This window comes from Benincasa hispida, chromosome 9 (assembly GCF_009727055.1).
Source record: "Benincasa hispida cultivar B227 chromosome 9, ASM972705v1, whole genome shotgun sequence".
Taxonomy (NCBI): Eukaryota; Viridiplantae; Streptophyta; class Magnoliopsida; order Cucurbitales; family Cucurbitaceae; genus Benincasa; species Benincasa hispida.
Genome location: NC_052357.1, coordinates 11,876,595 through 11,948,683, shown reverse-complemented (window position 1 = coordinate 11,948,683; position 72,089 = coordinate 11,876,595). Strand labels below are relative to the sequence as shown.

The 72,089-nt window shown below is 30.9% G+C and overlaps 2 protein-coding genes, 1 long non-coding RNA gene and 3 other non-coding genes across 8 annotated transcripts; 1 reads left to right on the top strand and 5 right to left on the bottom strand.

Annotated features, from left to right (window-relative positions):
* Positions 1-4,183: 4,183 nt before the first annotated feature.
* On the bottom strand, positions 4,184-6,224 carry LOC120085203 (4-coumarate--CoA ligase 1-like). Its single transcript, XM_039041093.1, has 2 exons — positions 4,730-6,224; positions 4,184-4,635 (listed from the first exon to the last, which is right to left on the bottom strand). The coding sequence occupies exons 1-2, from the start codon at positions 6,133-6,135 to the stop codon at positions 4,413-4,415; spliced, it is 1,629 nt and encodes a 542-aa protein (XP_038897021.1). The 5' UTR covers positions 6,136-6,224; the 3' UTR covers positions 4,184-4,412.
* Positions 6,225-18,419: 12,195 nt separating this feature from the next.
* TRNAS-GCU lies at positions 18,420-18,501 on the bottom strand. Its single transcript has one exon. It is a non-coding gene; the product is annotated as a tRNA-Ser (tRNA).
* Positions 18,502-31,328: 12,827 nt separating this feature from the next.
* On the bottom strand, positions 31,329-31,409 carry TRNAS-GCU. Its single transcript has one exon. It is a non-coding gene; the product is annotated as a tRNA-Ser (tRNA).
* A 434-nt stretch (positions 31,410-31,843) lies between these two features.
* Positions 31,844-31,925, bottom strand: TRNAS-GCU. The gene has a single exon. It is a non-coding gene; the product is annotated as a tRNA-Ser (tRNA).
* Positions 31,926-45,192: 13,267 nt separating this feature from the next.
* Positions 45,193-65,866, top strand: LOC120086043. Of its 3 annotated transcripts, none has more exons than XR_005484135.1 (3): positions 45,193-45,321; positions 45,431-45,599; positions 65,577-65,866. It is a non-coding gene; the product is annotated as an uncharacterized LOC120086043 (long non-coding RNA). The 3 variants fall into 3 exon arrangements; XR_005484137.1 differs by lacking the exon at positions 65,577-65,866 and adding an exon at positions 54,041-54,448; XR_005484136.1 differs by lacking the exon at positions 65,577-65,866 and adding an exon at positions 51,141-51,546.
* Positions 47,200-50,876, bottom strand: LOC120086042 (tyrosine-sulfated glycopeptide receptor 1). Its single transcript, XM_039042459.1, has one exon. The coding sequence runs from the start codon at positions 50,650-50,652 to the stop codon at positions 47,368-47,370; it is 3,285 nt and encodes a 1,094-aa protein (XP_038898387.1). The 5' UTR covers positions 50,653-50,876; the 3' UTR covers positions 47,200-47,367.
* Positions 65,867-72,089: the final 6,223 nt, after the last annotated feature.

Genomic DNA, 72,089 nt, shown 5'->3' with positions numbered 1-72,089 from the left:
ACTAATTTGGAGAGGAAAAAGGTTAAGTCTTAAAGAGAAAATTATTAAGAGATTATCACTTAATCCCATCCAATTCTACTATGGCCACGAGTTTTTTAAATTCAATAAATATTCCCTTTTTTAAAGACCATTAGATGCAAAACATGCAACTTTGAATTTGATGAGAATTTGACACTAAAAAATCCACTAACTCAAAGTGGGATTAAGTAGGGCAAGTGTCTTCAAATGAAGACAACACTTAGCAATTCAATAATTGGAATTTCCCACTCACAAATGTTGGATCTTTCCAGTAACTTGGTCAAAGTTTGACTCTCAAAGTTCAAAGTCAACAAATTTGACATTTTGACTTTCAAAAGTCAAAAGTCAACAATTTAACTTCCATTACAATTTTGACCTAGTCAACAATTTGACTTTTAATGCAATTTTGATCAATTCCATTTAATTTCAAAATTAATTCTAATAATCAATTTTAAAATTAAATTAATACTAATAATATAATTAATAATATAATTAATTTAATTTAATATTAAATCCAACACTAATCAACAATTTATATGAATCCCTATTCATAATCTTGACATTTAAATCTTATTTAAAACACTCAATATTTTCTCTCTCTTTATGTTTAATTCACAATTAAACATTAGGGTTAAATATATCGTATAATATTTAATGTTTTGCTCCAAAAATCAAATTTGAATACTTCAAATTCGTTCGTCACAACTGTCTACAAGGTTTACTCCGATATGAGTTAATAGAGGGACCTCGTGGACCTACAGATCATGGGTTCCAACGATCCGTATTTAACCTGCTAAACTCTTTAACCTAATTAACCACCATTCCTTAACTACCGGGTCACTCCACTAAAGCCTAGTAGTTGCAATCCCCCTCACTGTAGATATATTATGTTTCACTCGACATAAACTATTGATTAGTAAGTTAACCCTCTCCAAGTTATTCTAAAACGGTTGGGTCAAAAGCTGTTTTACCTCTGAGATAACATCTTGCTCCTTAAGTCCCGCTAATCCTCTAATGTACATTGGTTTGTGATCCAATCATGAATCGATTTTCTCTCTAGGCCAATGAGAAAGTGAGGCCCTTTGTTCAAGACCCGGAGTCAGCACTTAAGGGAACAACCTCTCTACTATCCCTAAAAGCGGGTAGGAGTGAATTTCGTCTTGCACCTATGTCCCCGGCTATCTACCCGGTCTTACCCCTAAAATTGGAGGTTTATTGAGCCAGTACTGTTGGGCCAACCCTCACCCATGCAAATCTAAGGATAATCCTGAATAAATAGAAATTCATAGTTAGCTCAGGATTAAGGTCAAGTTACCTAGGTCATCGCTTTGAAATAGTCAGTCTTAAATAGTAAACAACATTATAAAATAAGTGTGACTTAATTCTTGGTCTGAATTTATGAAATCTTATTGCATAAGACACCTCGCTCCTCATGTCAATACAGGAATGAATCAGGATCATTTCGTTTGTAGCATTTTACAACAAATTGTAGCAACTACAGAGTGGGCCGCATCCAATAGTATTACCAGAATAAGGCACCCAACCTTATTCGTATACTATAGATCATTTTGACTATTTACTCGAACCTAATCTACTTTTATGTCTCCACAAAAAGTTCAAGTATCCATGTAATGGTCATGGATCTTTTAGTTTATTGGTTTTATTTTTTAAACGAAATAAGCAATTCATTTATTCAGTAACAACTTTATCGATTTATAGAATAAGTTTATTATTTACAAACCACGAGTTTTAGGACATAAAACCTAACAGATGTTATATTTGAAAATGAGGATCCTAAACCAAAATCTGTTGAAAAATGTCGATTTAGAAAATATTGATTGGAAAGAAGCAATCGAGGCAGAATTAAACTCACTTTCAAAACATCGGATTTTTGGACCAGTAGTCCGAACACCATAAGGTGTCAAACCTATGGGATATAAATGGATATTTTTTAGAAAAAGAAATGAAAATAATGAGGTTACAAGATATAAAGCAAAACTAGTTGCAAAAGAGTTTTTATAAAGACCTAGAATTGATTTTGAGGAGACATATTCTCTAGTGGTGGATGCGATTACAATGAGATTTTTAATTGGTCTGATTGTGTATAAAAGTTTGGACATGCATCTAATGAATGTTGTCACGACATATTATATGAATCTCTTGATAATGACATTTATATGAGAAGCCCAGAAAGATTTAAGATATCTGAAATATATAAATCAAATTCACGGGAATTGTTTCAATAAAATTACAAAAATCACTATATGGATTGAAACAATCAGAACGAATATGGTACAATCGCTTGAGTGGATATTTGTTGAAAGAATGATATCAAAATAATCCAATATGTCTGTCTTTTTATAAAGAAATCACAATCATGATTTGCGACTATATCTGTATATGTTGATGACTTAAATATAATTAGAACTCATGAAGAGCTTTCAAATGCAATAGAATATTTTAAGAAAGAATTTGAGATGAAAGATCTTGAAAAAACAAAATTTTGTCTTGGTTTACAATTTGAACATTTAGCATATAGGATATTTATTAATCAGTTAACTTATATAGGAAAAGTTTTGAAAAGATTTTACATGGATAAAGCATATCTATTAAATATTCCAATAAAAGTAGGTTCATTGGATGTAAAGAAAGATATATTTTGGCCTCAAGATGATAATGAAAAACTTCTTGGTCCTAAAGTACCATATCATAATGCAATTTGTGCACGTATGTATCTTGTTAACAATACAAGACCAGATATTGTATTTTCAATAAATTTATTACCTAGATATAGTTCTTCTCCAACAAAAAGAGATTGGAATGAAATTAAACATATACTCCATTATCTCCAAAGAAAGATTGATATGAGTTTGCTTTATTTAAATAAATCAAAATTTGATCGAGTTGGTTGTGCAGATTCTAGATATTTATCTTATCCACATAAAACTAGATGTCAAACAGGTTATTTATTCACACATGGAGGAACTTCTATATCCTGGCGATCAGTGAAACATACCATAATGACCACTTCCTCAAATCATGTTGAAATTCTTACAATTCACGAGGCTAGTCGAGAATGTGTATGGTAGAGGTCAATGACTCAACACATTCGTGAAACATGTGGCTTGGTTTCTAATAGAAATCTTCGAACAATATTAAAAGAAGACAACATAGCTTGCATAACCCAATCAAATGAGGATATACTAAAGGAGATGGAACAAAGCATATTTCACCGAAACTTTTCTACACTCATGATCTTGAAGAAAATTGTGACATCACGGTACAACAAAATTGTTCAAAAGATAACCTGACAGACTTATTTACAAAGTCATTACCTAGAGAAATTGGTGCACGCTATTGGAATGCGGTGACTTAGAGATCTCAAGTAATATTTCCATGAGGGGGAGCAACTATATTGAAGTCTTCTTAGGAGTATAAATTATATGAAATATGTACTATTTTTCCTTCACTAGGGTTTTTTCCCATTGGATTCTTCTTAGTAAGGTTTTAATGAGACATATTTCATATCTATAATGGGCATCTAAGGAGGAGTATTATATAAATATTACAAAGTAGATGCCCCTCCTTCATGTCTCCATGTGTCCTTGTACATATTGGCCATTTGTTTTACAACTACACATTCTTAGTATCTATTGGCCATACGTCATAAATAGTGGTATTTGTTGAGTTTTGTAAGATACAGACGAGCAATCCAAAAAGATTGGAGAAAGTGGAGAATTTGGAGAAATTTTCATAATTATTTTATTTTTGTTATTTATTTATTTTATTATTATTATATTATATCTTTTCCATATCGATATTCTCCTTGTGTCCTATTATGCTCCTCAATTTTCTAATAAACTAAATTTTATGGATTGAAAGTCTATTTGCGTTTAATTTTGGTTTGTGGCCCTAGCCTATAGGTGTTGATTAATTTTTAAATTATTGCATGCATATAAATATGTTAATAAAGGAATAGTTGAACAATTTGTCAAGCTAACGTGAACATAAATATCAATTTTAATTAATGTTTAATACTTTTTTATATCTAAAAATTTCAAATGTTCCTTAATCCATTTCAAAAAAAAAAAAATAATAAATTAGCTTATGAGATGGGAGATCATTTAGAATCATTTTCCAAACATCAAAAGGAGGGACAAGAACATTTAACACGAAGATGAAAGATGTATTTTCTCTATTCAATGATTATATAATTCACAATCACCAAATACAATTAACTCCACGAACGTTTCAGTGGGTAATTAAATTGTACATATCTTGGATAAATATATATCAAATGGTAATATGGTATATAATCTTAATTTTTTTTTTATTTTAAAAAAAATGCTATATCAGTTTACAGTATTGAAAATAAATGACGAAAATTTGAAGGTTTAATTGTAAGCACCAGAAGCCAGTCTTGCTCTAAGTTCCTTTCTAAGAATTTTTCCTGACGGAGCCTTTGGAATAGTGTTGACGAAAAACACACGTTTTAGCCTCTTGTAGAATACCACTTGTTTTGATATGAATTGCTTTACTTCTTCTTCTGTTATTGCGCCACCATTTGTTTTCACCACAAATGCCACCGGCACTTCTCCAGCCTCCACGTCCGGCATACTAAAAGAAAAGAAAGAAAGAAAATATGATTAGAAATGAAATTCCTACAAATAATTTTTAGTGATAACAAATAAAGAAATTCATTTAAACTCACCCAATAACGGCGGCGTCGGATAGTTTAGGATGAGTGATAAGAAGGGCCTCTAGCTCTGCCGGCGCCACTTGAAAGGCCTTGAATTTGATAAGTTCCTTGAGCCGGTCCACAATGAATAGCTCGTCGTCGTCATCGACAAAGCCAATGTCACCGGTGTGGAGCCATCCTTCTTTGTCAATAGTCCTCTTGGTTGACTCCAAATCATTCAAATATCCCTTCATGATTTGATCTCCTCTAATACATATCTCTCCGGCGGAATTCGCCGGCAAGGAGGCGCCGGTTTCTGGGTCGACAATTTTCATCTCTGCATTACGGACGACAGTTCCACAGGCTCCGGCTTTTACTTGAAACGGCTCTTTTGCAAAAGCCAAACTCATGCTTAGAACCGGACCGGCCTCGGTCATTCCATACCCTTGTCCGAGAACCGCCGCCGGAAATTTCTCCCTTACGGCGTCTTCCAACTCCTTCCCGAGTGGTGCTCCACCGGATTTTAGAACCCTCACTGACGATACATCGTATTTCTCAAATTCCGGCGACTTAGCAATGGCCAAAAAGATCGGCGGCACAATGGGCATGATCGAAATTCTGTATTTCTCAATCAATTGCAAAAGAGAAACGATGTCAAATTTCTGCATAATCATAATCGAAGCACCAACGCGTAGCCCACACAGCAAAATCGAATTGAGTGAATAGATGTGGAAAAACGGCAGCACACAGAGGATAACATCATCGCCGTGATAATAGAGGTTTGGATTTTGGCCGTCCATTTGTTGAGCAACGCTTGTGATTAACCCTTTATGCGTCAACATAACTCCCTTCGGCAAACCGGTGGTGCCGGAGGAGTACGGCAGCGCCACCACGTCGTCGGGGGAAAAATCCACCGGCGGCGCATTAGATTCATCAGCCCCACTCAAAACAGAGAAATGCAAACAACCCTCAACAGCAAAATCAACGCTGACGATTTTAACACCATTTTCAGCCAAATCCTTAACCCGATCGTAAAAGCAAGCCATCGTCACGATCAATTTCGCATTGGCGGCTTTTGCCTGTTTGGCGATTTCCACGGCCGTATAAAAAGGGTTCGCCGCCGTCATGATGGCACCTCTGTACGACGCTCCGAGGAACGTGAAGACGAACTCCGGGGAGTTGGGGAGCAAATTCATGACAACATCACCCTTTTTAATTCCGAGGTTATGTAGGCCGGCGGCGACTCGACGGGCAGTTAGGTGAACGTCGTGGTAGGAGTAAACATCGCCGGTGGCGCCGTTGATCAAACAGGGGCGTGAGGCAAATTTAGGCAAATTCTGGAAAACGTAATCGTGGAGTGGGAGATGATTGGGAATGTGTATATCGGGAAGCTTTGAACGGAAAATGAATTCATTAGTTTGGTTTGATTCAAAGGCCATTGTTGAAGTTAAATTTAGAGGTTGAAGAAGAACCGAGAGAAACAGAGTGGGAAAGAGAGAGAAGAGAAAAAGTAGAGATGAGTTTGGTGTGAAGATGGATAAAGAAGAGTAAGGGATTTTATAGAGATGAGAAAATGATACATAAGTTGTGTGTTTGGTTGGTGAGAAAAATAAAAAGGATTTAAAAAAACAAAAAGAGAAGGAAAATGGTCAGATGTGAGGTTTGAGGAAATAGGGGGAGTGGGTATTCTTTTCACCAACCCCCAAAGATTTTGATTTTTGACTATGAAGAAGGACTTTGTTGAGTGGCTGCACAACACCACTCCCTCTCATATTCATTTTATTCACCAAACTTTGTATTGGACAACACCATCTTTTCCATTTAGTTTTTATGTATTTTTTTTTTCTTTTTTAAGCTTAATTTTCTCTACCTAATTTCATGCTCCTCCTTCATCTCCATCAAAATAAAAAATTTAAGGGTAAACTATTTTTTTAGTCTCGACTTTAAAAGAATAGGTACATTTAGTCCTAAATTTTTAAAATGTGCCTTTTTAATCCTTGATTTTTTAGAATAGGTTCATGTACCTTTTTAGTTCCCAAATTTTTTAAAATAGGTTTAAAAGATCTCTAAACTATTTTTTTTTCCCACTTTATATAATTATATGAAATTTTGAATAAAATAAAATATGTTTAAAAATAATTTTAGAGGGAAGGGGTAATCTTAAAAAAATAATTTTTAATTTAAAATAATAATAAATTAGTGCATGGACTTTTTAAACCTACTTTTAAAATTCAAAAACTAAAAATGTATATTTGGAAAACCTAGGGACTAATTAAACTTATTCTAAAAAACTTGATACTAAAAAAATATATTTTAAAAACTTATTAATCAAGTACACATATTCTTTTAAAAATAAATTGTTACATGACAATTGTTAATTAGATGCAGACATGTCTACCATAGATGGCTGCAACCACCTTTTTTTTAACGTATTTGTAGACTAAATTACAAAACGTTATTTCTTAAAGAAATATATCTATTTATCTCTTCAAATATATATTTTTACAAATATTGCAATATTGTCTTTGGTTTTTTGTATATGTTTGAAAAACTACAAATTTAAACGGCTGATGGTAGTTTTGAAAATTTGATGATTTTTAAAAGAAAAGTAAAATTTAGGGTAGATTTTGTAATTTAGTTTTTTGTTTGTTTGTTTTGTTTTTGTTACATGTTGAATATGGTTTGTGGGTTATTTAGTAATTTGACAAAAAATTAGGGTCCATTCGATAACGTTTCTGTTTCCTATTTTTTTTTTTTTTGTTTCTATTTCACATTTATTTTTAAAAAATGTCATATTTGATAACTATTCATGTCTTTTGTTTCTGAAATTTGAGATACGTTCCTAAAAATGAGATACGTTCCTAAAAATGAGGAACTAAAAAAAGTAGTTTTTTTCTATTTTTTTTAAAAATTGTTTCTAAAATATATTAGATTATAAACTTGGCTAGTTAGTGAGAAAGCTTGTCTAAAACATCATTTATCTTTATGGTCTTGAGATCAAATCTCATGTGAGACATTTTTATTTTATTTTTCTTTCTTTCTTTTTATTTCATTTTTCTCTATATATTTTTTTGTATTTCTTTTATATTTCTTTCTTTTATTTTTTTATTATTTTTTTTTATATCTATATGTTAATTTAATTTTGATTTTTGATTTTTGATTTTCAAATATTTTAATATTAATTTTAAATTTTCATATTTTCAATGGAGTTATTTTCAAATATAGGAAAATGAACAAAAACATTTACAAATATAGCAAATTAAATTTTGAATTTTCAAATATTTAGATTTATATATTATTTTGATTTTCAAATTTCAAATTCCCAATAGGGTTGTTTTCAGATATAAGAAAATGGACCAAAATATTTATAAATATAGCAAAATTTCACCGTCTATTTGCGATAGACTAGTATTTGTGTCTATCTACGTCATGATAAACTCAGATAGTAGTCTATTGCAGATAACTGTGATATTTTGTTATTATTTGTAAATATTTTCAGTAGCTTTGTTGTTTAAAACAATTTCCCTTTTCAATGTATATGTATAAATATTTTTTGAATTTTAAATTTTAAGTTTTGCAATATGAAATTTTATATATATTTTTAAATTTCTTTCTAACATATGAAACCAATTATAATTTTACAATATATAAATTCTATTTACTAAGATATTCATTAAAGTTCATTTTAATATTTTTACAACCACGACATTTACATATATAATAATATAATTGAGTTAGATTTGAGTCTACATCATTTAAATTTAAAAGAACGGATTTGAGTGAAAAATAATATTGTAAATCAAATTTTAGCAACATATGAATATTAGAAACAATTATATTACTATTATTAATTTTACATGGGGACTTATGTGTATTTGATAATTATTTTTATATTTTAATGGCTATATGTTCATTTATTTTATATAACTAGATTATATTTAAACTATAAAATATGGAAAAAAAATGTAAAGGAAAAAAATACAAGAAATGAGAAACAAGAACAGTTATTAAACAAGTTTTTGTTCTTATTTTTTTTTCCAAGAAATAGGAAACATGAATAGTTATCAAACATATTCATGTTTCTTGTTCTAAAAAAAAAAAAACAGAAAACAAGAATCAGGGAACAGAAACGGAAATAAGAAACAAGATTGTTATCAAACAGATCTTAAATGAGGAAAATGATTACTTGCTTTGCAAGAGGATTTCTGATGAGAGATGTAAATAATTATTTTGGGTCTGTTTGATAACATTCCTGTTTTCTATTTTTTGTTTCTATTTCTCATTTTTTAAGAAACTAATTTGTTTGATAACCGTTTCTATTTTTTTGTTTCTGGAAGAAGAAACTTTTCTAAAAATGGGACCAAATTTGAGAAACTACAATGTTCTATTTCTATGTTATTTATATATGTTCTTAAACGAAGTAATAATTTAATTAATTATATCATATATAATTAATTCTCTCAATTAATTTGAACATTTCAAATTAATCCAAAATTAATTCTCAATTAAATCCCTGTTGAGCTACAGAATGAACCTTATGGACTTGAAAGACATGTAGATCAAAGCTCTAATGGTACTTAGATAATTATTAAACATTAAGTTACTCAACTTCCATTAACTATTGGTCACTCCACTAAAGACCGACAACTGCACTCTTCACACTACAGATATATTTTTGTGTCCATTGGATATAATCAATCGACAGTTCGATGACCCTTCACATATTGCTCGTAAATATTTCTGTGTCCATTGGATATAATCAATCAACAGTTCGATGACACTTCACATATTGCTCGTAAGTACAACTGGACCAAAATTACCGTTTTGCCCCTGTAGATACATCTAACTCCTTAAATACCACCGATTCCTCTAATGAATAATAAGTCTTAGTCCAACTATGACCAAGTCCCTCTCGAGCCAGGATAGGGTGTGGCCACATTGTTCAAGTCCCGGAATCAGCCCTTAAGGGAGCAATTTATCTACTTACCGGACATCAGGAATGAGTGAATTCCATCCTATGTAGTTGAGTTTCCAACTCTCCAATTAGACAAATCCTCAAAATGGTAGGCTTACTGAGTTGGCAATATAGTCACTCTCACCCATACAAATCAAAGGATTGCTTTCATGAGCAGGAGTTTACAACTCACTCAGGATTCAGGTCATCACCTATGGTCATCCTAGTGAAATGTGAGTCCCTACTATTGACGACATTATATAATGAGACTAACCATTTCGTGGTCCGGTCTTATACAAACTCTTTGTATAGGATACCCCTGTTCACATGTCTCTACATGAATGATCAAGATCAGATTATTTGTAGCGCTTTACAATACTTATAACATCTACAAAGTGGGTCGTATCCGTAGTGTCACAAGGATAAGGTACTCAACCTCATCCATCTACTACAGACCATTTAGGTTATTATTTAAGCAAGATCCACTTACATGTCTCTATATACTTGTTTAAATTACATAAAATAACCTAGAATCTTAGTTTATTGGATTGAGTGTATGCTCATAAAATAACAATTCTTTTATTAATAACAATTTGTTTATACAATAATGTTTACAAACTACGAGAATACAAGAGATTTAGGACACCAATCCCAACATACATACATACATACATACATACATCTATTTCCCTCGAAAATACCCCGTAGGGATGAGAATGGGGAATCTCTCCCACCCCACCCAGCCTCGTTGCCAATCCTAGAGATAGCGATTTTTTCATTCATTTACATCCAAACAAGTTGTGCGATTTTTTCATTCATTTACATCCAAAAAAAAATTAAAAAAAATAAAGATGTTAGTACAATTAAACAACTAGAGAACATTAAATGAGTTGCAATATTAGAGAGATCCATCCTCTATTTCCCCCTCGAGGAAGCTGGAGAGTTGATTGTGCAGTTTGTGAGCCAACTAATTTATAAATATTTTTGTCTCTTGGGCACCGGTAATTGTGAATATGGCTTAATAATAACAACAATAACAATAATAATAATAATAAATAACAACAATATAATTTTGGAGGTAAGTTAAGTAAGTGTGAACCATAAGAAAATTCAACTGACATAAAATTTTTATTAACGACGTCGAATTAGGTTTGAGATTATCATACTCTATATGTAGTCAAAAAGAAGTAAGAGGGGTCATCTAATAGATTCAATAAGGTTTTGGATAATTACGGCAGGAAGCTTTTGAGTGTGATTAAATAAGGAGAGAGGGGGGAGGAGGGGAATGAGGAAGCAAAGAGTTTCTGCATTAAAGAAAGAGGGGTTACCTAATAGATTCACATGGATAGTTTAAAAAAATTTAGTGCCAAAACAAAATTCATTTTTAACCTTTTTGCTCCTCTTTTTTCCATTTAGATTTCATAGCCTATTTTTAAAAGCTATGTCAGATAACTATAAAAACCAATATTTTTTTATAGTGGTTGGTTACACAAATAACAATCAGACCCAAAATAATAAAAGATGTAGAACAAGGATATATATATTAACGACATGGCAAAAAAAATAGTATTAGATATCACTGATAGCAGCTATCAGGGATAGTTATATAGGTAAATGACTAAAAAGCTCACACGCAGTGTACTGTTTCACACTTTTCTCAAATTGGAAGCTATCAGTGATAGCAACTAATAGTAGCTATCAATGGTAGCCACTAATAGCTACTAGCTGCTATCGCTGATAGATGCTATCAGTGATAATCAATTAGAGAAATATTAATACAACCTTGAAATAGTAACACTTGAAATAACACCTTTCAATTTTCTATCAGTTTTTAATGGCTATCATTGATACACTTTAATCAATTGGAATCAAACTTGAAACATTAACATCTAAGATTATCAATGGTTATAAATGATAGATTTTTACAAGTAGTTATCAACTTTTGAAAGGAAACTATCATCTTTCAAAGATTAACATTTAAATCTATAAGTGATAGAAGTGTATCAATGAGAGGTCTATAAGTGACTATTTTTGACATTTACCTAAGTCATATCACCAATATCATTAATATAATTCATTTAATTGATATATACCTAAGTCATATCACTGATGTACGGCTATCACTGATAGTTGTAGCTATCATTGATCACTTCTATCAGTGGCTATCATCGAGATAGCTTTTAGCAGCGCCTATCAACGATAGACTCTCATTGAAAGGAATTGACTTTTATATCATTGATGACATCAATATTGGGATATCACCTAAATTCTATCACCGATATCACTAATATCACTTATATCATAATTATCGGTGATAGCTTCTATCATTGATAACATGTTATTAGAGATAACATTTGTCATTCCTTTTTATCATCAAATAACATGCTATCGTTGATAGCTTCTTTCATTGATAACATGCTATTAGTGATAACTTCTAGGCATTCCACTTACACTTTAGTTCGAGATTCATCTTTATTAATTAAATTCACTAAGTTGGCTATCAATGATAGACTTCTATAAGTGGCTATTAACTGCGAAAAATATCTTCAAAGATTAAGTTATCAGTGATGGAAAATAGTAGTGGCAATCATTGATAGAGTTTCATTAGTGATTATCATTTTTGAAAGATTAACACTCAAAGATATCAATAGCTATTATTAAGAAACTTTTATCATGATTATCAATAATAGACTTTTATCACTAATAGACTTACATCGTTGATATCTACATAAGTTTGATATCACTAATACATGAATATGACTGATATCTATAAAGTTCTATCACTAGTATCACTAATAATTGATATTATCGATATATAAATATTACGATACACAGATACATAAATATTTCAATTTTTGCCCTTCATTTTGGGTCATCTACGCTATTTTTTCAAGTTTTTACTGATAGACACCGTACTCTTAATGTCCTATAAAAAGAAAAAAAAATATTGAAATGTTTGACGATATCGTTCGCATTTTTCATTTTTTGTGAAATAAACTTGTTTAATAACTATTCTCATTTCTTATTTCAAACTTTTAAGAAATGTTTAGAAATGGTGCAAATTAAGAACTAGAAAAAGTAGTTTCTTTCAAATCCGTTTTCATTTACTATTTGTATTTAATGTTTCGTTATAATAATCAAGCTTGATGATTGGCTTGTTGGTGTTAAGTCACTTATGAATTGAGTACTTTCAAATCTTGAGTACAAAACTCAACCTCAACCAGAGAAAAGAAAAAATATATATATTAAAAAATAACGTGTACAATAAGATGAGACAAGGGAGGACAAAATTGAAAATTACAAAAATTCAAAAGTTGACTAATCAACGCTTCCATATTTTTAAATATTTTAAAACGGTGATATATTTTTAGATTTTTTCCTTATTTTGCTATCTATTACAAATATCCTTATTTTGGAAGGTTAAGATACAAAATATTGAATTATAAAATTTAGAAATCATTTAAGAAAAACAGAATTACATACATTTTACACAACTTTTACCCAATTAAAGATACCATTTATGCTGACATATTGTCATAATCCATCCACAATTCAAGATACCATTTATGCAGACATATTGTCATAATCTAAAACTTGAAGAAGAAAAAAAAAACATTATGCAACTAATAATAAGGTCTCAACATCTAATAAAATCTCATTCAAGTTCTGATTTGATAAAAATTCTTAGACCAACGTAAGAAACCAGATGAAAGGTAGATACATTTCTTAAGCCAAAATTGCATTAATCTAATTCACCATTTTATTTTCAATATATCAAAGAAAAAGTAATGACAAAAAACTAGCAAAAATGTGTGCAAGAATGAAGTAGAGATGAAAACACAATAAACTCAATTGGTGTGACAAAAAGACTGTACATGTAGGCGAATATAAAATTAAAAAAAAAAAAAGATTTCTTAAAAAATTTTAAGTATCTTATCATTAATTTAATGTGATAGTAAAAATAAACTAAAATCTTAAAATATTTTAAGTATTAAAATAGCAAGATTTTGATGTACATAACGTGATGAATAAAATGATTTAATGTGATACTAAAAAAACAAAATAAATATTGAAATGATAAATATAGATGATGAATACAATGAAATTTTTTTTTTTGGGGGGAAATCTACTACCAATTTAATTTAAGTGATTTTTTTAATGATAAATTTTGGCAATCAAATATTATAATCAAATATTAGAGATAACCAAATTTTAAACCAATAAAATCTATTCAAAAGTTCAAATACGTATATTATAATTTTTTTTAATAATTTAAATGTAAAATTTTGTAGATAAACCATAGTATTAGAAAAAAATCAAATTTTAAACACCAAAATTTACACATTAGTTATATAATTTTTTTAATGATACCAAATCTACACGTGAATGCACTACAACAAATAACCTTTTTTTATAGCATTTTGTTATAGCACTTTGAAAAATCTGCTATAAAAAAAACACCAGTCTGTTTTTTTAAGTTAGCGCTCTAAAGTTTAATTTTTCATTCCACTTTGTATGTTTTGTCGCTAAAAATTTAGGCTTCCATTACTTTTCCCCATTTCCCTTATACACAAACTTCTCTCATTGTCTCTCTCTTAACTCTAAATTCGTCTCTCTCAACTCTTAATCCTTCCCTCTCCATTGTCTTCTCTCAATCCCAGCTTCAACCTCTTCATCTCTTTATCCATAACCATATAGTTGGAAGGTTTTTATTAAAAGAAAATTCACACGTTTCACGAATGTGCTGAGTCATCAACCTTCATTACAAGAATTTTGGGCTTTAATATCGATTGAAAAAAGTGAAATCAGATGTATAATGTCGGTTTTATTTTTTTAAAAAAATGGGTCTTTAATGTCGGTTTTAAACTAACATTGTAGGAGTACCTTCAATGTTGGTTTTAAACCGACATTAAAGACCCGCTTAATTTTTCCCTCTTCACTCTCCCCCTATTTTCTTTTTCCTCTCATTCTCACACTTCTCTCCTCAGACCCTCTTCTTTCTCACTTCTCTCTTCCAAACCCTTGCTAATGGGTAGCATAACCCATACCGTCATGCAACCTGTGCAGGTCTGTTGTAGTGTAGATCTGGCTTCCGTGCAGGTCTGTTCGTCTGCAACCTGCGCCGTCGCACCCAGTTGCCCAGATATGATGTCGCCCGGATCCATGTGTCGTCGTTCGTTGTTCGATCTGAAGTTCGCGGTTCGTCGTTCGTCCAGATCAGTATGCTCTTCTTCTCTTTCCTCTCTTAAACTCACAACAATTTTTGTACTTATGTTACGCCTCTCAACTGTTTGCACAAATATCTCAATGTTACGCCTCTCAACTTTCCTCTCAGCGCTAGACGATTGTGTAGATATGTGTGAACGCTGGACGATCGTGAATCGTGTAGGCGGGCGCTGGATGATCGTATAGCCTGTCTCTTATACACATCTAGATGTGTATAAGAGACAGCTCTTAAACTCACAACAATTTTTGTACTTATGTTACGCCTCTCAACTGTTTGCACAAATATCTCAATGTTACGCCTCTCAACTTTCCTCTCAGCGCTAGACGATTGTGTAGATATGTGTGAACGCTGGACGATCTTCGATCGTGTAGGCGGGCGCTGGACGATCGTATAGCAGATGCGCGGGCGCTAAGCGATAGACTACACAATGGCGCTATGCGATGGGCATGAGCGCTAGACGATAGCCGTGATGCGCTAGACGATGAACAGATGTGTTGATCCGTGTGTCGCCGTTCGTCGTTCGTCGTTTGATTTGAAGTTCATCGTTCGTCGTTCGTCCAGATCAGTATGCTTTTCTTCTCTTTCCTCTCTTAAACTCACAGCAATTTTTATTCTTATGTTATACCTCTCAACTGTTTGTGTAAATGTCTCAATGAAAGCCAGCTGCGGTTTCACTTCAATATGTCTCTCTGCTCCTAGATTTGGGCCTACTTTTTATGTGTCTATAGCCTTTGAAATTTGATTTGATTAATGGTTTTGTTGTATATGATACATTTGTTGAAGTATTGGTAAAAGGCGTTGCCAAGAGTTGCTCCTGCATTAGGTATGCGTGAGCAAGAGCAGTGAAATCGAAATGTTGAGCACAAGGCGCTAGGTAGACGATTGTGTAGCAAATGGGTAGCACTACACGATGAGGTAGGCGATCATGTAGGCGGACGCTGGACGATCGTATAGCAATGCGGAAAGCTAAACGATGAGGTAGATGATCGTATAGCAGATGTGCAGAGCTAAGCGATGCGTTAAACGATCGTGTAGGCAGGTGCTGGACAATCGTTGATCGTGTAGGCGGACGCTGGACGACCGTATAGTAGATGCGCAGGCGCTAAGCGATACACTACACAATGGCGCTACGCGATGGGCATGAGCGCTAGACAATTGCCGTGTTGCGCTAGACGATGAGCAGACACACTACACAATAGGCGAAATGCTAAGTGATAGGTGATGACGTTAAGTGATAAGCGAATGCATTAGACGATAAGGCGTTAACGCTAAACAATGGAGGTAAACGATGGGCGCGGTAGCTAAACGATAGCCTATGCGCGAGATCGTTTACTAAATGATTGAGCTATACGATGGGCCGCTGGAGCTAAACGATAGATGCAGGAACTAAACGATTGATTGGCTTGAGAACAAATGCATTATGCTAATTAAATACACTAAAAGAATGTTTGACTCACAGTTTTAATAAGTTTTAGTTGATAACTCATAGTTTTAAAAAGAAGATTCTCTCATTTATTCAACTATTGAGTTTTCTTGTTTTGCAGGTGCAACAAATGAGTAAAGATTTGGTATCGCAACCTCTTTATGCTTTTTCTTGGGGAACTCTAGTCAAGAATTTTGTCTTGAATCTACCATTTATACACATTCCCAATAAACATGGTTAGTTGAATATGAATTCTGATCTCATTTTCACTTTCAATCCTTTGTCTTAAACTTTTTTTGTTTGTGATCCTTTGAACAACAGTGGTCAGACAAAGATGCCTATAACCAGACATTGCTGAAGCTAGGGGGTCTGTTCAAGAAGAATTATGAAGGGATCCATACTTACCAAGTGGAGAGGGACAGTAAAACTCATAATGTTTGTAAAATCATAATACTTGTATTACTTGTTATTTGTGTTTTCAAGGGCTAAATTATTGTACGGCTTTTAAATTATAATTTAGCAGAACTTGTGGATTAAATGTAATAGATTTGAAATCCATACATAAATATTATGTCATAACCACAACGTTCGATGATGATGTGTCATGTTATACTTTTTGACCAAAAAAATGGATTCGACAACGAAATTTTAAAAAACGGACAATAATTGATAAAATAGACAGATTCTGAGCTTTAATGTCGGTGGCAAATTTCAATAAATGGCTTTAATGTCGATTGCAACCGACATTAAAGGGCTTTAATAATACTATCTTTAATGTTGGTTGTCAACCGACATTAAAGCCCGAAATTCTTCTAGTGCTTAGCCATACACATTTTCGACTAGCCTCGTGAATTGCAAGAATTTCAGCATTATTTGAGGAAGTGATCGTTATAGTCTGTTTCACCGATCGCCATGATATAGCAGTTCCTCCACATGTGAACAGATAACTTGTTTGAGATTTAGTTTTGTGTAAATCAGATAAATATCCAGAAGCTGCATAACCAACTAGATCAAAATTTGATTTATTTGAATAAAATAAACCCATATCGATTGTTCCTCGGAGATAACAGAGTATATGTTTAATTTCGTTCCAATGTCTTTTTGTAGGAGAAGAATTATATCTAGCTAATAAATTTACTAAAAATGCAGTATTTGTCCTGATTGTTTCAATCCATATAATGATCTCTGTAACTTTATTGAATACCATCCCCGAAAATTTGATGTATATGTTTCAGGTACCTTAAATCCTTTTGGGATTCTCATATAAATATCATTATCAAGAGATTCATATAAATATGTTGTGACTACATCCATAAGATGCATATCCAGACTTTTATACACAATCAAGCCTATTAAATATCATAATATAATTGCATCTACAACTGAAGAATACGTCTCCTCAAAATCAATATCAGATCTTTGTGAAAAACCTTGTCCAATTAGTCTTACTTTATATCTTGTGACCTCATTATTTTCTTCTTTTTCTCACAAATACCCATTTGTATCTCGCAGGTTTAACACCTTTTGGTTGGGCTACAGGTCCAAAAACCTGGCGTTTTGAAAGTGAGTTTAATTCTGCCTCAATTGTTTCTTTCCACTGAAGCCAATCTTTTCTATGTCGACATTCTTCAACAGATTTTGGTTTAGGATCCTCATTTTCAGATATAATATCAAGAGCAACATTATACGCAAAAATGTTGTCAATAATTACATTAATTCGATTCTATCTTTTTCCTGTCATGACATAATTTATTGAAATCTCATTATTATCTTTAGGTATTTGGTCTCTAAAATGAAGAGTTCTTAAAAAAATAAAAGGTATAAAGATTTGAACATCTAAAATGAAAGTACACATCAATTATTGCTATGCTATATTAATGTTGATTTTTAGATGATAGAATATAGTTTAACGGGAGTATGAAAAAAATATATTTTTTTATATTGTCCAAATAAACATTAAATTTATATATATACATACATAACATTTTTTTCGACAAAAAATTATTAACTACTAGATGTGTCGTGATACTATAAATTTGCACATACCTTAACTGCTTGCCAAAATGACTTAATTGAACATACAAATTATTTTAAGATGTGTGATGAAACTAAAAATTTTCGTTACCTGAGAGATTTGAAATCTCGTGGGGAAACCCCATGTACTTAGCAAGCACACGCCTTAACCACTCGGCCAAAGCGACCTAATTGAACATATAAATTAATTTGATGAGTAGTTTTGAAACATCTATAATTTGATGAATAATATTACAACATTTGTAAGTATATAGGTATTTTTGAAACAAGTGACGAAGTTCAATTTTTTTTTTTTTTTTTTTGTGTGTGTAATTTATCCTTTAATTAAATTCAAGTTTAGTCTTTAAATTTATAGGTTCGTACATATTTGGTCTCTAAATTTTCACTGCTGAGTTCTTAAACAAATAAAATGTAAAAATATTTGAATATCTAAAATGAAAGTATACGTCAATTACTCCTAAGCTATACTAATGTTGATTTTTAGATGATAGAATATAGTTTAACGGAAGTATGAAAAAATAATTTTTTTCTATTTTTTGAATAAACATTAGCTTTATATATATATATATATATATATAAACATTTTTTTCGACAAAAGATTATTTACTACTAGATGTGTCATGAAACTATAAATTTGAGATTCGAACTCTTATGAGAAAACCCCATGTACTAAGCGAGCACATCAAACTCTCGCGGGGAAACCCCATGTACTTAGCAGGCACATGCCTTAACCACTCGACCAAAGCGACCTAATTGAACATATAAATTAATTTTATGAGTAGTTTTGGAACGTCTATAATTTGATAGTAATATTGCAACATTTGTAAGTATAGAGGTATTTTTTAAACAAGTGACGAAATTCAAAGTTTTTTTTTTTTGTGTAATTTATCCTTTAATTAAATACACGTTTAGTCTTTAAATCTTTAGGTTCGTGCATATTTGGTCTCTAAACATTCATTGATGAGTTCTTAAACAAATAAAAGGTATAAAGATTTGAACATCCAAAATGAAAGTATACTTCAATTACTGCTATGTTATATTAATGATGATTTTTAGATGATAAAATATAGTTTAACGGAAGTATGAAAAAAATATTTTCTTTTCTATTTTCCAAATAAACATTAAATTTATATATATATACTTAGCAGGCACGCGCCTTAACCATTCGGCCAAAGCGTCCTAATTGAACATATAAATTAATTTGATGAGTAGTTTTGAAACTTATATAATTTGATGGGTAATATTGCAACAATTGTAAGTATAGAGGTATTTTCAAATAAGTAACGAAAATTAAAGTTAACTTAAAGTTTTTTTTTTTGTGTAATTTATCATTTAATTAAATTCAAAGTTAGTCTTTAAAATCTTTAGGTTCATACATATTTGGTCTCTAACTTTCACTGATGAATTCTTAAACAAATAAAAGGTATAAAGATTTGAACATCTAAAATGAAACTATACATCAATTACTGCTAAGCTATATTAATGTTGATTTTTAGATGATAGAATATAGTTTACCGAACATATGAAAAAAATATATACTTTTTTCTATTTTCCGAATAAACATTAACTTTATATATATCATAATGTAATTGCATCCACCATTAGAGAATACGTCTCCTCAAAATCAATACCAGGTCTTTGTGAAAAACCTTGTGCAATTAGTCTTGTTTTATATCTTGTGACCTCATTATTTTCATCTTTTCCTCATAAATACCCATTTGTATGGTTTAACACCTTCTAGTGTTTGGATTACAGGTCCAAAAACGTGACATTTTGAAAGTGAGTTTAATTCTACCTCAATTACTTCTTTCTACTGAAGCCAATCTTTTCTATGTCGACATTCTTCAACAGATTTTTGTTCAGGATCCTCATTTTCAGATATAATATCAAGAGCAACATTATACGCAAAAATGTTCTCAATAATTACATTAATTCGATTCCATCTTTTTTCTGTCATGACATAGTTTATTGAAATCTCATTATTATCTTTAGGTATTTCACCTTCCTCACTAGTCATGTCGAGAATTTCTTTATGGGTATTTACATCCTCAACCATATATTTTTCACTATTAATTATTTTTCGTTTTCGAGGATTTTTATCTTTGGAACCGACTGGTCTACCATGCTTCTGGCGTATTCCAGACTCATTAGTGACAACTGGTTGTATTGGGATATCAATTTTTTATGGAACATTTGCGGCTGGTATATGTGGCTTAGTTACTTTCTTTGCATCTATAAATGCATCTGATAATTGATTTGCTATATTTTGAAAATGAATTATTTTCTAAACTTCAAGTTAACATTGGTCTGTACGAGGATCTAAATGAGACAATAATGATGCATTATGTATAATTTCTTTTTCCAACTTCTTAATTCCTCCACTTAATATTAGAAAATTTGTCTTATTAAAATAACAATCAGCAAATCGTGCAGTAAATACATCACCTGTCAGGGGCTCAAGATATTTAATAATTGATGGGGAATCATATTCAACATATATTCCTAATCTCCTTTAAGGACCCATTTTAATGCATTATGGTGGAGCAATTGGAACATATACTGCACATCCAAAAATTTTCATATGGAAAATATTTGGCTCATAACCATAAGTTAATTGTAATGGCGAGTACTTATGATAAGCTACTAGCCTGATGCGTACAAGTGATGTTGCATGCAAAATAGCATATCCCCATACAGATGAAGGAAGCTTAGCTCTCATAAGTAATGATCTTGCAATTAATTGCAAACATTTTATAAATGATTCTGCTAAACCATTTTGTGTATGAACATGAGCTACAGGATGTTCAATACTTATCCCAATTGACATACAATAATTATCACAAGCTTGAGATGTAAATTCACCAGCATTATTTAGACGAATGGTCTTAATTGTATAATCAGGAAATTATGCTCTTAACTTAATTATTTGATCAAGTAATCTTGCAAATGTAATATTTGGACTTAATAATAAACATACGTGTGACCATATGCTGGATGCATCTATTAATACCATAAAATATCTAAATAGTCCACTTGGTAGTTTAATGGGTCCACATATATCACAATGAATTCGTTTTAAAAATGCGGGTGATTCAGTCCCCACGTTAGATGGTGATGGTCTAATTATCAATTTTACTTCAGAGCAAGCATCACATGACAATTCATTAGATTGAAAAATCTTCTAGTTCTTCAATGGGTATCCATTTGAATTTTCAATAATTCTCCTCATCATTATAGATCCTGGATGACCCAATCGGTCATGCCAAATTGCAAATATGTCTGGATTCATGAACTTTAGGTTTATTGTTGCATATGTTTCAATTACTCGTATATGAGTATAATACAATCCAGAAGATAAAGCAAGCAATCTTCGAATATACGTTTTTCATTTGAGACAGTGGATATGATATATAGATATTCCACATTATTCTTACTATTGGTCTCAATATGATAACCATTGCAACGTATATCTTTAAAACTTAGAAGATTTCTCTTTGATTGACTAGAGAACAATGCATTGTCAATTGTAAATTTTGTTCCTCTAGGAAATTAATATTTACTTTTCTAAAACCTTCAACCAAGTTTGCAGAACCTGATATTGTATTTACTTTTGCTTGTAGCATTGTCAATTTAGAATTTTTTTTTATTTTTATTTGTAAGTATTGTATGTGTAGTTGAACTGTCTACTATCTTCTTTGCTCATTTTTTAAATACCCAACATATGAAAATGATCCATGTTTCTTTATTAAAAGAAAATAATTACAATGAGAAAAATAACACTTAAAATATACAAAAGTTACTAAAAAAACATGAAGATAGATAAAAGAAAATAACAATATTAAGCCTAGATATTCTCAAAGTCAAAAGAAACACTTGATCTGCCACCAACTGTGTCAATCTTCTCTTCAGGAGATTCAAAGAAGTCCGTCACATCCAAATTTATCATATGGGATGGGTCAAATATGTCTTTATTATGGTATGCAAAATTTGCTTCCACATTTTTCTCTTTTTCCTTCAGGGATGCTTGATAGAGGTCAACTAAGTTTTTTGACGTATGACAGGTACGTGACCAATACCCAGTCATTCCGCATCGAAAGCATTTATTTTCAACACTCTTTGAATTTTTATCTTGTGGAGTTTTTCCTTTGTGAGCATCATTTTGTGTGATTCTTTTGAAATTTAAATGATTAAAACAACCACCATGAAAATCATAATTATTTCTTCCTCTGCCACGGTCACGACCTCGACCGCGACCATGACCTCGATCACGATTATTATTAAAATTTATAACATTCACTTCAGAGAATGGTATTGTTCTTGTTGGTTGAGATTTATGATTTTTCATCAATAACTCGTTATTTTGTTCGGTCACAAGAAGACATGAAATTAATTTAGAATACTATTTAAAACCTTTTTCTCGATATTATTGCTGCAAGAGCATATTCGAGACGTGAAATGTAGAAAATGTCTTCTCTAACATATCAGCATCAGTAATTTTCTCTCCGCATATTAACAATTTTGAACTGATTTTAAATAATGCGGAGTTGTAATCACTTACTGATTCGAAATTTTGTAGCATCAAGTGCATCCACTCTTAACGAGCTTGAGGAAGAATAACTGTTTTTTGATTATCATACCTCTCTTTTAATTTTTTTCACAAGATACGAGGATATTTTATTGTAAGATACTCCATTTTCAATCTCTCGTGGAAATGATGACGAAGGAAAATCATAGTTTTTGCTTTGTCCTGACTGGATGTCATATTTCATTCTACAAGTTCATAGCATCCAGGTGAATTTCGGCATCGAGCACCCATGACAAATAATTATTGCCATTAATGTCAAGGGCTGTGAATTCTAATTTTGTAAGGTTTGTCATGACAATACTATCACAAAATATTATATTTATATTGAAAATTTAATATGTACTAAATATGAAAAATAATATTTAATTTATTAATTATAACGAAGAGGAAAAAACCGACATACCTTTAGGACCTACCTTTAGCGGAGAAAATGACAAAAGCTCGTGTTGATAATGTGTTATGAAAATTGAGGAGCACAATGAGAATATAGATATGAAAAATATAATATAATAATACTTTTATATAATAAATAAATAAATAATGAAATTATAAAATAAAATAACTAAATCATAAAATAACCAAAATCATGAAATTGGATAATATGAAAATTAGTGGAAGTGGAATTCTCACCAATAAAGGTGTTAAGATCCACCAAATGTCACTATTTACATAGGCACCAAGTATAGATACCAAGCATGAATAATTACATAGACACATAGGACAACATGAATGGTGACACATGGCCTTTGGGACACTAAGCAATGGATATCTATTTTCTATTATAATATTCATAATAATATTAGCAATCTTTACGAGACATATTAATCTTCACTCCACGATCCATACTACTCAAGAACCATCTATAAACTAATGTTAAACTTATTTAAGTACCAATTAAAAATCAAATTAGTTCGAGAAATAAATAGAAATGAAGTTTAAATTTGTAAGAGCTAAAAGTTTTTGGTTTGAAAATTAAAAAACCAAATAAAAACTAAAGTTAGGACAAAAAGTGTATTTTAATAAACCAATTTTTCTGCAACATGAGCTAGTATAGCACCTTCTATTGATTTACATATATATATAGATATATGCTATGAATAATAAATTAATAATTTAATTTGGTCGAAGGATATAATGGAATTAATTTGATTGGGTGTCTTTTGATCCATATTAAAATAATTATTCAGCATACTAAAGGATGTTTGGTTTAACTTTACACGTGTTTAATTTTTCAAAAATATCATTTGAAAAAAAAAATTAAAGTTTTTAACAACTTAAAATAGCTTTTGAAATCCTTTCAAAATCTATTTTAAACCGCTTTTATTGGAAAATTATTTCAAATGGTAAAATTGTTGAAAATATTTACAAGATAGAGAAAAATTTTAGAACTATCAATGATAGACGCTGATAGATATTGATTGACTTTTATCAGTGTCTATCAATGTCACCGATAAAAACTGATAAAAGTCTATTAGTGTCTATCATTGATAGTTCAAAATTTTTACTATATTTTGTAAATATTTTGATTTATTTTTTTATATTTGAAAACAACCCATTTTTATTGATATAAATAATTATTTAGTATACTAATGATGCAAACTTAATTGGGAACTCAAAAGAGTAATATTTAGGTGCGAGCTACCTTTACTTACACACGAACAAAATATTTTTTAATATTTTAAAAAGAAAATCAAATTACCAACCACTTTTAAATGGATACGACATGTGGCTGCACTCAAGTTTTATTTTATTTTATTATTTTTTTTTTTCTGATTTGAATGGTTGTGGGATTTTGGATGCCAAGGACAAGGTTAGGTTTTACTGTTTAAAATTATGATATTATCGTTAGATAACAATTTGATTTCTTATTTTTATTATTTGTTTTAAATTTTAGCTTATAAACATGGTTTTCTTTAGTTTAATTTCTATTTTATTTTACAATTATATGAGTTTGAGGGCTCAATTTTATTATTTGAGGATCAATTTTAACAACTATCGTAATTTTGATTTGAGTGTCTAATTTTAACACTTGTGTTTGAGAGTTTTATTTTATTTTTTACAATTGAAAGTTTGATAATATAATTGCAACTACCAGCATCTTTCATCTTGCTCTTTAATAAAAACATCTTTTAAAAACAAAAACAATAAAACTAGGTTTTAGGTCTAATTTTCATTCGATTCATAAATTTCAAGATGTTATACTTTTAGTTTTTAAATTTTTAGTTTGAATTCAATTTAGTCCTTAGGTTTCAAAATGTTACAATTTTACCATTGAGATTTAGGTTTTGTTTCAATTCTACCCCTAGGTTTTAAGATTTACACTTTTAACTTTGAGTTTTCACTAAATATTCACTTTTTAGTCTTGATGAGGATGGCTATCCAAATATCTCTGGTAATGACTCCATGATCTCTCTAGCAATGACCATGGTTTTATGCTTTTTAGTAAGCACATTAGATATGCTTGCTAAAATGTAGGTCCTGACTTTTTCATTAGCCCTGACCCATCTGTCATAGGCATCCCGAATATTTCGGGTTGCATTAGGATTGGGAAGAGGAGGACGTTCCTCTGTTCAAACGAATCTCAAGTCATCAACTATTAATATAGTATTTATGTTTGATTTCCAATTTGAATAACCCTCTCCATTGAACTTATTGGAGGCTAAGAGTTGTATAATTGAGTTTGACATGCTGAAGCATAAATAAATTCTATGAGTAAAATGCACCTAAATTCAATTTTAGCAAAAGTAATAAAGCACCCATACATCTTTATTTATTTGCAACAATACTTTATTGAGTCAGAATAAATGCTACCGAGGGGAAGTCAAATACTTGTTCACTAAAGCAAGACATTCTTGACTAAATACTATATCCAGAATAACTCTTATTCCTATAGTTATTTAGTTACCGTTTTCGGTCAATAACTTACTAACACTTAGTAACTCTTGTAAGTGTAACCCTCAATTTTTAGATTTCATAGAATAGTATGAATATGCCCCTGAAGTGGAAGACAATGTTCAAGCTGGAACTAAGAAACCCTATTCATTTATGAAGTTTGAGCTATTCTGAATATTATGTTACAACCCTCCGAGGGGATCACTGTAAAAATAACTAGCTAGTGCTACCTAAAAACAACAGTAGACGCAGCACAAGAATCTCAGGATTCCAATTAATGGAAGAGACCGTAGGATATGTTGACGCATTTCCTACACCCATTTATTATGAATTACTTCCTTTATTCACCTTGATATTGACCCATGCAAACAATTTCTGAATAGAGTTGTCGCAGTAAAAGTGACACGAAACCGAGCATGGATCTCATGATATGAACTCTTAGGGACGTGAGGGCTAAAAAAATATATCGTATATATTATTAATCTCCCATTGAATTGTTCTAATTGTTTGGGTATCTCTTGTACTTAGGTATATTTCGACTAAAAAACACTCTAAGTTTATGTGGTTTATCCAAGTATAACGTTTATATTTGGATTTAACATACGATGTTTAAGTGATAAAACCATTTTATTACCCCACACCGCTCACGCATGCTTATAAAACCAGTTAACAATGCTCAGTATTTTGGCTATAATCCCCAAGTAGCAGGTGTTACGTAAACTGTTAATTGAAATACCTCCAGCCTTAGACAGAATTATAGACCGATTGAGTTTGTAACCATGTTTTATAAGATTGACATATTTTAACTATTAAAATAAGTTGTTATTAAACCTAAGTGAGCATGCATCTTATCATTTTATAACTCTTATAAAATTATAGACATGCTATAACATATACTCAAGCATTCCATACATCAATATAACAATTATATTAAACTTATGAAACCCTAAACATGCATACTATATATATTATAACCAATTATAACATATATTGATGCATGAAACATGCTTTCCTATGGTGGGATTGTAAATCTATATGGCATACAATATGCACATACATATCCAAACCGACTTGAATCGGACCCAAACTGCCCGAACCGGCCCTCAAAGCTCAAAAAGAGGCTAAACCAGGCCAAAAGGGTTGAACTGGACCCTAGGCAGCTGAACCGATCGAATCGACCTACTCCCATGAACCAATTTATGAGTGCATGTGTTTCTGGTCTGGGATGAGCAGCGTTGCAACGACTCAAGCTTCAAGAAGAACAATGTTACAACGTTGTATAGGCAGCGTTGCGATGCTACCTGACAGTGGCTATTTTTTCCAGAATTTTTAGCTGACCTTACTTGCTTAAATCTTCAATTACAACCTAGTTTTAACTTTATTGACTCTAATAAAATTATAGACCCTTAATCACACATTAAGGCTCATCAAATAGAGCCACTTACAAATAAAAAACCATAATTAAAGAAGAATAATCTAATGCCAAAGTTGGATGAACATTATATCAGTCACCATAACATGCATGATTATAAATTCACCCACCAAACTCAAATTAACATTAATTGAGTGCTTAAATCGTGCTCTGATACCAATTGAGAGTAAACATGCATAAAATGGAAGCTAACAGAATCATTAACTAATCTAATTACACTTAATTTGAGTAATAAGCATGCTAAAACACAAAGTTTCAATAAAAAGGGTTTCAACTTGAATACCTTTGTAGATTTCCATTTGATCCTTGCTATATCCACGAAATTGACCTTCAATTTCTTCAGTAGACCACCAAGAATATCTTCTCTACTATTCTCAGCCTTGAATTGAGTGGTGGAGCTCTAAATTGAGAGGGAATCGAGAGTGGATTGAAGATGGTTTGAGAGAAAACTTTTTGACAGAATTTTCTTTTTCAAAAAAGAAAATGCATGTCTCCAAAATCTGATAGATCGTGTATTTATTAAGATTACTCATGCAAGCATTAAGTAAGTCAGCATTTTGATACTTCAAATTGCATTATAGAAGTGGGTTAGGTGTTGAAATGTAGAAAAATCCACCAAGACATCTCAAACTTGGATAATTCCACTAAAACTCAAAATTTCAAATTTAAATTAATTAATTATATTTAATTTAAAATTAAATTAAATATAAATTTAAATTAAATTAAATTTCAAAATTTGAGTTTTCATTTTAAATTATTAATTTTTAATTAATTAATTAAACAAATTTAATTAATTAAATAATATAATATCAAATATTAATTTAATAAAACACATAATTCACACATGAATCCTTATTCATTCAAACAATATTTAAATCATTATTTAAATATTTTGAACTCTCCAATTACATTTAACTTCAATAAATTTAAACGTTTATTATATCGAATATAATTATCCAAATCCTACTGAAATTGAATTTGAACATTTCAAATCCAAACCCTAAAAATTGAATTTGAACATTTTAAATTCATTTAATATTTTAATCCAAGGTTTAAATTTTTACGAGTTAGTAGAGGGACCTTATGGATCTACAGATCATGAGGTTCAACGATTTGAGATTAATCGATTAAACTCTTTAATCCTAATTAATCAATATTCGTTAACTACCAAGACATACCACTCTAGCTCAATAGTTGCACTCTTCTCACTATAGATATATTTTTGTCCACTTGATTTAACCATGATTAGTAAGTCGATCCTTTGTAGGTCGTTCAAAATTACCATTTTACCCCTGTAAATACATCTTGTTTAAGTCACCACTGATTCTCTATTGAACAATTAATTTATAGTTCAACTAATAAACCATGTCTCTCTCCATCATGAGATGGTGGGCCCCATTTGTTCAATATTATGAATCAGTACTCAAGAGAACAACCTATCTGTTAACCCTAAATGAGTAGGAGTGAATTCCATATTGCAGGACTATGTCCCCAACTATTTATCCGATTTTATCCCCAAAATGAGAGGTTTATTGAGCAGTGTTGTTGAACTACTCTCACCTATGTAGATCAAAAGATAATCCCGAATAAACAGGAGTTCATAGTTAGCTCAGGATTAAAGATCAAGTTACCCTAGGTCATCGAATTGAAATAGTCAGTTTTAACAGTAAACGATCGTTATAAAGAAAAGTGACTATTTCGTGGATCGGTTTATGCAAACGTTTTTTTTTTTGCATAGGATGCCCCCATTCGCATGTCTTCACATGAACGATTTCGAGATCACATTATTTGTATCAATATACAAAGTGGGTCACATCCATAGTGTCTCCAGGATGAGGTACACAGTCTCATCCATATACTTATAGACCTTTTAGGCTATATACTATAACTTGATCCTCTTTTATGTCTCTACATAAAGTTAAAGTATTCATACTCTAGCTATGGGTTCGTTTATTGGATTTTATTATAGAGTGCAATTTCAATAATATTATTGAAAATAGAATATGTTTCATATAGTACGAACTGCGAGTTTAGGACATTCCGAACATGGAGCAAGGAGTTGGTTATTATAGTCATAGATTATTATAGTTAGATTATAATAGTTTGTATTTAAAGTATAGATTATTTTAATTTGGGTTATGATAGTATGCTTTTGAGAGGTAAAATATTTTAATTTGAGAAGAAAAATAGTAAACACTGTAGTAAAAAATAAAAAAAATAATGAATGTAAAATAGTAAAAATTGTAGGAAATGGAGTTTTAAAATAGTGTTGACGGTAGCTAATTGAGGGTTTTGAAATAGTATTTAGTGTAGCTAGAGGTGGTTATCATAGTGTTAAAATAGTCCTTGCCCCAAGCATCCTTAAAAGTATGACTAGAAAAAAATGTGTTTTTTTATTAAAAAAAATATTTTTGTTTAAACATTTTTTTATAGAAATTCTTTAAAATACACTTTGAAAGTGTTTCAAAAATTATTTTGAACAATTGTCACACTTCAATTTTTTTCTAAAATAACTTATTTTAAAAATTAAATATTTAAAAAGTTAAATCAAATACAACTTGAAAGGTGTTTCCGAAAAATTTGGAAAAAAAAATGTATTTTTTGGTCGATGTGTGGGAACGCTTTGGAAGTTATCTAATTAGAAGGCTATTAAATGAATTGTTTTTAAAAAAGATTTAAAAAAGAGAGAAAACAAATCCCGTGTAAAAATAGAAAAGGGAAAAGACCCGACCCGATTAAGCCTCACGTTACTCGCTCCAACCAACTACCCCGGGAAATGTCAACGAAATTCCAAAGCTACCCAAACCAAACCATATGTTATTTCCCATATATACAAATTAATTAAATTTAAATTTTATATATACTCCTATACCTTCAAGATTTACAATATTGTCATTGACTGAAAGTATTGGTTTCTATTTCAAATGTTAAAAGGATTTGTATTTTAAGGGTAGTTTTGAAACGTCTATAATTTAGTAAGTAATATTGCAACATTTACAAGTATAGAGATATTTTTTAAATAAGTGATGAAGTTCAATGTTTTTTTTTTTGTATAATTTATCATTTAATTAAATTCAAGTTTAGTCTTTAATTTTTTAGGTTCGTGCATATTTGGTCTCTAAATTTTAACAGATGAGTTCTTAAGCAAATAAAATGTATAAAGATTTGACCATCTAAAATGAAAGTATACGTCAATTACTGCTATGCTATATTAATGTTGATTTTTAGACGATGGAATATAGTTTAATGGAAGTATGAAAAAAAATATTTTTTTTCTATTTTTCGAATAAACATTAACTTTATACATATATAGCATTTTTTTCGACAAAAGATTATTTACTACAAGATGTGTCATGAAACTATCAATTTCAGCTTAAAAATTTGTTACCTACGAGATTCAAACTCTTGTGATAAAACCTATGTACTTAGCGGGCACACGCCTTAATTACTTACCAAAAACGATCTAATTGAACACACAAGTTATTTTTAAATATTAACTTTTTATACATGAATGAAATATTATTTTGACAAAAAAATATTTACCATTAGATGTGTGATAAAACTAAAAAAATTCGTTGCCTAAGAGATTCAAACTCTTGCAAGGAAACCCCATGTACATAGCAAGCACACACCTTAACCACTTGGCCAAAGCGACTTAATTGAACATATAAATTAATTTGATGAGTAGTCTTTAAACGTCTATAATTTGATGAGTAATATTGCAACATTTGTAAGTATATAGGTATTTTTGAAATAAGTGATGAAGTTCAAAGTTTTTTTTTTTTTTTTTTTTGTGTGTGTAATTTATCCTTTAATTAAATTCAAGTTTAGTCTTTAAATTTTTAGGTTCGTTCATATTTGGTCTCTAAACTTTCACTGATGAGTTCTTAAACAAATAAAAGTATAAAGATTTGAACATCTAAAATGAAAGTATATGTTAATTACTGCTATGCTATATTATTGTTGATTTTTAGATGATAGAATATAGTTTAACGGAAGTATGAAAAAAATATTTTTTTTCTATTTTCCGAATAAACATTATATATAAACATTTTTTCGCGTTTTCTTCTTTTGTTGACTAAATTTTCGTCCTGAGAGATTCGAACTCTCGCGGGGAAACCCCATGTACTTAGCAGGCACACGCCTTAACCACTCGGCCAAAGCGACCTAATTGAACATATGAATTAATTTGATGAGTAGTTTTGAAACGTCTATAATTTGATGAGTAATATTGCGACATTTATAAGTATAGAGGTTTTTTTAAAGAAGTGACGAAGTTCAAAGTTTTTTTTGTATGTAATTTATCCTTTAATTATTTCAAGTTTAGTCTTTAAATCTATAGGTTCGTGCATATTTGGTCTCTAAACTTTCACTGATGAGTTCTTAAACAAATAAAAGATATAAAGATTTGAACATCTAAACTGAAAGTATACGTCAATTACTGCTATACTACATTATTGTTGATTTTTAGATGATAGAATATAGTTTAACGAAGTATGAAAAAAATATTTTTTTCTATTTTCCGAATAAACATTATATATAAACATTTTTTTCGACAAAAGATTATTTACTACTCTTGTGTCATGAAACTAAAAATTTTCGTCGCCTGAGAGATTCGAACTCTCGCGGGGAAACCCCATGTACTTAGCAGGCACACGCCTTAACCACTCGGCCAAAGCGACCTAATTGAACATATAAATTAATTTGATGAATAGTTTTGAAACGTCTATAATTTGATGAGTAATATTGCAACATTTGTAAGTATAGAGGTATTTTTTAAACAAGTGATGAAATTCAAAGTTTTTTTTGTGTGTAATTTATCCTTTAATTAAACTCAAGTTTAGTCTTTAAATCTTTAGGTTCGTGCATATTTGGTCTCTAAACTTTCACTTATGAGTTATTAAACAAATAAAATGTATAAAGATTTGAACATCTAAAATGAAAGTATACGTCAATTACTGCTATACTATATTAATGTTAATTTTTAGACGATGGAATATAGTTTAATGGAAGTATGAAAAAAAATATTTTTTTTCTATTTTTCGAATAAACATTAACTTTATATATATAACATTTTTTTCATTTGTCGCCTACGACATTTGAACTTTTGTGAGAAAACCCCATGTACTTAGCAAGCACACCCTTAACTTGCAAAATGACCTAATTGAACACACAAATTATTTTTAGATGTGTGATGAAACTAAAAAAGTTTCGTCGCCTGAGAGATTCAGACTCTCACGGGGAAATTCCATGTACTTAGCAGGCATACGCCTTAACCACTCAGTCAAAGTGATCTAATTAAATATATAAATTAATTTTAAACATTAACTTTTTATACATGAATGAAACATTCTTTTGACAAAAAAAAAAAAAAAAAAATTTACCATTAGACGTGTGATGAAAGTAAAAAAATTTATTCTCAGGCTCTCTTCAAGAAATCCCATGTACTCAGTAGCTACCCATCTTAACCACTAGGCCAAGGCAACATGTTTGAAGAACAAAACTATTTTAAGATATTAAATTATGATGAAAACTTAAAACTTATTTTATTGAAAATCGTACTCCAAAATATTCAATATTTTTTTTAAAAGAAAAAAGTTATGGTGGATACAATTTGTTTAAAATAACAATGAAACCAAATTAAAATAAATAAACACATAGCTAATTTTACACTCCCATAACTAAATATAATGCTTGAATTAATATTAATTTCTTAATACTCGATAAACATTTACCAAATCATAATGGAAAGTGGTGTAATCGTAATCAGATTTCATTCATGGAGGTGGATCAACCATAATAAATTTGAGTCGCAAACATAATTTGGTTATTTTTTATCGCGTTTACTTAGAATTACAAATTTGTCACATTTATTGTTATTGTTTTTATTAATACTGTAATAATAACAATATATGTAACGATAATAGTAACGGTAACGATAACGGCTAGTGGGTCTCACATAAATTTCAAAATAATTAGATTGTACACCCCCAATTTCCCAATCAAAGTGTGGTCTTTGATTACAAAATTCAAAGTGGATCCCACATTTTATTAAAATTACGAAATAAAATAACAAATGTAATCAAATGAGGTATACTCTTCAAATTATCATTGATTTATTATGTCTATGATGGATACACGAGACCTTAATCAATCTAATCCAAAAAATTTAATCAATTGAACTAATTCAATAGAAATAAATTTCTAATCCAACCTAATTTCGTTGAATTTTGTCTTCGAGTCATTTAAATGAAGAGCTGAAAAGAAAAAAAAAATACACTAATCACGTTTTTTTTCTTAATAATATGGCGGTTATTGGATGTGTAGGTCATAGTCAACCAGAATCTGTTCATAAGAAACAGCGTCAACCGTTCAGTATGGTAGAAAATTGTTATTTAAATAATCTTAGTGGAATATTAGTCAAACGTTGAAACGCTGTCGTTCAAAGTTTTGGTGCTCCTCTTGTATATTGTGCTCGCGCTTCTCCAACTGCCAAGAGGGTTCCTTTTTACATCTTCATTTTCTTTGGTGTGCGGTGTTTGGTTTAGATTCTACATATTCATTCAATTTTTGTTACTTTAAATCTTAGTTTGTTTGTTGAAGTTTCTAACTTTATAATATATATATATATATATATATATATATTATAAAGTTAGAGTTTTAATATTTTTTGTTTGTTTCAAATTCAAATATCGCTTTCATCTTTATACTTTTGATTTTGATTTATTTTGGTTGATGTATTTTCAAAATGTTCATTTTGATTTTGTACTTTCAATGTTTTTCATTTTGATTCCTATATTTTCAAACTTATACTTTCAATTCAAGTTTGATTCATTTTGGTACTTGTATTTTTTAAAAGTGATCATTTTGGTTCCTTTATTTTCATTTTTATAGGACAAAATGATTACTTTTTGAAAATTCAAGAATTGAAATGAATCAAAGGGACCAAAATGAACCAAAATTGAAAGTATAAAGACAAAAATGAACATTTTGAAAGTACTAGAACCAAATGAAATAAAACCAAAAGTATAGAGACCAAGATAGTCATTAGGCTTTTTTTTTTTTTATAATAAAAAAAAAGGTTTCTTGTTCTTAAAATAACACTTCTTATTTATTGACGTGTGAATTTTCTCATGTCCATTTCCACTTGGTTGCTCTTCAACTGAGTTGACATGCACAAGAATCATATATGTCACACTAAGTATGATATCGTGTTACATAAATATGGATGTCTGAATCAACAAAATCTAAGTGTTTAATAGGGAAGTACTAGCTAAATGCTTGCCTGTTGGGGGTTAAAATTATATTTATATGACTCTCGTACTGTCATTCGCTTAGACCTTTTGCTCTAATGATGGTGTTAGAGGTGGACATGTCGAGGTAATTAGGTGACAAATACAATTAACTCAACTGGATGATCACCTATTTCGTGTGAGGGATTTTCAGCTCGATATGTTTGGCTCATCCTTTGGAGATATCTTGTACTCTTATGTCAATGTGGACTTCAAGTGTCTTCTATTTCCCTTAATAAGAAACTAGTTCTATAATGTTAATATGTAAAAAAAAAAAAAAAAAAAAAAAAAAAAAAAAAAATTATATATATATATATATCGATTATTAAGGGAAAATTAAAAAATCTAAATTACACGTAACTTTTTTTACTTAAAAAGGATTAAAAGGGTCTATTTTAAAAATTCATGAACCAAATTTACGGGTAATCTTTTCTAAAATTAAATATATATGTGGATAATCTTTCAAAATAATAATTGTGTAGCTAAGTATTGTCAATGAATAATCAATTAGACGTACACGAAGAGAAGTTTGTAAATTGAGGATTAAGGCGGACGAAAACTAACAGAAAATGCATCTCTCCTCCCACGCGAAAATTTGTTCAATATTCTTCTTTCAAAATACAACCATCTTTTAAAATAATACATTTAAGAGTATGACCCCATTTGGAAATCACTTAATTTTTTTAAAATTTGAGCTTATTTTTAGTTTTTAGTTTTTTATTTTTAATTTTCATAATTTAAGTCGATTTGATAACCATTTCATTTTTAGTTTTTGAAAATTGAACATATTTTCTCGTAATTTCTTACATTGATTTGTATCTTTCTTAAGTAAAATAATCAAATTGTCATCAAAATTCTAAAAACAAAAATTACTTATTAAAGACTTTTTTTTATTTAGTTTTTCAAAACATTGATAAATTAATAGTAGATAGTAAAACAAGAAATTTAGAGATAGACTTAATTTTAAAATCTGGCTTCGTTTGGTAACTATTTCGTCTTTTATTTTTTATTTTTGAAAATCAAGCCTATTTTTTATCCCATTTGTTACAATAATTTGCATATTTTTTAAGTTCAATGATTAAATCCTGAGACAAAATCCAAAAACAAAAACAAAATTTTAAAAGCTAATTTTGTAGTTTTCAAATTTTGGTTTGGTTTTTTGAACAATTGACAATAAATGAAGAAATTTGGAATTGGAAGCAGTATACATAGACTTAATTTAAAAAAAAAAAAAATAATTACCAAAATGGACCTAAATAATTAACAAACCTATCTTTTTAACTTGTTATCCTTGTTTAAGAGACATTTAAAGTTATAGTAAAATTTTAAATTTTAAAAACATTTATAAAAAAAAAAATTATACTATATACTTTTTATAATTTTTTTTTGGATTTTGAAAACACACATGAAATAGATACTAAATAAAAGAAATCTCAGAGGTAATAACAGTGTTCATAAACTTATTTTTTTAAAAACTAAAAATGTCAAAAATCAAGAAATTATCAAACAAAACCTAATTAAGTATTCTGATGAATCATATTATTGGATCGAAATTCAAAAGAATGGTAGTTGAATGAAAAGCATGGTAGTTGAATGCAAATAATTAACATTTTTTTATTTTTTATTTTTTATCTGTTTATTATTATTTTTTTTATTATTAATAATAATTAAGAAAAAAAAAGAGGTCTGAACAATACGACCTCTCTCTCTCAAGTCTTTCCAGATTTGTTAACAAAGTCTCTCAACTATCTATTATATTGTCATTTATTTGACTAAGTGAAAAAAGAGTAGAGATAAATAATAATAATAATAAAATATCCCAACACTAAATTTTGAGGTAGTTGGGTATGAAGAGAAAACAAAACTGAAATCAGCAAACCTGTCTCAATGAAATAATAATTCAATAATACGTAGATGTTAAACAAATATCAACATTAATTTTCTTTACAAAATAACTGATTATTTATTACTGTGACTATACTTTTAAAAATATATATATCCGAACCTTTCATCTCACTTGTGTTGTTTTTTCTTACAAAAGGATGGAAAAATGTTTTATTAATACATTGTGTAAATTTAATACAAACATTTTGGTAACAATTTTAATTTTAGTTTTATGTTATTGAAGTTCTCACCCTTTTTTTGAAAAAAAAAAAGCTTGGATTCTTAGTCAAAATTTGGAAACAATAACAAGTTATTGAAAACTACAACTTATTTTGTAACTATTTGAGTTTTGAAAATTGTGTTTGTTTTCTCATTTGAGTTTTGAAAATTGTGTTTGTTTTCTCACAAATTCTTTATTAATGATGTTCATATTCCTTGGGTAGACATTTAGTTCATTGTCAATTTCCAAAAACAACAATAAAATTTTGAAAATTAATTCGTTTCGGCCTTGTCTGACAATAATTTTGTTTTATGTTTTTTGTTTTTGAAAATTAAGTTTATTTCCTCCACATTTCTTACAATGATTTGTATATTTCTTAAGTAAATGATTGAATTCCTAACCAAATTTAAAAAACAAAAACTACTTTGTTTAGTTATCAAAATTTGGTTTAGTTTTTTAAACCATTCGTGAAAAGCATATAACAAATGAATAAATTTGGAGGTAAAAGTAGTGTCTATAGGCTTAAATTTTAAAAACAAAAACAAAAAACAAAATAGTTACTAAACGGGGTCTTAGTTTTCAAAATATGACTTTTTTTTTAACAATCCTAAAAATGTAAACAACAAAACATTGAAACCACTAGTAAATGATGTTTTTAGGCTTGATTTCTCTTCTTCTTCTTCTTCTTCTTCTTCTTCTTCTTCTTCTATTAAATAACAAAAATCAAACGGTCACTACAAAAATTTTGGGCTTTAATGCCAGTTGAAAAAAGTAAAATCAGATGTATAATGTCGGTTTTAAAAAAAAAAATAGATCTTTAATGTCAGTTTTAAACTCACATTGAAGATGGGCTACAATGTCGGTTTAAAACCAACATTAAAGACCTCTCTCTCTTTTTTTTTTTTTTTAACTTTATTAAAAAATATCTTCTCCATTTCATATCAAATCTTCTCTCTCCTTTCACTTCTCTCTTATCAAACCCTCTCTTCTCTCCTTAGCTTGGCCGTGCACATCACTTCTGATCGTCGTCGTCACTGGTGTTGCTTGGATCTCCGTTGTCGTGGGCTTCTTCCAGTGGTGGGTCATCATCGTGGGTGTTCTCCAGTTGTTTTTCGGTTGGTTTTCATCGGCACGTGGGTGTTCTCTGGGTGTTCTTCGCCGGCGCGTGGGTGTTCTTCATTGTTCTTTGCGTGTTCTTCTGGTGGTTGTTCGTCGTGGTTGGGCGTTCTTCGTCGTGGTTGGGTGTTATTCTCCAGGTGTTCTCCGGTTGGTTTTTCGGTGGTTGTTTGTCGTGGTTGTTCTTCAAGTGGGTCAGCTCGCTGTTTGTCCAGCTAGTTTCAGTTGTAAAGGTGGATCGCCGATGTGGATATATAGATTTAGTTTGAAAAGTTGGCTTGATTTTTTAAAAATATGGATAGAAAGTGGATAAGAAAATAAAGAAACTTATAAGTAAAAATAATATATATAAGTTTATTTTTTTTTAAAAAAAATAATTACCTTAATAAAGCCTTATATTTTGAATTTTAATGACAATAGATGGCTGATGGCAGATGATAAAATAAGCTGGTTAATGAATTATTTTTGCCTTGTTAATATTTAGTTTTGAGAGATTGCTTTTGCAAAAATAAAACAATTATTATTATGTGCTAAGATCAGCTGAGCTCAATGGTGAGAGGAAAATGCATTCTTTTGATATGCATTAATTTCTATGTGCTGATGGTCATATGTTGAACTGAGGAATATGCGTTAATCGTGTATGCGATGACCATGCATTCCTATCACAAGTTTTCTTGCTCTCTTGCCAAGTATAGTGAGAACGCAAGTTTCTCAGGATGATCCGAGGTTGAACATAGGGACTTATAACTGTATGATGTTTGCAATGTATTTGAGACGATGAATAAAAGTAAAAAGAAAGAAGCTAATGGATTACGCGCTACTCCTACTCCTAACTAAACAAATTGAGCAATGGAAGTTTGACTATGAGAATTGGTAGAGATGCGGCAGCTGTTAACGTGTAATAAGGTGCATGGAGAAATAGAATTGTGGAGGGAATAAATTTACCGCATCATTATGCTTCGTCGCAAGAGTAATCCTGGCTCGCCACACTAATACATCGCACACCTCTCGTTGGTCAGTCGCATGCTTATATCTCTATAACGCATGGTTGCATTGAGCATAAGATTATTCCTATCTCTAGGAACACTACTTACTTTGCTTACTGAGTTATCCTCTCGGGCAGTTAGTTATAGCTACTCAACTCATAGACAAGTATTGCGATAGCCTTGCACTAAGCAAAGCAGATTGGCTCGTTATACTCGCATAATGCACACCGCTCGATGGTTTACTACATGTGTCATACCTCTATACCGCAGTATGGAGTATGCGATACCTCTTGCAATCAATACTTAATTAAATGATGAACGTAAACGATGATAAAGAAGAAAAAGATGATGAAGATTTGAAGGAACTAAAGAGATGCATTGATTACAAAATGTATTAATGTCTTTAGCTAAAATGTAATACAATATAGAGATAAGAGGAGAGGTAGAGAGCTAGATGTAGGAAATCTCTTGCTTCCATCAGAAGTACGTCAAGGCTGCCGGTGGTGCCATGGATGGGTGGTGGAGAAGTCTCTCTCGAGCTTTATCTCCGGCAAAGCTCTGATCGTCACTCGGAAAGAACCGTGGGAGTGAAAAACTCTAAAATAATGTCTTGCTCACGCTCTCATTTGTGATCACAAGAATCTACCTAAGGCAAAGACTAGGATGGATTGAAGTTGGGCTCTAAGGCTCTATTTATAGAGCTTAAACGTCGACAACATTGGTAGTACCACTCTGAATCAATGCCACTTCTGATGCGGTAGGTGAAATGTCAGCATCATCTTATTTTTTTTATACTCCCAAGGTATGAATTCATGATTGTTTCTTTTGAAGTATCAACGCATTCCACCCAACTTGCGATCAATCTTTTATCACGGTTATCACTCTATAGTTGTAGCATTCGATGCGACGAATTAATCTTCATGAAGATTAACGCATGCGATCAACTTTGTGATGGTCTGAGATCAACACATGTGATCGATTCCTGTAATAGTTACAAAAATAGACATTTTAACACAGAATAAATATAGGGTTAGCAAGGGTTTTGATGTCGGTCGACGCAAGCTCACTTTTCGACATGAATTCTTAGTATTATCAACGCATATTCTTCTCATCAGCCCTCATAATTCTAAGTGAAAGACTATAATAGATTGTATTTCTACAAGCTATCACACTCTCAAATTTAGAATCATGCTTGTCCTCAAGCATGTCTTATACTAAGGAAATTCAAAACTAGCCCTCTGACTCTTCCTTTGCGTTGATCAATTTCTCATAATATAGTTCATTTGCACCTCTAACCTTGACAGCAGCACTCTCCTCAAACTTAGCTACTTCTTTTGAGAAATATTTTATAAGTCTAATTCTGACAAGCCTCCGCTCAAAAACTTTTTACTCATCATAGATAACTTTGCTTTTAGTTTTTTACAATGCGATTGTTTAATACGATTCAAAGCTTTGCGATTCATTATTGGATTGAGGTGTTGAACTTGGTTACGCTCTTTGTTTTGGCTTGCCTCCACGGGTGTCATGTGGGCATCCAACTTCTGTTGCATGCCATATTTAACTTTAACTCTTGTCTTAGCTAATTTTAGTTTGCACCAGACAGAGGAATTGTTATTATACGTTGATTCTGGTCACCTACTTTCGTTTTGGCTTACTTGCACGGGTGTCATGCGAAGTATCCAACTATGGATAAGTGTCTTTCACTATTTTAACTCTTATCAGCTTGGGTTTCCCCTTTGCGCTGATAGTAAAGTTTTTATTATGATGTTTTTTTTTCTTTTTTTGAATAATCATCGCAATGTTAAGAAAAATGATGCATTTGCTCGGACCACTACCACGCCCAATTTAGAGAGTGGCAGGGTCTTTGCCAAAAACCTAAAGACAAACTCTTCAGAAATGCAGTAAAAGAGGTTTGAACAGAGGTTTGCACATTATAAAACTTAAGACCGTCAAACCTTGAAGAAGCTACTAAAGCAAGGTGAACCATGTGTCGTTTAGTTAGTGGATGTAGTGAATTTACATATCATCATGGATGCTAATCTATCAACGCAAAAGAAAGCAAGCGGATAAAAAAAGAATTTCAAAAGGATAATGCATAAAAGATAACAAGAAAAGAGATGCGAGCAGAATATCAATTGCGTCAATACTCAGAATTCATGCAGAGGAAATAGCCATGCGTTGAATGATGGGCAAGATTCTTCTTTCAAAGCAACACACCAAGAGGTAATTATTATCACACCACAAAGAGCGAACACAACACCACATCCACGAAAAGCAGCCGCAAATCCAAAACAACAATAATCAAACAAATAAAATAAGAAGTTAACTAGGAAAAGTAAGTAAAGATAAATAGAATACGTCCCTAGAGAAATTGGAGTGAAGTCACCGCAAAGACTCTTCCATGTAGGAGATTGAACTCGATTGCTTGAGTCAAGGAACTCATTGTCCCGACCATTGGAGCTTCCAGCATTCATTGGCCGTATGGCGATTACCATGCTTCTAAGTTTGCTTCCAACTCATGTGACAGATAGCCTTTTGATCTCAGGGGCAATATTGCATTTTAGCGCATCACCTTTACTCAAATTGAATTTGCAACTTGGTCGCATAAGCCACAATACGCCTAAGAGTAAAAGGGTGCCTATGAAAACACAAAACTTAACAAATTATTAGATGTCAAGTCCCCGACAACGATGCCAAAAACTTGGTGAGAGGAAAATGCACTCTTTTGATATGCATTGATTTCTATGCACTGATGGTCATGCATTGAACTGAGGAATATGCGTTAATTGTGTATGCGATGACCATGCATTCCTGTCATAAGTTTTCTTGCTCTCTCGCCAAGTATAACGAGAATACAAGTTTCTCGGAATGATTCGAGGTCGAACACAGGGACTTGTAACTGTATGATGTTTGCGAAGTAATGCGTTTGAGGTGATGAATAAAAGTAAAAAGAAAGAAGCTAATGAACTATGCGCTACTTCTACTCATAACTAAATAGATTGATCAATGGAAGTTTGACTATGAGAATTGGTAGAGATGCGACAACTGTTAATGCATAATAAAGTGTATGGAGAAATAGAATTGTGGAGGGAATAAATTCACCGCATCATTATGCTTGGTCGCAAGAGTAATCCTAGCTCGCCACACTAACGCATCCACACCTCCTGGTCGTCAGCCGCATGCATTATATCTCTATAATGCATGGTTGCGTTAAGCATAAGATTATTCTTATCTCTAGGAACACTGCTTATTTTGCTTAGTGAGTTGCCCTCTCGGGCAGTTAACTATAACTACTCAGCTCATAGACAAGCATTATGATAGCCTTGCACTAAGTAAAGAGGATTGGCTCTCTATACTCGTGCAACGCACACCTCTCGGTTGTTTATTATATGCGTCCTCTATACCGCATGATTAAATATGCAATAACTCTTGCAATCAACACTTAACTAAACGATGATAAAGAAAAAGAAGATGAAGATGGTGCTAAAGGAACTAAAGATATGCATTGATTACAAAATGTATTAATGTCTTAAGCCAAAATGTAATATAATACATAGATAAGAGGAGAGGTGGAGGGCTAGATGTAGGCAATCTCTTGCTTCCATCAGAAGTATGTCAAGGCTGCCGATGATGCTATGGATGGGTGGTGGAGAAGTCTTTCTTGAGCTCTATCTCTGGCGAAGCTCCGGTCGTCACTCGGAAAAGGTCGTGAGAGTGAAGAACTCTCAGAGAATGTCTTGTTCACGCTCTCATCTGTGATCACAAGAATCTACCTAAGGCAGAGACTAGGATGGATTGAAGTTGGGCTCCAATGCTCTATATTTATAAAGCTCACACGTCAACACCATTGGTAGTCCTGCTCTGAATCATTGTCACTTCTGACGCGGTAAGTGAAATGTCAACATCATCTTATTTTTCTTATACTCTCAAGGTATGCGTTTATGATCGTTTCTTCTGAAGTATCAACGTATTCCACCCACCTTGCTATCAACCTTTTATCACGATTATCACTCTGTAGCTGCAACATTCCATGTGACAAACTAGTCTTCATAAAGATTAACGCATGCGATCAACTTTGCGATGGTCTGGGATCAATGCATGCGATCAATTCCTGCAATAGCTACAAAAATAGACATTTTGACATAGAATAACGCATGATATAGGGTTAGCGAGGGTTTTCAGTGCTAGTCGATGCCAACTCACTTTTCCACATGAATTCTTAGTATTATCAACACATATTCTGCTCATCAGCCCTCATAGTTCTAAGTAAAAGGCTACAATATTTAGGGGAGAGATCCAATTTTCCTCCCCTAAATATTATAAAAATAAAATAAAATAAAGAGCTAACGTCATAAATAGCAAATTTTAAAGTTTCATTTGGAAAAGTAGCAAAAACTTTTAAAAATCATAAAAATAGCAATATGCTTTTTTAAAATAAAAAATACTAATTAAAAATATCCAAATTATCCCTGCACACTAAATCTATTAAAATCATACATCACAAACAAAATCAAATCCGAAGAAGCTAATTCAACACAAATACAATGTAATGTAACATTGGATTACATTAAATCAGACGTCTTCGAACACCTTTTGTTATACAACAATCAAAATTATCACTAAACTCCAAAACAATCCTTAATTTAATTTGAAGCCAATCATATCATAGAAAAACCAAAACTTTAATAAAAACCTTTTAAAAAAAGCCTTTGATAATCACCTAAATATCACCTAAACACTGCCGACCAATTCCTCTTACAACCACAACGACAACAGTAACAATGGTGTCTGAAAAATAACTGTGGAAAAGAGATATGAAGAGTGAGAGAGAAAATGGAAAAAAAAAAGAGTGAATGATATAGGAAGATCCATGGCACTTATCGAAGCTTACTTCCGCAACGACGCGATTTCAGCAAAAACGACGTTGTGAGACGATCAATAGCGTGTGATGGACTGTAGCCGAGCAGAATGGCAGGGATATGGTGTGAAGCGGAAAGTGTTGCTCTTGATGCGAAGGAGGAGAAGGGGGGCAAGGGCTTTATGCGGTGGTTAGATAACTAGGTTTTTTTCCTCCCACTTGTTTAACTTTCTTTTATTTTTTTTTAAATGTTATTTTAACCTAAAAAACTTATTTAAATATGTTAATATAATAATAATAATAATAATAATAATAATAATAATAATAATAATAATAATAATATTTTTTTCATCTTAAATTCAAAATATATCCATATCTTCTCGTATTTTTCATAAGATAATCTTCTAATAAACTCAATTTTGATTCTAAAAATTTTAAATTAAAATAAATACGTTAAACTTCCAAAATTATGAAAATTACGTTCAAAATCTTTAATTCAAAATTTTGAAAACTAAAATAATTTAATTTAATCTATTGGAAATTTAATTTATTAGATCTTGGACATCTATTATAGTTAAATTAAGCCAAATTTTTATTTTAGTGAACCCACACATATTTCAAAAATAAATAAGAAAGACAAAATTCATAACTAAATTTGAATAAATTGATAATAACTATTTTTGAAAGGTTGGAATGTTACTAACTTACATTATAATTGCACCGTATATGTAAAGGTAAATTAATTAAATCTAATAACTTTGTAACTTCACACTACAACTATATTATATGTGTAAATATATGTAAGTTAAATCTCATAACTTTATATTAATATAATATTAAGTAAAACACAATAAAAATACAAATGAATACATTGGAAAAATATGAAAACAAATAAATAACAATATGTATAAATAAAGAAAAAAAGATTTAGATAAACATTGAATCTTGTAACCAAAAGAAATAAAAAAAAACTAGTTAAATAAAACTAAGAAGAAAATAGGGATACATATGAGATATTTGCGGAGAAAAATTAGAAGTGATTATTTGTTTAAATGAAAAAATATATTAATCAAATTCGGTAATTTATTTGAAGAGAAAAACTAGGAAGGATTATTTGGTTAAATGATATATTTATTTTTTGGTTTTTAATTAATCAGATTCACATAAAAATTAATAACTCAATAGTTAATAATTATATTGTATATATAAATATTAATAACTCAATCTTCAACCGTTACACTGTTACCACAGATAGAGGGCAAATAAGAAATTAGAAAAAGTTAAATCATAGGCTCCACAACAGATTTACTAAAATTCTTATTAAATTTCGACTTTACCATTTTTCCAATTGAAACCTAAAATCCTCCCATATATTCCAATTCCCCCCAAATAAAATGTGATATAATTACGTAAGAACCTCCCCTTCTTTATGTCATATTGGCCCATTCAATATTGGGCTCTATGGGCCCAACACTCCAACACCAACGGCCCAAGACGTCGAATTGCACGAGCCACGAGTCAGGTACGGAAGCATGGCATAATTCTGGAATTTAATAAAGTAATATACTTCAGAATAAAACTAAAGTAGGAGGGCCCATCGGAAAGTTTCCGTGTCCATAATTTCAGTTTCCCTCCTTCACAGTCTCTTTCTCGTCTGAAGGCATTGTTCCAGGCCCTGGAGGATTCAATCTGTCCGCTCTTCAGTTCACATTGCTCTAAAATGTGCGTAGCTTCTAATTGCATTTCAATTTTTCTTGATATTCTGGAAATTTCCTGTTTTCATTTCTCATAATTCTCTTCCCTTCTTCAAATTTTAATCTCCCAACCGCAGCCGGCACCGTGTATTCTTTGCCATAAGCTATGAAGCCCGAGAAATTTTGCTGAAGATTTTCAATATACCAAATGCAATGGAGAATAGAGTTTAGGTACTAGAAACATGCTGAAAGATCAAGAACGAGAGAACTCGTTATTCCGATTGAGCGTGGAGGTTATCTTCGAAGGTATGCTAAACATTCCAATGGAGAGAGTTTATTTTCTGAATCCTGAATAGTAGATTTCCGAATTCTGCTCACTGATTGATTGAACAAGTATTGCTTCGATAATTGATCTGTTTTACGTTTTTATGAGCGTTCGTTTGTTAATTGTGCGAAGTCAATTTCATTATTGTCTTTGAATATAGTTAGTTAGGTCAATCGACATTCAGGAGAGTCGACGTCAATTGGACGGTTGGACCATCACTCGTAGGAGTTGTGTAGGAGTTGCGTCATTTGGACGTAATTTATGATAAAGACTCCTAGAAAATAAGAGGCTGCTTTTGGACTATCTGCCTTTTCTTTTAGTGGTTGTTGTCACTGTCCTACTATACTTGTTATACAGTTAAGAATAGCTGTATATTTTTGGCATCTGACATGGAAATCGTTGAGAGAACAACGTGACACTTTCTCTAAACTATTTAGTTTCACTGTGATAACAGTGCGTATAGATTCTCATAATGTTTCATATCCATTACTCTCAAACTATGTCCACGTAAAAGTACTTTCATCATGTTTAAATCACTTCCAACCTCTTTTAATAATTCAAAATTAATTTAATGCTAGCTACAAATTTTTAAATGCGATTTAATGCGATTTTTAAACCATCAAAATTAACTTTAGATAATTAAAGATATGTTCGAGAGTGATTCTAAACATTAAAATTGACAATTGTGAGTCCAAACATTTTAAAATCACTCTCAAACGTGTCTATGACTACCAATTTTTTCTATATGTTTTTGGGTTTATTTGGATTTTAGTTTCTTCCCCCTCAGTAATTGATGAGTTTTTAGACAGCCATTAGGCTGGGATACTTGAGGGAGTTATCTCCATGGGTGGAAAATAAGTCTCTCACTGGAATTAGCTGGTTTTTGGTTTCCTAATTTTGATTTGCTGTTCGAATGTTTGGACTTCATATTCCGCTACTCAAAAGTTGAGCTAACTCAGTAGAACTGTAGTTCATGTCTTTTCTTGTGTTTTTCTTACCGAACCTGTCTTTATTAGATCCTATTCTACATTTGCGTCCTATTGTATCGTATCGAGGCTTGTAGGATGTTATGTGGTGACGATTACTAGAATGACTCTATTATATTGGGTCATCCACCATTACCAACAGTTGAACCATTTCAAATCACATCAATTAAGTTAGTGAATACCGACCAATGGTTGAAGTGTCCATTTTTGAAAATGAAATCCGACTGGTTGGTTAGTAAAAGTTGCATGAAACCTTCCTGAAACCGCATCAAAACGATGGACCACATGAATGGTCCATTGGTCTCCACAGACCTTTCGTTTAGAAATTGCTACAGACTGATGCTTCAGTTCAGTCCAATTCTGACCGATTTTCAACCCTAGACTGCCTACTATTGCATATGATTGGATTTTATTAAGACTCGTCTTGAAATTCCGTCAACAGCTGGTATGGCCTATAAGATTTTCAGGCCATATCGTTGTGAATTTTATTTTTCTCATATGCTTTTCGACAATCAAATACATCCTATTCTAGGATTATAATTGTGCAGATATAAACTAAAAAACATTATTCACAAGTTTAAAGTAGATGCCAGAATTATGAACAAGAGAAATAATCTTAATAAATACAACACCACCTTTACCATTTACACCGGAGTAAAACTGTAGTTAAAAGGTCGCATTGGAAAAGAAACCAAAACCTTTTTTTTTTTTTTTTTTTCTTGTGTGCAAGTATGATACTGTTCTCATTTATAGAAGTGCAATTTCACACATCCTTATTTTGGGGAACTTTGGTCGCCCCCACATCTTTCAACCAATCAACAACTTCCTTGATGGTAGGTCTTTTAAAGGGGTTCTGACTGACACACATGCAGGCAACATCGAGAACCTGGATCATCTCTTCTTCAAAGCCCTTCCCTCTCAAAATGGGGTCAAAGACTTCATCTTGTTTGCCCTCATTCCTCAATTGTTGCACCCAGCCAACCAACTCTCGTGATGCCTTTGGCTTTGATATCTCTACAGGTCTTTTGCCGGTAAGCAACTCGAGCACGACCACACCAAAGCTATACATATCTCCTCTCAAAGTGGCGACCCATGCTTGTCCATACTCTGGAGGAATGTAGCCTAAGGTGCCAACAAGTTCGGTTGTAACATGAGTCTGGTAAGGATTGATCAATCTAGAAAGTCCAAAATCTGCTACATGAGCTTCAAATTTCTCATCGAGCAGGATGTTACTGGACTTAATATCACGGTGTACAATATGTGGCTCACATATTTGGTGCATGTAGGCCAATCCAGCACTTGCTCCTCGTACAATCTTCAACCGAGTTGGCCAATCAAGTTGAGATGCACCGTCAACCTTCTCATGCAACCAGTAATCTAAACTTCCGTTTTCCATGTATGAATACATTAGCAGCCGACTGCCCTCATGCACACAGTAACCTTGAAGAGTAACCAGGTTCTTGTGTTTGGCCGCAGACAGAGCCTCTACTTCTGCTTTAAATTCCCTTTCCATCAGTCCCAAGTCTCCCGATAGTTTCTTCACAGCAAGTCTTGTCCCATTTGCTAGTGTTGCTTTGTAAACCAATCCAAAACCACCACAGCCAATTATGTTTTCTTGATTGAAATCATCAGTGGCCTTCAATATGTCAGAAATGGTAAGCTCCTTGATGTTGTTGGCATTATTTGGAAACAAAATGACTATGCTAGTGTTGTTGTCAGCATTGTAATTAGAACTAATTGAAACTATGTCCAAATCCATGATGTCGGTATCCCCTCTTGGATCAATCCTCCTCTTGGATAATATCCATAACGCTAGCAGGGTGGTGATGAGAGAAATACTTAAACAGGTACCCACGACCAATCCTATGGCAAGTTTCTTACTGGAGCTTTTATTTTGAGCGGTGGAATGGGGTACTCTAGTCTGGTTAGAGCAAGAGCGCTGCACAAAAGGAGGACCACACAACCCTGAATTTCCTTCATAGCTAGAGCTAGGAAACGTATCAAACTGACCCCCCGATGGTATTGGTCCTTGAAGGTCATTAAAGGCCACGCTAAACCAAGACAAGAAATGGAGGCCTTTGAGGGAATGGGGGATTTCACCAGTGAGGTGGTTATGAGAGAGGTCTAATCTCTCCAAGTTGCTGAGATTGGAAATCGTATCTGGTATGCTGGCGGAGAAGCTGTTGTTGCTCAGGTCTAATATATGTATAAACTTTAATTGCCCGATCTCCAAAGGAATAGGGCCACTTATGGTGTTGTTTCCCAGGTATATAGCTGGCGGAAGGCTGGAGAGCTGATTGTATTGCTGATTGGTAGCATTACTGGGCGCAACAAAGACGGGCAATGCAAGAAAACTCTGCTTGGCAGGATCTAGAATCTGCTGCGACATCAAAGCCTGCAGTCTGCAAAGCTGGGCGGGGAATTCTCCGGAAATTCTGTTATTAGACAAGTCAATATAAAACAGACTCGGAAAATCACCTAACCATTCAGGTATTGAACCTACAAGGCGATTAAAAGACAGGTCCAAGACCTCCAGACTCCTGAGTTTTCTTATCCATAAGGGTACTTTACCAGTTAACTGACTAGCTCCAATTGCCAAAGCCTGAATATTTTGGAATGTGGTAGCATCTACAATCATATCCTCATCCGGCAATGCTTCACCAATATAACTACTGGACATGACAAGAGTTCCAAGGTTTCTGCAACCCATCAAATTCCTTAGTGCTCCACTTAAATTGGTTAGATTATTCTTGGAAACTGAGAGGAAGGACAGTGATTGAAGCGCTGCAATTTCGTGAGAGATCTCTCCAGAAAACTGATTACTAGCCAGTCTAACTGCCTTTAGAGATTTGCAGGAGTAAAGAGTCGATGGTATACTACCTGTGAACATATTGTTGCCCAGGTCAAGTGTGGTGAGGCCAACAAGGCGAGAGAAATTAACATTATAGAGATCTCCTTGCAGCTTATTAACCCGCAAATTCAACAAAGTAAGATTAGTGCAATTCATCAGTGATGTGGGCAGAGTGCCTGTGAGATTGTTAATATGAAGCGATATCTGTTCCAGCTTAGATAGCTTTCCAATATCCGCTGGGATGGGGCCAATCAGAGAATTGGAGTACAATTCCAGGATTCTGAGGTTGGTGAGATTAACAATTCCCCCGCCGATGTTCCCCGAAAGATGATTAACATGTAAAGAAAGCTCCTTTAGAGTGAGAACATTGTAAAGGTCGGAGGGAATTGAACCGGTGAGACCATTGAAACTCGCTCGAAAAACCTCCAAATTGGAGCAGTTCCCTAGCCCTTGGGATATTCCACCGTCGAATTCATTATTGGAAAAGTCTAATAACCTGACGGAGCTTATGGATGTAGTATTAACACAAAAGGAGGTTGGAATGAGACCTGAAAAACTATTGTTGCGGACATTGAAACTGGTCAATCTCCCCGAAACTGCCACTTGCTGGATAAACGAAGCAGGTATTTCCCCTCTGAATCGATTGCTTGAAAAATCCAGAGTTTCAATCACGAGTCCGGACGATGAAGGCGGCGGTGGCGGCAACTGGCCGGTGAGAAGGTTGTAGCTCAAATTAAGGTCCTTGAGATAACTTAGGGACGTAAAGAAATCAGAAGGGAGAGAGCCATTAAAACGATTGTGAGAGAGATCAAGGTGAGTGAGAAAAGTAAGGTTTGTGAGAGATGAAGGGAATTCACCACGAAGACCTCTAGAAGGCAACGAAAGCTGAGTAACTCGGTTGTCGTCGCTATTTGCGATTGCTTCACAAAAGACTCCTTCCCAGAAACAACAATCAATCGAAGAAGACCAATTGAAAGCCACCGGGGAAGCAGATGAAGAATTGACGAAATACCAGAGAGAATCGCGATCAGATGTGTTGCAAGAAGCTGAAACAGAGAGAGGAGGAATGAATTGCAAAACTAGAAGCAGGGTCAAAACCAAGAAGTTGAGGAAGTTGGAATTAATTGAGAAATTGGTCACTAAAGGTTGATGACTGAGACCATTAATCAAGGAGGTGGCCATTCTATCATCTCTCATCTGAAAAAAAAGAAAACAAAAGGTTCTACAAGAAGAAGAATGAAAGAGCAAGGTGGAGAGGAACAAGGAAGATGTAGGAAGATGAAGAAGCTAGCTTGAATGAAGTACATAGTCATAATCAGGTTTGGAGGGTTACCTTGTACAAGATGGGGGAAACCATTGACCAAAAGAAAAGAAAAGAAAAAAAAGAAGAAGAATAAGAAGAGAGAGAGAGAGAAAGGGGGAAATGGAAAATAGAGAGAGAGAGAGAGAGAGAGGGTGACGTTGACATTGGAAAGTCTAAGATATATATAAATATAAGCAATATGGTTTTGCTCTTACTCCCATCCCACTAGAGGAATTCTCTCATTTAGCGTTTACTTTTGGCGATGGGTTGAGGTGGGAAGTGGGGGTTAATGCCCGTTGTTGGGTTTTAGAAATTAATTTTAAAAGATAATTTGTTGCTTATCATCATTATTATTCTGACTAATTTATTTCTCTATTGGAAGACAACGTGTTGAGCAGACGCAATCGGTGGGCAGAGGACACAGTCACGGTCACCCATTTGTCTACTCCACTTGTTCTTGTTGGCCTCTCTTTATAACCTGATTAAAAAAAAAATTCTTCTTTAATTTTCACATTACCTCCCTCCATCCGAATTTGACCCTTGAAGATTAAGCCCATTTCTTTCCAGTACTACAGTATCTCTCTCCTTCCCTATTAGACTCATTAACTTCTCCCTCTCTTATCCCTTCACATCAGTCATTATATTTATACCTCACTCCTTTTCAAATCTTGTTCCTTCTCTTGACTAACATATGTATCAAACTAATATTTTAGGATAATTTGTGCCTACGTTATTTGGATGTTAAGAATATTTGTAAATATGAAATTTTAGATAGATAACTATCTTGACTCAATAACTATTAAATCAATCTATTACGTTCAATTCTCCTTTTCTATTAGACTTCAAATATTACATGGGGTTTATTTTACGGCCTAAAAATAAACCAGGTTTCACATTTGAGTAGAGGGATTTAGTTATCAACTTTTAAATGGTTTTGTTTTGTTAGATTTTTCATTTATCTATTATATTTCTGATTTTAGGGAAATGGTAAAAAGTTTTATATAGTTATAGAATTTTACTGTTGAATTATTCCATGAATTTGTTTTGATTACAGAAACCTTTTTTTTTTTTTAAATTACTTTTGATTCTAAGTTTGAAATGAACCGTTGATTATAATCAAATGCTTACATGATGTGCGAGGTTGGTCATTTATTGATGAACAGAAATTCCCAATGTTCTTCATCAGTTTTTGTTGATAAAATACGAAACTATTTGCATATATTGACTATTGATGTGATTTTCAAAGTCATTATTTCTTTTTAATGAATTGCCATATTTAGGTAGAAATGCTAACAACCCTAAAAATTACCCTTCCGCTCTTCTACCTTGGACAAAAAATCCAAAGATGTGTAAAATTTATAGGATATATTTTCTTTCTTTCTTCTACATCTACAAAGAACCCAAAATCCAGTTCAGCAAGGTGGAGAATATATCGGCTGCTCATTGACATTCATTTCATTTTCCTTTTGAATTAAATATATATCCAGAATCATAGAGTACTAAGAGGGGGAAAAAAAGGAACTTTCCATTTTGGGATTCAAGAATGGGGAAAGGCATAAGAAAAACATTGACGAAAATAGGTGTGCACTATGCCCAAAGATCTAAGGCACCTAATTTCACTTCTAGTAATGGCACCAACCAAAGCCTTTGGACTATATATCTCTTGACAGTTCATCATATTTTGTTTTTTGTTCTCTTCCCCTTTAAAAGCTACTTTCAACATTCCCCTTCTGAAAAAGTAGCCCATCACCTTTTTGTCCCTATAATTTATGCTTGATTTTAATGGGTAGGGTTAATTTATAACTTGAATGTTTCAATGTGCTTCTTATAATAGTAGTTATATCCCTCTTTGTTTTCTTGTTTTCATTAATGACGTGTTTCTTTATATATTTGATTAGGACAGGTTTGAAAGTGATTCTAAACATAGTTAAAATCATTTTTGACATAATGTTTTAGGTATTTATAATCATTTGAAACTAATTTTGATGATATAAAAATTATATTTAAAAGTGTAAAATTAAATATTAAATTAATGAGTGGTGAAAGATGTGTTTTTGAGTGATTTAAACTTTTCAAAAGTGATTTTAACAATTGCATAATTATTTCCTAACATGCACGTGAATTGAGTTATGAAGTCTAAAATTATTATGCAAAATAGATTAAAAAAAAATGGAATTTCTCGATAAATTTACAAATTTCAATTGTGTTTATTATTGAAATTGAGTTATTTACCACCAACTTATAAAGTTGGTAGGCCAAACATTCATTAATAACCCCTTACCATGTTATAAAATATCATATTGTTAACCTTAGAGATTTTTAGAGATCTAACCAAACTTATAGAAAAGTTGAAACATTTAAACAAAGAAAGGAAATTGAAATTCGCTTTCATTATATAAAAATTAAAACTATAATTTTTCATTAAAAAAATACATAGTCAGCTCAGCATAAGTAGCCAGATGGGTAAAGGATTCCATACATTAATGGGTGACACTTTTTTTTAGGTTTCAATTAATAACCAAAGATGTGAGCCAGAGAATAAGTCTGTTGGATTACTGGGCCCTCGTGAAGTCAAATCCTTTCGTTTGAGCATATTGCCTTTGAATAGATAGCAACCATCGCATTTATCTCATACATTTACCCATTCCTTCTAATTTCTAAACTAGAGTTCATTCAACTCATAATACTCAAAAATACTTCTTTTTTTGAAAAAATTCCTGTTGAATGGTAGAAGTTTGAAGAACATGTATATTTGGTACTTTCAAAATGTATCTTTTTAATCATTAGATTTTTAAAAATAAATGCATTGATTCCTAATTTTCAAAATATAAACTTTTAGTTCTGAGTTCTTAAAGAATATGTTTATAGGATAATTGGAATAGATGGTACCCTTGAAAGAATGACATGGTGATCTATTTTGAAGACCCAAAATGAGAAATGCACTACTTTTTAAAATTTAAGATTTTTTACCTCTTGTTTACATCATCTTCAAGCAATTTTACCAATTTACCCCATTTTATTTTTTTCTCCTCCATCACCGTGTTTTCCTTTCTTTTTTCTATTATCTTTTCTTTTTCTTCTTCCCGGTTTTCTTCCCGGTTTTCTTTTCTTTTCTTTCTTTTTTTTTGTTTTTCAATTTTTTTCCTTTTTCTTCATCTATCTCATTCTTCTCCTTTTTCGTTTTCTTTTTGTTTTTCTTCTTTCTTCTTCTCTCTTGTTCTTCTTCTTCTGCTCCTCCAATCGACGAATGCTTAAATTCATTCTTCTCCGACAATGTTACAGAACGAAATGGACGTCAAAGAACGAGATAGAAACGTGTGAGATAGAAAAGAGCGAGAGAGAGGGGAGCGAGATAACGAGAGAGGAAAGTGATCTGTGAAAGAAAGAAAAGAAACGAAAGAGAAAGAGGAGCGAAAAGCCAAGAGCGAGATTCGCCATTTTCGCATGCGTGCGAGGATTTCATGGTAATTTCACCCAATGTTGACGTCAATGAAGGGTAAAAAAACTCACATTTTTTAAAAAGTATGGCAGATCTTGTTTTCCCCTTCCAATTCGGATCATCCGTACAAGAAATCCTAGTAACTCTAGGGCTAATAATTAAGTGTATAACAACATATTTAAAGAATTACAAATATAGCAAACTCTATCACTGATAGACTCTTACCAGTGAGCGACTCTTACAACTTCTACTAGCAATGTAGTTTATTACTGATAAACTTTCGAAAGTTGGATTTAAATTTTGCTATATTTTCAAATTCTTTTACATTGTGCTGTATCTACTACTACTTTGTGTTTGATTTGTCACACTTCTTTCCAAATTACCCTCTTAATCCAAGAAGAGATGTGAAGATAATAATTGCCAATCCTATTATAATAACTACTGCCCAACCTTTTCCTATGAACCTGTGTTCATAATATCTGTTATACCTAAATAGTAGTTACTAACTCACCACAACTTAACACACAATCTCAACAACGGTCCAATGTACATATATTACTACTAATTAGAATCTTAGCTTCAACATACATGACAATCTCAGAAAAACTTAGTTTATTTACAACAATTGTTCAACACAAATTCTACCATGTTCCCATGACATGTACATGATAGACTCAAAGATCAACAAAATATGATGGACCACTTAAGCTTCAAGTCCTCTATGATCCTTGAGTAATGACTGATTAATAGAACTGCTAAGTCTCGGGACGTCAACCACTACCTGGGAAGAGAAAATATTTAAAACCACGAGCTTAAAATGCCTAGTGAATGACTACTTTAAGAAAATATGCTTTACATAAAGCACTTATTTTCTCAATATTCAGGGATTAATAAAAGCAAAATTTGGAATCATAAACTCTCATAGTATATAGAACCCTAAAATATCATTCATCGTCATTTTTTGTAAAACATCCTTACTTCACTGTCATTATCATGAGGGAGAGTCATTTTGCTCAATCCCTTATAGTCTTAGTTGAGAGAGAACCCTTTTGCTCGATATCCTCAATGTCAGTAACATGGATTTTACGTGCGTAGATACTAGAATATGATCCGACCTACTTGATACTAGAATAGGATCCGACCTACCTTACCATACCTTCAGTAGCAAGATCACATCATAACTAGGTACCTTACTATACCTTCGGTACCATATATCTAAGAGTAGGTTTTGTGTGCAAGGCATAAAACATTTTAACTTTACATAAATCATAACATGGAAAAACATATATATGGTAAAATAGTTAAGTATCATGCATTCAACATAATTCTTTAACACTAAACATGCATTGAGAAATCATGTTTAGGCTGACTATGCGTTGAAAACTCTCTAGTAAAGCAATGAGCAAATATTTGCAAACTAGTCACTCACTGTTTTTGTGTTATTTTCTCAAAGGATTGTAGGTCTCTCCTATATGCAATTGCCCCGTGGAAAGAAATAGGAACCCTCAGTTAATGCCTTGACTTCCTTACAATATTATACGTCTAAACCTAGCTCAACGTATCAACACACTCAACCTTGCTCAATGCATCCTTAACACCTAAGTAAACTTAACACTTCACCATACTTAGCCAAATTTTACCTTGTAACTAGGTTGATGGATGGCAATACGTTCACGGGTGCTCATGGGCGCCAGGATGCACCTACCTTACCTATGCGATGAGCACTCGCTGTAGCAATCCCCAGCACCTCGATCGTCGTACACACCTCGACCAACACTTTCCTGCCAGCGCATACCCTCGCCTACGTGCGCTCGTCCATGCACAGCTTCAGCCGGTCAACTGCTTACTTATGCTTAGGTTGCAACTGCCTGCTTGTCCATCCAGCCAAATTCCCAAATTTAATTTCCATCTTAAATAACTTAATTTCTAGACAGCTTAAATATCTTACTTTAAAATTCCAGCCTCTGATTCCTCTCAACGAACTTGGAATTGTCCAATCTTTACACCCTGTTCGAGAAATCTGAGAGTCTTGAGCACTTAGAGAATTCTTAAACTTTATGCTCAAAATTGTAAGAATTTTCCTCCAGCAGGCCTAGCTCAACTTTAATACTAAACAAGCTTCAAGTTGGCAGCAACTCTCCCCTTTAGCACGAGTGAATTGCTCAAGTCAAGCTCTTCATTACAAACTTCCTTTTATACCAAGGGTTGCATGATCAGATAGCTCTTCAAGGTGACATCTAGCGCACTAATGCTTGCTTAAGGCCTTTAATTGGGTGATTAAGTTGAGTGCTTAAACTTTTCACCCACACATAGGCTTGTATCTATACAAGTCTCTCCTCTCGACCAATGCATACCCCAATCAGCGCTGCACCCCCTCGACCAACGCATCACCAACCAGCACATATCATTGCTTTGTTTTAAACGCTTGTGCTTAGACCAGCCACTCATCAATGCCTCCATTAACCTCTAAACACGCTTCAGTGCTCCTTTCTAACACTTACAATTTTTTTCTCTTTTTAAGCATTATACACACATATTCATCTTATACTTTACACACCAATTAATTAAAGTAAATATCATTAATTTGTAATTATGGTGACGTAACATAATTAATTAGTAAAATAGGTTTAGGAGTTTATATGATTACTATATTTGCAACCGTCTCTGTGTTTATAAGGTTTTGAAGTAATTTTAAAAAAGATTCAATTTTTTATTACATTTTATATTAAAAAATAATTTTAAAGAATCATCACTTTTCTCTCAAATTAATTTCCTAATTTCAAAGTTTATATAATTATTTAAAATAATAATAGAAAACTACTTTAGGAATCTTTTAAATCTATACTTAAAAAACTTGTTGAGAACTTGACAACTAGAACTAAAAAGGTAAATTTTCATTTATTAACACATTTTAATAAATTATTAAAGTGAAGTCTATTTTCTTTAACTTAAAAGATGCATTTTATTTACAAAAGAAATAAATTATTTATATTTGTAGTTGATTCTTTTCTTCTTTCGTTTTCAAATTCCTTCTTTTTTAAAGAGGAATGCTTAAAGCCTTTATGGGATGGAAGGTGTTTGGTTAAAGTGTTAATTATGTTATTTGTTAGTTTTCATTTTAGTGGGTGTGTTTTCTTATGTTTATAGGGAATGAATTCTATGGCCTACAATCAAAGGGAAAAGGATATAGTTTTTAATTGGACTTTCAAGAAAGCTTGAAAAGAAAATTTTATCTTGTTGAAATAACTTGGGATGGTATAAAATCTTGGGAAGAATGTCACTAATTTATTTTAGATTCTCTTGCACTTTAAATAAATGAGGAAAAAAATTTGAAATATAGAATTTTGAAGAAAGGAAAGAAATACAAAAGTATTGATATCTCGAATCTAACTACATGACATTCCCGATAGTATATAAAAAAATAGATAAGATGGAGAATTTAGTTTAAAATAGAGATTAGATTTACTTTCAAATTGAAATTTTGTCAATTATTCGATGAGAATCAGATGGCTTGAAGTGATTATGAGTAGAAATAAACAACTCTACATGTTACCTTTTTTTTTTTTTTAAATACAATTGAAAGTAGAGGATTCGAACCACAGAATTTGGGTTACTAGTACACTCCTATGCCAATTGAGTCAGGCTCCGTTTGGCACATACTACCTTATTTATTTATTTATTATTATTATTATTATTTTGAAAAAAAAGATATCAAATTTCATAAACTTCTTCGCAAAAGAAGAAATATCCATTTTCACTATTTGAAGGATCTACAAGAAAATTCAAACATTCAAACACCTCATAGTTCTTTCACTCTAGCCTTTTTAGCTAATAGCTAACACATTACATGGCCTATTAACATGAATAAAAGCTACACCTACAATAAGAATATAATAACCGTAAATACTATTTCAAAACCTCCAATTAACTACTGTAAACACTATTTTAAAGCCTTCATTTGCTACAGTTTTTACTATTTCTTATGTTTTTTACTATTTTTCATTCAACATTTTTTTTTTTTTTGCTACAGTGTTTACTATTTCTTTTTCAAATTAAAATATTTTACACCTCAACCACATATTATCATAACCCAAATTAAAATAATCTATACCCAAACACAAACTATTAAAACTCAACTATAATAACTTAAAATTATAATAACCAACTCCTTGTCCCAAATACGTACTAAGTTAGATTGAATCACAATTTTCTCATTAAGAATAATAGATTCCATCACTATTAGTTTCTCCTTTTTTTTCATTAGTTTTAATTAGGTATAACGTTACCTAATTCAGTTAATTAGATTTTATTGTTGTTGGTGTTATTATTATATTTTGGTATGGCGCCAACTCAGTTACAATCAGAGAGAAATGATATGAAATATGGACTTAGTGGTGGTTCAATATTTTTGGTAATTAAGATTGTTAAACATTAAAAAAATCTGACAATGTGATTTTAATTGTTTAAAATTAGGAATTTAGTTCTTATTCCTACATAAATAATTCGGGAAATTTTCTCGATTAACGGCCATGATTAGATTATCTCACACTTGTCGTTCCTTACAAACTATTATTATATGTATATGTATATAGTTTTGGTTCATAATTTCTATTATCATCTTTTGAACTTTTTTTCTTACCTAAAGGTCTCACAAGTCACAACTCACGCCCACAATAAAGAATTATTATTCAATATGAGAGAAAATGTAAACATTGAAATATAAGATTATCATCTAAAAGTTGAGATTCTTGCTGTGTAGGTAGTAATAAGAATTCTAGTTTAAAATATATAAAATATTATTTTTATTACGTACCGTCCATATGATCCCCATTTCTTTTATTTCAAATGTATATCGTTTTCACCCAATTTCTTTTTTATATTAATTATTTTCATAATTATTTTTCATATGTTACAGCTTACATTATTGTTTTTCCCACTAAATTATCAACCTTACAAAAGAACAGAAGAGATTTCAGCAATTAATTAAAACTATTTTCCCTCAAACGTTACTTTGTAATTATAAAGTTGAATCCTTCCATCTTATATTTTTGCAAAGCATTTGCTTTAGGCTTGACTCATGGGCTGCATCCTGTATTATTACTATTATGATTCTAACCATAGTTGACAACTTCTTTAGCATCTTATGCACTCACTAAAATAATAATTAATTAATTAAAATATAAAATCAAGCATCTTCTGAATCAAGTAGCATATATTTTTATGCGTATAAACTAACTATAATGTTTATGTATTTTGTTGGTCACGAATCGGTGCATTAAAGAATGAGTCAAATAGTTTCCATTTATAATCTAAACCTCTAAACCCCCGTTTCTGCCTGTTTAAAATAGTTGAATATATCATCACCTAGATAAAATAATAATAGTAAAAAAGAAAAGTAACCTTGCAAATTTAACCTATGTTTACTTTGAGATTACTATAGATTTAAAAATGATTGATGGTAACTATAATTTTAGAAAAAGTCAGTTGTACAATAAAATAAATTAGTGATTTGTACCTTGCAATTTTAAACTTGAATAAGCATAAAATTGTGTTTGATGAAGTAATATTAAGCTGTGAATTAGCTACAATGTAGACATATTATTTTTTAAACTAATATTTACTACGACTATTTTCAAATGTAAAAAAATAAATTAAAATATTTATGAATATAGCACGTCAGTGATATATATTGATAGACTACGAAATTTTGCTATATTTATAAACATTTTCAACAGCTTGACATTTAATAACAATTTTCCTATCTATTTTATAATAAACTAATTATTTAAAAATTTATGTTATAGGGTTTAAATTATTGTTTATTTTTTTTTAGTTTTAATTATTTGATAAAAGTGGTTGTGTGAGATTTTGTATGACAAATTACATAAATCACCCTTCAAGTAGGGTAATAGTTGCAATTATACCCTTTAAACTTTCAATTTGAAAAATTAAACCCTCAAATTATATAAATGCTAAAATTGGGTCAAATTAGACCTTTAAGCTAACATAATTGTATGAATTGTAATGTTTGATAAGTTTAAGAGTTTAATTTTTATTATTTGTAGATTCAATTTCTACCATTATTGTAAGTTTGAGAATTCAATTTTAACACTTATAGTGTAGAAGTTTATGGATTCAATTTTTACGATTAAAAATTTGAGTGTAATTGCAACTATAACTATGGGATAGTTTTTGCAATTTATTTATTTATTTTATTTATTTATTTTTTTTTAACTATAATAAATTGTGATATAAAAATTTACTGAGGTATGATTTTAACCGGAGGAAGACATGCCTTAAAAATATGTAATATATGGTTGACCTACTTTCCTGTAAATCTCTAAAAGAGCACAAATCCTTTGTGACTATCTTGAAAAGATTCTCGAGACTATTTTTAATGTTACTTTGAATGAGGCGATGTAATATTCTTTAGTTTAAAGAATTTCAAGAATAAATACAAATCTAAAACAACTCATAACATATTGCTTAAACTACGTGTCTACTTTATCAATTTTTCGAACTTTTGTAGTTTTACAACTTTCAAAAAGTTTTTAATAAGTCCTTATTTTCAATATATATATATATATATATATATATTAAACTTGTATATCTATTCGGTACAAAATATTAAAGTTTAGTATTTTATTAAATATAATTCAATTTCATATCTAATAGATTCATTAATTTACCGAATGTGAAATTTGTTAGAAACATCTTATACACAAAATTGAAAATTTAAGAATTTATTAAAATAGTTTATTGTTTTTTAATTTTAGAACTCATTTAACATGAATTTAAAAGTTAAAGGACCTAATAAAACCATGAATTTAAAAGTTAAAGGACCTAATAAAACCATATTAAAAAAATCTAATAGAGCTTGTCATGTAACAAAAATTATAACCTATGTTATTATTCCTCTCTCTATATGTGTATATATTATATTCCACATATGTCAAATAATGGGATTTGCTTAGGGTGATCATATTTTCTTGGAAGATTTAGGTGTTGGTAGGGAGGACAAAAGTTGAGATTTTTAAAATATAAAACTAATTAAAAGAAAGTAGACCAGCTAAATAGTCAAGTAGGGAGGATTATGACTAGCTTGCTTTCTACATACCTAAAATTACTCTCTTTTTTGTAAGGTTACAATTTTACCCTTCTTATTAGATATTAGTCGATATTGCCCACTCATCATGGTATTTCCAAATCAACCCCTTCTTTTTTCCAATTTTTCACTTAAAACCCCAACACAATCCCACCCCATTAATCTCCATGGTCGGCAAAAGTATGGCCTTTTTATTTTGTATTTATATTTTTTTCCCATTAAACTGTAAACCACTCAAAGTTTCATACATATGGGCAACTAAGATGGCATTATTTGTTTATTTTTTATTAGAAAAATAGTATGTTTTGTGGAAATTACTTTAATAGAAAATGGAAAAGGAAAAACAAATCGGAATGTGCTTGGTACAACCGTCGAGTAATTTTTTTTTTTGTAATATTTAATAAGAGAATAATTTTAAATACATATAAAACTAGAATTTAAAAAAAAATGCTAATCTATATCTTAATTTAAATAAATTAGAGAATCAATAATAGATGGGGTGAAAGTAGAGAGAAAATGAGTGGTGAGACATGAGGTCTTCATTATTTAGTTACTAACTTCTTAAATGAAATAACTCTTTTTCATCAAAGGGGGGGNATGAAAGAATCAACCATATTTAGGGGGTTTCTCAATTAAGTCTTTTTTCAAGAGAATTATTATATTAAAAGTTTACTCATAAAAAGTTAATGTGTCATTGTTTTATTAGTATATTTTAACATATATGCATGCTAATCCAACATATCACTTGTAAGAATTCTATAATTTTTCTTTTTTGGTATGTCGAATTTGATTAATAAGTGGGTTGAATTTCATGTGTAAGTATGTGTTGAAATATCTTAAGCTTTCAATAAAATATAAATTAATGACACAACAAATTTTGAATTTTTTTTGTTTATAAACACTTTAATTGAGAGCAGTTTTAATAAACGGGTAAGTTTATAATTTTAGGACCAAATTGAGAATTTGACCATTTTGTATGTTTGGTCTGAAAAAACTTTTCATGGTTACCAAATGCATAAATAGATAAGAAATCGTTGTTAAAATTATTTAATGCAAAACTTAATTACTTTTGTCAAAATAAATAACAAATCAGATATAGGTTAGAGATTAATCTCTAAGATTCTAAATGAATTAGCTAATTATAAATAAACGAGAGAATTATCTAATGATCATTATCTCTCAACGCTTGTTTTGGTCTTGATGAGGAGAATTATATGATAATTTGTATATTTGAGTGTAATATTTAGTTTGATTGTTAATTTAGATTAATTAATATTTAATTAAAATTAATTAGTTAATTATCTTATTTTGTTTCAAGGTTACATATAGCCAATTTAGAATAGTAAGAAAAAGCTTTTGAATATCGTTTGAAAATATAGAATTTATGTTCTTTTAGAAAATACTTTCTTATATTGGGGTGAACTTCTTCTCGTTTGATCATGATATTGGGCTCAAACCAATATCGATAACGAACATGTTGGTTTCAGTTTTCTTCAAGTGAAAACTTTCCATTCAAAGAGTTTTCTGATGCTAACCAGTTGATCACATTGATTCTCGGTTGGTTTTAGGGTTTAACCATGCCAACCGACCAATTCATGTGCAAAACCTATATCAACCAAACCGTCAACTATATTGAAACATTACCCAATCACATGAACTAAACTTGTAACTTAACGAATAATTATTCACATTTTAATTCATAATAATAATAATAATAATAATAATATTCCTATTATTATTTAAGTTAAAAAATATCATTTTAGTTCACGTATTATAAGATTTATTCAATTTTAGTTTAGAAAAATACTTAGTACATTCTGGATAACACCTATCTTTGTACATCCAATCAAATTGTCTTATCATAATTGGACACATAACAAATTATTCTTATTTATTTTTTGAGATATTTTAATTATTTTTTGGTATGTGGAAGAGAAAAGCATAAAGATGGATGCATCTTGAGATGCACTCAAGTATTATCCTTTTAGTCTATATATTTTTAGATTTGATCCATTTTAGTCCATGTAATTTTAAATGTTCAATTTTAGTCTCTATACTCTCAAATAAATCTTAAATTTAGTCTCTACAATTAGTTTATAGATTTTTTCAAAAACTTTTTATTATCTATATTAGTATTTTGACAACATAATCACATATTAAATTTTCGTACATGAAAATTATCATTATTATTTATCTAATTTCAATAAAAAACTAGTTTCGAGATACTAAATTTAAGATTTATTGAAAGTACAACAACTAAAATTGAATAAACTTTAAACGGACAAAAAATGATATTTTCAACCTATTATTAAAAAAAGTCTTGGTTGGTTAATTAACAAAATGACACTTTATTTAGTATTTAAACGGTATGGGCAATTTCAAAATTTTGGATTGAGTGACTGAAGTCTGCAAGTTTCAAGAGAGGCATTTATAAGAATCACACTTTCCATTAGAGAATAATCCAAAAGTTTTTAATGTTAATATATATCTTCAATCGAAGAGTCGTTAATTATCCATCTATAATATGATTAATTAAGAACTTAATTATAGATAGCAGTACTCCTTAAAAGATTAAAGAAAAGAAAAAAGAAAGGGTCTGAAACGATCCACAATGAAGAAGTTGTGTGAGATTTGTCTGGAGAAAAAAGAAGAGGCAAACATGTTTCAAATAAAGACGTGTTTTCATTCCTTTTGCTGTGACTGTAATCAAACACGTCTCTGCAAAGATCGCTGATGGATATTTCTCCGTTTCTTGCCTTACTTTGAACTGTCCCTCCATCATAGACTTCACTACCTGCTGGTAATTACACTTTTTGCTATTTTTTAAAAAAATTTGTTTAGCCTATCTATAAACGCTATTTTCGTCTTTGGTTTTGTTACCTACGTTTCTTTAGGGCTTTAAAAAATAGCGTAAGTTTAAAATACCAAGTCAAAATTTGAATATTAGAAAATAGTTTTTAAAAATTTGTTTTTTATTTTTGAAATTTAGTTAATAATTCAATTTTTTTACTTAATATAGATGAAAATTAATTACGTAGAGATGAAAATCAATTAGGGAGGAAATAAGGTTAAATTTTAAAAATTAAAAACATAAATGAAATAGTTTACAAACGGAGGCTAAAATTCTTATTAAACGGAATGTTTATTTTTAGAGGTGAGTACTTATTAAGTTTTGAAATTTAATTTTTTTTAAAAAAAAAAAATTGGTTCAGAATTCATATAAATGTCGTAAGAAAATAAAATAATTAAAAAAGTATGGTATGAAAACAATTCATAGAACTTGGCTTCATTGCATAGTTTTCATAATATCTGACTACATTTGAATTTTTTGGCCAACTATCTTTAGACACCAATAATATTTGGTTGTTGGTATTTATGAATTAAATCTATAAACACTGTTTTTGTTTTTGGTCATTTTTGTGAGATCTTTTTAATTATATTTTGACGATTAAAAAGTAGTCTTTAAAAACCTTTTTTGTTCTTAGAATTTGATGTTTAAAATATGACACTCAATGAATCGAGCTCATACTATCATAGTACTAAAAGTTTTTCAGGAAGAGAGTAAAAAAGTTTACATTAAAAGCATTTTTGGTCCATATAAATTTTAATAAAAGTAACAATTTAATTCATAAACTTTAATTTGTAACCAATAATCCACGCACTTTCAATTTTCTATAATTTATTCCTTGTATTTTTAATTTTCTACAATTTTATTCCTAAACTTTCAAATTTGTAACAATCTATTATCTAGTGCAAAAAAAACCATCAAAATTAGATGATAGCTTTTATTAAATATTTTATGATGTAGACTTTGTATTTTATACAAATATTGAGTCTCTTATTAAGTTTATCAATTTATTTATGTAATATATTTATAAAACTAAGTTCTACAATAAGGGCTAAATTACTACAAATTTTAAACTAAAGTGACTAAATTATTATAGAATAAAATTTAATGACTAAATTGTTACAAAATTAAAGATATAATGATTAAATCATTACAAATAAAAATTGAATAGCTAAATTGATATTTTTATAAAAAATTAAGGACTAAAAGTGATAGTTAACTATTACAAAGGTTAAAGTTAGTATGTTTAGTAAGAATTTTCATTATAAAACTAGAAGTGAATAACAAAACAAAAAGTAATCTTAGTATTAGCAACCAAGAATTAATAAAATTTTCAAATCAAAAGATTAAAATTTAGGGTTTATGGTAAAAAGATATTGGAAGGATGGATGGAAAAAAGCGAATTTATTTGAATTATGGTTGGCAGGAGAATGCTACCAAGGGAAATAGCAGAGGAATGGAACAAAGGGCTTTGCAAAGCGCTTTATTCAGAAGCAGAGGAAGTGTTTTGCCCATTCAAGGATTGCTCTGTTGGAATGATCCTCGACAAAGAAGCATTGGACGGAGGAGGCGGCAAATTACGGGATTGTGAGTGTCCGTTTTGCCATAGGCTGTTCTGTGCCACGTGTCGAGTCCCATGGCACGAGGGATTCACGTGCGATGAATATCAAACACTTCATAAAGTTGACAGGGGTATAAATGACATTTTGATGGAAATGCTAGCCTCCAAAATGAAATGGATGAAATGCCCTAATTGCAAATTCTTCGTTGAGAAGGTTTCTGGTTGTTTGCACATTACTTGCAGGTTTCCTCCTTCCTTCCTTTCTTTTTTTATTTTTTTCTTCTTTTATTTGATTAAATTATAAATTAGAATCGATAAAAATCTCCTAAATAGTCCGTCTAATATGAACTATATTAAGATTTATCCATTTATAAAAACTATTTATGAGAATTTAACAAACCATAGAAACTAAATTCTAACTTTTAAATTCGTAAGATTAAATTCAAACCTTCTCCTAGTCTAAATTCGTATTTAACCGTAATTCGATGTTTAATTCGTTTTTCAAACTATTTTGGTCTCTACATACTTTTCAAATGCCTATTTTAACGTAATAAGAATATGTATACTAATATATTTATACAAGTATATACTTAGTTTGGTTGGGACGTTTATTTAGCAAAGTTAGAGAAGTAGATTTAAGATTATTTTCATGAAAGACCAATAATTTTGTTTTTTAGAAAAGGTTTAGGACACAATTGAAAATCGGTCAAATATCATTTTGATCTATCTATTTTAGAATTTGTTGAATTTTAATCTTTATATTTTTTATGATTGTTTTCAAATAAAGGAAAATGAAGCAATTTATTTACAAAAATATAGTAAAATGTAACTACTTAGCATTAATAGATCATGATAAGTTGTGATAGATATCTATCGATGTATATCACTAGTACACAGTAACATTTTGTCATACTCGGATATATTTTTAGCAGTTTTACCATTTAAAATAAATATATATATATTTTTAATAAATCTTATCAAATATATACTTTTTATTGGAATTGGTCTTATAATATATTAATTTTCATGCGAGGAATTTCAATATGTGAATATATCTTCAAAAATTAAAGTGAAAATGCTAAAGGATAATAAAAGATTTTTATAAAAAAGAAGGTATAAACTAGTCATAGAGACTAAATTGGATTAAAATTATAAGATCGAATGAAACCATTATTAGTGACGATTGATAATTTATATGATAATCTTTGTATCAGGACTAGTTTAGGTTATAATAGTTGAACCATATGAAGTAAAGAGAGGAATAAATTTAATAATTTATTTGGATATTAATCACGATCATATATTAAAAAAATAATTGTATTGTAATATGTATATGGTTGTTGAAATTGTTGTAGGTGTCGATTCGAGTTCTGCTACCGTTGTGGATCACCTTGGTTTTCCACCCATGGTGGCTGCCAACCCAACTGAAAAATGTGTCTTCTTTAAATATTTTCTTCTAGAATAATGATTTGGGTTCGGGTTGATTTGGTTGGGTTGTATTAGTTCATGATATGACTTAAAATTAGTTTGTGTTGAATTTAGCTAATTTCAAATATATTATTAATTTTGAATGTATATCTTTTACTTTATAAAATGCGAGAAAATTTCTATTATTATAATAGTATGAAAAAATTTAAATTCATGTATAGTTTAGGAAATGAATAAATAATAAATTTAAGAACGTATCAAATAATGAATGGGAAGAGTTGAAATATTACATTAGTATTAGATATTTTTCCACAAAATGCATGTAGCTATTATTAATTTTAGATTATATGACTCCTAACATTTTTTAAAGGAAAATCATAAAAATTACCCCTAAATTAGGGGTGGTTGTTCTAGTAAGTATACCTTTAAACTTTCAATGGTAAAAATTGAATACTCAAATTACTTATACCAGTGTTTTTTAAAATATATATATACTAGTGTTAAAATTGGACTCTGAAATTTATATAATTGTTGAAATTATAACAATTGTATATTGGTTTGAATGTTCAATTTTTACCACTATTGTAAATCTAATAATCTAAAGTTATGAAAGTTTATTTTAAAGTGGTCAATATTATCATTCCATTGTAAAGATTGAGCTTTTTTTTTTTTTAAATTGATTTTTTTATATTCTACATTTACACTTGTTCATGACTTATCCAAATTCTTGTTACGTAATTCTTAAAATATGTTCCTTATTTTTTTTATGTGATTAGAGTGAGATGCATATAGAAATAGGTATATTTCAAGATTCATCTAAATATTACTCTATTATATGTGTGGATTAGATCAAATGGTCACATTGTGTGTATTATTTCTTCTAATTTCGATTGAAACTATAGTGTATAATCTTTTTGTTTTCAAAGAAGTTTAAGGGTCATGTCAGTAGATCTCTTCAACTTAAAAGAAAAAAAATGTAATTATTGTGAAATTGAAGAGCATAACGGAAACACGGATATTGAGAAAATATAATATAATAATAATAATAAAATATAATTTTAAATAAAAAATTAAAATTATAAAATTGGATAATAGAAAATTTAGTAAAATTTGGAGTGGATTTCTTACCAATGGGTGTGTATTTTTAAGATCCACCAAATGCCACTATTAGGCAAAGTGGTAAGTAGGATGTGGACTTACATGGACACCAAGCATGAATAACTACAAGGCTCATGGACAATATGAAAGATGATACATGGCTCTTGGGACACTAAGCAGTAGATATCTATTTATTATTATAATATTCAGAATACTTCCCCTTAGATGTTTATATGTATATAAAATATGTCTCATTAAAACCTTATTAGGAAAAACCCAATGGGAGAAAAACCCTAGTGAATGAAAAAGAATACATATTTCATATAATATATACTCCTAACATAATACTATTATATTTACGCCCCTTCATGAAAACATCACTTAAGATCTCTGAGTCGCCGCATTCCAATATTGTGTACCAATTTTTCAAAAGCTGCAATTGGTAATGCCTTTGTAAATAAGTCTGCCATGTTATCTTTCGAACAAATTTGTTGTACAATGATGTCGTTATTTTCTTCAAGACCATAAGTGTAGAAAAGCTTCGTTGAAATATGCTTTGTTCTATCTCCTTTAGTATATCCTCCTTTGATTTGGGTTATGCAAGTTGTGTTGTCTTTGTATAATATTGTTGGAGGAACTAGAAGACAAACCACATGTTTCACGAATGTGCTAAGTCATTGATCTTAGTCATACACATTCTCAACTAGCCTCTTGAATTGCAAGAATTTCAGCATGTTTTGAGGAAGTGGTCGTTATGGTTGTTTTACCGATCGTCATGATATAGCAGTTCCTCCACATGTGAACAAATAACCTGTTTAAGATATAGTTTTGTGTGGATCAGATAAATATCTAGAATCTGCATAACCAACTAGATCAAAATTTGATTTATTTGAATAAAAAAAACCATATTGATTATTCTTTGGAGATAACGAAGTATATACTTAATTCCATTCCAATGTCTTTTTGTTGGAAAATAACTATATCTTACTAATAAATTTACTGAAAATGCAATATCTAATCTTGTATTATTAGCAAGATACACAAGTGCACCAATTTCATTAAGAAATGATACTTCAGGACCAAGAAGTTTTTCATTATCTTCTCAAGGTCGAAATATATCTTTCTTTATGTCCAATGAATGGACGTCCATTGAAATATTTAATGGATGTGCTTTGTCCATAGAAAAACTTTTCAAATTTTTTCCTGTTTAAGTTGACTGGTGAATAAATATTACATCCTCAATTTGCAAACCAAGACAAAATTTTGTTTTTTCGATACCTTTCATCTCAAATTATTTCTTAAGATATTCTATTGCCTTTGAAAACTCTTCAAGAGTTCCAATTATATTCAAGTCATCAACATATACAATTATAATAGCAAATCCTGATTGTAATTTCTTTATAAAAACACACGAACATATTGGATTATTTTGATATCATTCTTTCAATAAATATCCACCCAGACGATTGTACCATATCCGTCTTGATTGTTTCAATCCATATAGTGATCTTTGTAACTTTATTGAATACCATTTCCAAAAATTTGATGTATATGTTTCAGGTATCTTAAATCCTTTTGGGATTCTCATATAAATATCATTATCAAGTGATCCATGTAAATATGTTATGACTACATCCATAAGATGCATATCCAAACTTTTATACACAGTCAAGCTAATTAAATATCTTAATGTAATTGCATCCACCAGCGGAGAATACATCTCCTTAAAATCAATACCATGTCTTTGTGAAAAACCTTGTGCAACTAGTCTTGCCTTATATCTTGTGACCTCATTATTTTCATTTCTTTTTCTCACAAATATCTATTTGTATCCCACAAGTTTAACACCTTATGGTGTTCGGACTACTGGTCTAAAAATCTTATGTTTTGAAAGTGAGTTTAATTCTACATTGATTGCTTCTTTCCACTAAAGACAATCTTTTCTATGTCGACATTCTTCAACAGATTTTGGTTTAGGATCCTCATTTTCAGATATAATATCAAGAGCAACATTATACGCAAAAATGTTGTCAATAATTATATTAGTTTGCTTTCATCTTTTTCCTGTCATGACATAATTTATTGAAATCTCATGATTATCTTTAGGTATTTCATCTTCCTCACTAATCATGTCAAGTATTTCTTTATGGGTATTTACATCCTCAGCCAAGTCTTCTTGACTATTAACTATTTTTATTTTTCGACGATTTTTATCTTTGAAACCCACTGGTCTACCACGTTTCTGGAGTGTTCCAGACTCATTAGTGACAACTTGCTATGTTGGGATATCAATTTTCGATGGAACATTTGCAGCTAATATATGTGATTTATTTACTTTCTTTGCATCTATAAATGCATTTGGTAGTTGATTTTCTATATTTTGCAAATGAATTATTTTATGAACTTCAAGTTAACATTGATCTGTACAGGGATCTAAATGAGACAATAACGATGCATTTCATGTAATTTCATTTTCCAACTTCTTAATTCCTCCCCCTAATGTTGGAAAATTTATCTCATTAAAATGACAACCAAAAAATCGTGCAGCAAATATATCACTCGTCAGGGTTCAAGATATTTAATAACTGAGGGAAAATCATATCCAATATATATTCCTAACCTCCTAGTGTGTTTTGGAGGAGCAATTGGAACGTATACTGCACATTCAAAAATTCTCAAATGGAAAATATTTGGCTCATGGCCATAAGCTAATTATAGTGGCAACTACTTATGATAAGCTATTGGCCTAATGCGTACAACTGATGCTGCATGCAAAATAGCATGTCCCCATATAGATAAAGGAAGCTTAGCTCTTATAATTAATGGTCTTGCAATTAATTGCAAACGTTTTATGAATGATTCTGCTAAACCATTTTGTGTATGAACATGAGCTATAGGATGTTCAACACTTATCCCAATTGACATACAATAATTATCAAAAGCATGGATGTAAATTCACCAGCATTATTAAGACGAATAGTTTTAATTGTATAATCAGGAAATTTTGCTCTTAGCTTAGTTATTTGAGCAAGTAATCTTGCAAATGCAAGATTTCAACTTGATAATAAGCACACGTGTGACCATTTACTTAATGCATCTATTGATACCATAAAATATCTAAATGGTCCACTTGGTTGGTTAATATGTCCACATATATCACCATGAATTCATTCTAAAAATGCAAGTGATTCACTCACCAGTTTAGCTAGTGATGGTCTAATTATTAATTTATCTTGAGAGTAAGCATCACATGATAATTCGTTAGATTGAAGAATCTTTTGGCTATTCAATGAGTGTCCATTTGAATTCTCAATAATTCTCCTCATTATTATAGATCCTAGATGACCCAATCGGTCATGCCAAATTTTAAATATGTCTAGATTCACTTCAGGTTCATTGTTGCATATGTTTCAATTACACGTATATGAGTATAATACAATCCAAAAGATAAAGAAGTTAACTCTTCCAATATACGTTTTTCATTTGAGATAGTGGATATGATATATAGATATTCCACATTATTCTTACTATCAATCTCAATATGATAACCATTGCAACGTATATCTTTAAAACTTAGAAGATTTCTCTTTGATTGACTAGAAAACAATGCATTGTCAATTGTAAATTTTGTTCCTCTAGGAGAAGTAATATTTGCTTTTCCAAAATCTTCGATCAAGTTTGCCAAACCTGATGTTGTATTTACTTTTGCTTTCAACATTGTCAATTTGGAAAAGTATTTTTTCTTTATAAGTATTGTATGTGCAGTTGCACTGTCTGCCAGACATAGATTTTCTTTACTCATTTTTTAGTCACCCAACATGTGAAAATGATCCATGTTTCTTCATTAAAATA

Coding starts and splice junctions, on each gene's coding strand:
- LOC120085203 (XM_039041093.1), bottom strand. CDS start 6,135: ATGGCCTTTGAATCAAACCAAACTAATGAATTCATTTTCCGTTCAAAG. Junction 4,636..4,729: donor TCCGACGCCGCCGTTATTGG/GTGAGTTTAAAT, acceptor CTTTTCTTTTAG/TATGCCGGACGTGGAGGCTG.
- LOC120086042 (XM_039042459.1), bottom strand. CDS start 50,652: ATGAGAGATGATAGAATGGCCACCTCCTTGATTAATGGTCTCAGTCAT.